Genomic DNA, 72,089 nt, shown 5'->3' with positions numbered 1-72,089 from the left:
GGCCAGCATTACAGTGTACAGCTCTCTTGATCTACAGGTGTCTTGGGGCATCCACAATTCAGCTGGACATTGGGCCTTTGTATTTGGGCACAACCATGTATACATGTTCTTCAGCTCTTCGTTCTGTCTAGGCTGCATAGCTGACCACCCAGTCCCAGGACTAATGGTTGATAGACAGATTTCCCGCAAACTTATTTTGCAGCTCTGGTATTTTGAGTACTCTGAACTTCATTCATCCTTTCAGAAAATCAGTGGAAGCAGTCAGTCCCGAAGGAATCAGCTCCTTCAGCCCTGGCCAGTAGAAGAAATGCACCGATGGAGATAAACTAATTAACATCTACTTTCATTTCTCTATGTAATTTTTTCCTTATAACTTGTCACCAGTCTTTTCCATAAGATTCTTTTTCAAACTCCTCTAGTTTAGGCTACTGCACAGAACTACAAATCACAGACAGTCTCTGATATTCATCCTGTTCCTTCCGTTTTTTTCTTTCAAACAGCCCGCAAGACTTTCTACTTGCCTCTTCAGGTCAGTCATACCTTTAAAATAACCCCATCAGGTGACTGAAATCCCTCAACATGGAAAACGTTGCTTAGCTACCTCCAAGCTGAAGGTCAGACTTAAAAACCACTTTGCCCTGGGTTGCAGCCATCTACCTCTTGGGTTCTGCGTGAACAGGTCATTAAGGTTTGATAACACCTGACCATCCCTTTGCCAGGAGCCCTTGGAAACACAGCCCAGCGGGAGGTTGTACGCCAAGATCAGAGTCACTCAAAGCAGAGTTTACGTCACACGCACATGGGTATGAAGACATGAACATTGAACGGGCTGGGATGGATTCCTCAAATCATTGCATGTGTTATCCCAGGGTATGAGGCCAGCTCTCTCACTGAACCTTCCCACAGCAGCAGCATCATGAAGCGCAAGTTGTTAAGTCTCCCAGGGCTAAGCTCCCTGCCCTGTGCTGCAGCTGGGAGACCAGTCCCTCTCAGAGGCTGGTTGCTGCCCGTATCTTCCTTGAGCAGCAACCTCTTCCCTCACAGGAGGGCCAGGGATCCCACTCCAGTGTGCACGTTCCCCAGAATGCCAGATGAATTATGGATGAGTCAGCCAGAATTTTTCCACGCACTTCCGCTGCTGCACAGCACTCGTCGCCAACTGAGCTGTGGTTTTCAACTGCTGTCTGGGTCTAATGCTTCTAACATTAAAAAAAAAAAAAAAGAAAAAAGAAAATTGCTCTCTGTTTTCGGACCGAGTGCTGCACGGCAGGGCACGGGGAATCCCGAGCTTGTGCAGCATCAGGCCCCTGCGTCTGTAACATTTTGCTGAATAGCCTAGCATGGGTTAGGAATCCTTTGGTTTTTCCAAAGCAGAATTCCTGCCTGCTTTGCTCCTCTGTCCCTCCCACTAGCCAAGTGTATCGACAGAGTCAATTAGAAGAGACAGCAGCGATGCTGCAACTGATTTGAATTTCAACCACTAGAGCTATGCACAGAGAGCTGAGGACAGGCAGTTACCCAAGGACCTAGTGACTGCTCGTGTATGCTAAAAAGTATTTTTTTTTCAGTCCTTAGCTAATTCAGATTAAACATTAGCAAATGTTGACTTCTTTTGCTCTTCTTTGAGTGCATGAAATGCGTGTGGTCTTAATTTGTGATGCCAGCATCATGGAAAAGAAACAGTCCAGTTCTGCAAATATTTGCTATGAGACAAAGCACAAAATCCTTCTACAACAGCACTTGATGAGTCCTCTCAAGAAGACTATAGCTTTTGTAAACGCTTGCAGTGATAAAGCAGCACTGATGTCAAACTATACAGCATGGGAGACTAAGTATTAATTCGAGCCTTATTATAAATTGCTATTATCTGCATTCAAGTTGCATCTAGAAGTCCCAATCAAGACAGGCTTCAGCTGTGCTAAACACTACATCCATAGAAATGACAGTCTGTGCTTTAAAGCACTTAGCATCTAAACAGATAACATGAAATAAACCGGTGTGAAGTCAAAGAAATGAAAGGAAGATCCCTATCGGCTCTTTACCTAGACACAATCAGTAGGCTGCATTCAGAGAAGCCTGAACTATACATTTATTTTCAGACAGCCTGAAAACCCACTGATTTCAATGGGAGAGACGCACAGGAGTATTTTTCCCTTAATACGCATATGACCCCTGAATCCAGCCCCGAGGAGGAATTTGAAGATGAATGACGTATTATTTTACAGGCTAACATGGCAGAGACAGCACAGGAAGGAATACAGGACAATCACGCTTCTGGGAAGGCTTAACATAGTCTCCTGGAATTGCCCATAGCAGCAAGAGTGTCCTTGATTTGCACAATCCTCCCTTAAGAACTATTCAAATGCAGATGTCCCAGTCTGCCCTTTTGAGTTCTCTGAGCTCAGCTAGTTGCGTTTGGCCCTATTTATGTAGCACATCATCTCAATTATTCATGCACACGTTTTATGACACCTTTGTCATAGTCATTAAAAGGGCTCCTGTGGCTCTTAAGTCAGAATATGGTCCAAGCACAATACTGCGATGAAGTTAATTGATCTTTACCCTGAACTACTCTATCCACCTCATTTCTAGCTCTCACTTCCTGCCATGGGATGTGGCTATGTCTTTGTCCGTAGGATGACAGAGCCACTTGCAGTCAAGAACCTGCACTGCCTACTGTTTGTCATCCGGTCCCCTCTTAGTCTTCTTTTCAATAAACTAAAGAGACTGATAGTAAGTCTCTTACCATAAATCAGCTCTGCTTAGATATCATGTAACTCTTATTGCTCCTTTGTGAAGCCTAAATTGTCAACATCATTTTTCTCAAGCATGGGCACCAGAACAAGACACACTATTCCCTCAATGTTACCGTAATATCCCTTCTTCACTCCTACAGAAGGTATTCTACATCTAGGGACCACATCAGCCTCCTTAGTCACCGCATTGTTCCGGCAGCTCCTCTGCTGCGCGTTGCCCACGTGACAAGGTTTGTCGCTAATTCTTGGAATCCTGTGATTCATTCAAAGCTGTCTGCTGCTGCAGTAAGCATGGGCCCTCCTGCAAGCGAGAGAGTAGAAGTTACTTTAAAAGTCACCCTTCATTTTTTACTCCTTGACCACACCTGCAAAGCATCTGCTGAGGTGGCCACAGGCAGTGAGGTGTGCCACAGTTCCTCTGCAGGCCGCTATTTAGTCATTCCCATCATCCTATGGAAAAAAAATCACAACATTTCATCATGTACAATTAGTTACTGAACAAATTTCTGTATTGGTCTGAAATACGTCCACTTTGCCATGCTGCAAAGGTGCCGTAGGCCAAGGTTTCCTGTGGGACACAGTGATGGCGTAACTTCCTTGAAGAGGAGGAGGCTCCATTCTTTAGAGATACAAGTATCTGAGTAAACAAACAGAGCTAAAAGGCGGGAATTAAATAATAGTTGTCTATTTTCCTTTCAAAATGAACATTCAGTGCTATGTTTAGAAACCTATGTAACAAATGAAAGGTTTCTATATGCACGTTTATTTACCCAGAAAATTTTATTTTACTATTTAAAGTTCAGACAAAAATAAATCAAAGGATTACAGAAGCAGTTGTGTTGTGTGTTACAGGCATTGTAGCACGATGGAGTAAGTCAACATAATATAATGCCTTTAGTTAGACAGATGAGTTTTTAATTACCAGGTTTGAAGACAAATATTCCATCAGATTTTCAAGCTTAGATGTATGTTGGATCTAAGAACAATTGATTGTGTTCATGCAGGATATAAATATATTGCAAAAGACTAGAGCGTGCAATGCTGCCCTGGTTTTAACTTTTCTTGTCTGAGATTACAGAGCCAGGGTCCACAAAATCAAGAAATAACAGTTAAAAGACAGTAGGTTTGCTCTCTAGCCCTGGGAACAGGTTACTGAAATTTGGATTTATCTCTGTGCCAACAGATAAAGCATGAAGGAAAAGAAAAAAGGAAGACACACATAGACAAAAAAATATATCCATGTAAGGTCAGTGCAAGCCAGAGTAGAGAGTGATAAAAGTTTTCTGAGGGAACTTTATTCAAAGGATAAAAAAAAAACCTCACTTAATTTATAGCAATAAATCAGAATACAAAATATGGCATCGCTTACATATTTGCATTTTAATAATAGTGCTGGAAACTGAAACGTGTCAGTCTCAATACAAAACAGGCATAAATTCATCTCAATTCAGTACCTGCTTATCCCTGTCCTGTGGTTCTGGTACCAGAGCCAATATAATCAGGAAAAAAGTGACACATGCTCTGGGTCAATTTGTAGGTGCCTAACTGTGACAATGTGGGGACTGTGCCTGTGTGTAACTTTTGTATTCTGATTTAAGGTAGGAAATTGCTGAGTTACCAAATGTCTCAGCGGATGTGGAGCTGACCTGTCAGGCCCGTGCCACACAATTTCCAAAGATGAGAAAGTAGAGAGTTACTAAAACTCAATTGCTCCCATTCAAACTGGGAGTGTCTTTGGAAAGTCAGATAGCTGGAGGCTGAATCAGTTCTCTCAAGTTTTCCTGATAGTCAGGAGTGAGGAACGGAAGAATTTTCTCTGATGTTGAGCATGGAGCAGCATGGAGCGTGGTGGAATCTTCAGTGTCGTGGAGTATGGCGTGATGATGCAGCCAAGCCCCTCTGACACCAAACAGGGCAGTCCTGCCTCCCTCAGCCCATGTGCATGCGATCCGGTGGCGGGACGGCTCACCTAGCTAATCCAGCAAAAATACAGCTCACTGCATTAGCGGAGTTAGTTTTCCCCTAGTTTAGGTCCCTTGAAATCCTTGTGGTGAGGCAAGATGAGCTCTGGTGCCACGGGAGGGGAGGCTGCAGGGGTGCACGGCTGGGAAGGAGGTGGAGTGGGATCGTCCCTTTCGGCAGCAAGAAATTATGGGGTGAGGGGAGCTGAGCTGTCTGATCCCACCATGGGCCTGACAGGCTGGGGTGCACTCGGAGGCACAGAAAGCTTGAGCAGGGGAACAGAAAAGATGCTTTAGCTGTGAGATCCAACTCACAACTAAAGAAGTTTCCTATGACTTGGAGGAGAGCAGAAGGCTTCAAAAGTCTCCGACCCCAGCCCAAAGAAAGCTCAGAAGACTAAGGCAAGAAAAAACACGTAGATACTGATTATTTTGCATAGATCTATGTACTCCTCAAGCTGTGTCAGTAGGGCATGATCCGTGCTGGCACTCCTCAAATGTGTGTGCCCAGTGCTTCCCAACTACACGTCCATGAAGAGATGCTTTGTACTTGTACTCAGTAACGCAGCGTTACTTTATAGGGAGGGAGGGACAAAAACCTGTGCTTGAGCTGATGGGGAGCGTGGGGTAAAGGGAGGAGCAATTATTTTTCAGAAGCTTGTAGGAGCCAAGCTGTAAAAGGTCTCATTTCCACAGAGGGTTTCTGCACAAGAAACCAGGGATAGAGCCAGCTCTCTGAGCTGCTCGGATGAAACACAGTGGGAGGACACGTGGACCCAATACAGCAGGAGCTAACCATCACTACCTGGGAGCAGGGCTGTGCCATACGTGCAGGGCCTACTTCCATCTCTTTTTCATGATATTTTTTCTTTGGTGAAATAGTCAGAGTCCTTTCAGTCCAGCCTACATAGGTATTTCCTGACTGAAATTAAATATGAGCCCCTCGTCCAACAGTGCCTCATTTACTTTAGGGGGAAAAAAACGATTTGCAGTCACTGACCCTATTTTTCCCCGTTATGAAATAATTTATCAGTATGCTAGTCTTCGCCTGCTGAGCTAACCGACATTAATAAAGCAAAATGCAAATGATGTGCTTGTCTCTGCTGACCCTGACTTTGAAAACTGGTTTTCCTTTCCCTGCTTCTCATCTTTGACAAAAGAGATGCAGACAAGCTTAGAAGTCAGCAGGTACATCTGCCTATCTGTCAAATGACCTGAATCCCACTTTTTATCACACAGACTTTCTGTACACTGATGCTGAGAATTGATGATGCTGGAGGAAATGATAGATGATGACAATTAGGCTAATTAGATAGTTCCATATTTCTCTACCAAAATCTCCCTCCTGTCCCTTAACTCTCTCTCCGTATGGCTAATTCTTCCCTTCCATCTTGCTGGTTTGTCTGAAAACCAGCTTTGAAGCTAATGGATGTGTGTCCATCCGTCAGGTTTCAGACAGTGGAAAGAAAAGTCTCTGAAAAACGTCTTCTCCACCCATTCTGGCAAGCTCTTTCTCCTACAACTTCTTTTTACAGTGCAAGACTGCATAGACCAATTCCTGAAGATCTTAAGACTCACATCACTTCTCTTTCCCACACTCTTAACACTTCTCTCTCTCTTGTTCCCTCCGTCCTTCAGAGCCTCCACTAACTTTCCTCTAGCATGCACACTGTTATTCTCAATATTCACGACATTTCCCCTTTTCCCTGGCTCATCTCTCACCAAGACTAATACCACAACTCACGTACAGCATGTGCTCTTTCAAGCCTTTTCTCTACTCTGTCTTGCATTTCTGACATTCTGCTAGCTGTTCTCATTGCATCACTGAAATTGCTCTCGTGACTTCTGCTTCCTTAAATGATGTGGTCTTTATTTATATCCTCACTGATTCCTGTCTCTTACTTTTGTCATCTCTCTGCCAACTTTATCATTCCTCTCAACACTTTCTCTCCTTGGCTTTCACAACTCCATCCTCACTTCTCCCTTTTGACAGCTGAGGCTTCCTTTTCCATTCCTATTTGCCATGGAAATCTCAGCAGGCTTTCTCTCTTCTGCCTCTGCCCGTGGATCAGTACCCAGTCACGTTGACAGCATTCTGCGTCAGTGAGATGTGTATTTACCTTGGTCTCTTCATCCATCCAGTCCTACATTTTAGCCACTACATCTTCTTGGGGAAGTGTCTTTGCCAATTCGACTCTCCCATAGCTGCTGCTGAACTTCTGAGGAGCCCTCTGAAGTGCTCCTCTAATCCCTCTACTCTGTTTATAAGCATTGTCCTTCCTTTTGTTCTACCCTGTCCCTGGGACTAACCAAAGCCAGTCCTACCTAAGGCAGCTGGACCACGTTCAAGCTTTGCAACCTTTTCTCTCAAAGTCACAGCACTCTTGTATGTTCCTCTTCATCTCCCCTATATCCATATGGGAGAGATTCATAATTGTACCTTATCCCCTATGACAAACCAAAAGTCAATACAATTATTCTTGCCCATTCTCTCACCTGTTTAAATCCTTCCCCCGACTCCCTCTTTTCCTGTTATTCAACTTTTCATTCTCTTCCTCCTTCACAGTCACACCTTCTTCTGATCGCTTTTACTTCTTATCATGCCATGCGTTTCTTCTTCTGCTTTATCAGTGATGCAAACATTAATCCTTGTGAAATTTGTTGACACTCTTTGTTTCTCCTTCTTTTCATTCTGCCTGAATAGCTGTAATACAAACCACACAACTTGGGCAAGTTATCTTCCCCCTCCACCCTGCCCCTTTCAGATAAACTTGAAGAAACTAGCTAGGAAAAGGAGTTAATTCCTAATTTGGCAGCCTAAAAGGGAGAAAAAATGCCCATCAGTGATTACAGAACAATTTGATAAAACTGAAAAAAAAATGGTTTGGTGGTTGTTTTTTTTTCCCCACTGAGGGATTAAAAAGTACGATGAACAAATAAACAGAAGTTGATGAAGGTCAAGCAATCACCAATATAGGAAAGAATCAATTAACTGAACTGAAACAAAATTGAAGTATTTTTAAGGACAATACGTGGGACAGAAATTGCAGTTGCACTGCACTGAGAAAGGAAGAAAATGGATGAGACAGACTTAGCAGGCTAACAGCTTTTTTGTCCAGTCCAGCAATTCCATAGTCTGTTTGAATTTCTGCCGAGTGCTTTCTAATTTAGGGTTTCATCCTCTGAACAGTGCTGTTGTATGTAGTGCTGTTAATGCCAATCTAAACAAAGTAATTTTGCAAGTTTGGAGTCCTAAAGCCTGATACTCTGCAGATGTAGCTCTGCCACCTCTACTATCAGCTACGTGAATGCTTGTATTCGTGGGGGCTAACCAGTGCTGTAAAAAGTCTAACGACACTTCTGCCTAATGCTCAAAGCAATGAGTAAAGCTGAATACAAGTTTGGATACACTTGAAGACGATTTTTCTCTCCTTCAATTTTTTAAAATCAATATCACCTCTGAATTCTGAGCAGAACAAATGGGCTGTAAAATATATCGATATAGAACATATCTGCGATCAAACACCGCCCTGGGCACTGCGCTTTGTGCTAGCGGAGCACATAGTCTGAATGATGGACACAACAGACAGGAGAGAATAAAACAAACCTCCACAAGACAAGGGACGCAGCAGAGGCGGCTTGAATTACAGAAATATAATTATGTAGTTACTCAGTTCAGTCACGCATGGAGCTAGACAGGTTGCTTTAGGAGTAAACATGCTTACTTGTCAAATGACTAATCAGCCCATTATAAACAAGAGCTTCTCTCATGTACAGAAAATAGCAGGACATCTGAAACAAAAGTGACGCATGTGAAGGTTTTTCTAAAATTTCTCTTACCTAAGGGATTTTTCTCATCCTATTTTTACATAGAGAACTATGTAGTGCTGCAACTACATCAATATAATTAAAACACCATGAATTCCCTATTAGGGAGGCTGCTAAGCTGTATAAAAGTACTTACACCAGCCTGTTCTCACTGTACGTTATGTCGGTGTAACAGGATGTATCACACACACATTTTTACAGATATGAAATGCTCTACTTGGTGCTCGAAGATAAAACAGGGAAATCAAACCCGGCCTCAGCAGGGGCCGGCAGCATTGCAATGCCTGCAAGAAGAAGCAAGCTGTGCTCCCTGGAGAAGGGGGCTCCTGGCAGCACAGAGAGGTTCCTCCGTACCAGGGGGCTCTGGGAGGTCCCAGCTGTGTGGAGGGAAGCCTCCGCCCAGAGGAAAAGGGGTGGGAGTCAGGGGAAGCCCCTGCTGTCAGCCACTTCCCAGGCTGGACCCCTGCGGAGGGGAGAGCGATCTCAGCAAATATCAGCGGAGAAGTTAAAAAGCCTGGAGGGTTCATGAGGCGATGCCCAGATGTAAGGAGGTCTGGAGAGGCTTGGCTGGGGAACAGTGGCTGGTGGCAATAGGGGAGGCTAAAAAGAAAAGTTCCCTGTAACTCTCTTAGATAGCTTGGTGATGGGGGTCAGGGAACCGAGGCACACCCCGGCAGTTATTTTGGTCATTAAAAATAAATCCTAGCCTCCCCCTCCCCATGCCATAGGCCAAGACAAAGTGACTCAGTCTCTCCCTACAGGAGTACATCTCAAAGCAAAACATAATCTCATTAGCACAATGACCTGGGTTACTCATCCACAGTTTCTGCAGGCTCTTTCCAGATCTCCTTCTCTCTCCGGTGTGCCATTTATTTAGTCCCAGGATGCTTTACTCTAAATGAGGACTGCTGTCACAGCTATTGCAGAGACTTAATCTCCCCAGAGTTTGCATTCCTGGATTAAAAATTGCTGCAAGCAAGGGAAAAGGGTTCAGCTCGTGCCATTCAAAAACCACTTTCTGACTTCTCACTAGGCACGTGCCATGATGGAAAAATGTAGTTACTTGAACTTGTGTAGGGAAGGGCTAGGAAGACTCTGAAGGACTGTGCTATACTCAGACATATGTATTAATTGCTTACACGAGCAGTTAAATCTGAACTCTGAACAGGGCCTCTGAAGCCCACTCTATTTTTTCCGCCTTGATAAATTCTAATAACAATGCTAGCACAACTGTGAGCATCAGCAAGTTAGGGGAAGGAAGAAGGAAGAAGAAAGAAGAAAGAAGGAAGAAGAAAGAAGGAAAGAAAGAAGAAAGAAGAAGAAAAGAAGAAGAAAGAAGAAAAGAAGAAAAAAAAGAAGAAAAAAAGAAGAAGAAAAGAAAACAAAAGAAAAAAAAAAGGATTACTTCCAAATGATGAGGCTGGAAACTGTAAACCAGTTTGACTAGGCGTGACTCAGCAAACGTTGACAGACTATAGCAAGTTACGGCAGAAACTGTGAGAGACAAATCCTATCCCCTTTGCTGCCGCACTGTTTTTAGCAGGATCCCCTTGCCGCAGCCCAGGACTCACGTGGCCATGTTATTGGGATGCAGGTCTTGCCAGTGGATGTATTTCAGCCTTTAATGACACATTTGAGGTATTTGTTTTGAAAGCAGATCTGAGCTGCTAGATTGTAAGCATACCGATGCGTTAGGTTTGACCCAGAGTAAATTTCTTGGCAGTTAAGCTGATGACTGGAGTTAATTCATTTGCCATCATACACATGCAACACAAGCTTTATTTTAGCCTCTGAACACATAAATGCAAGGTGAACAAAATCAGAGTCTTAATTTTAAGCTCCTCTGTTCCTCCACCAGACACACCCAACTAAATTAAACCAACGACATAACAGGAACAAAAGACTATTTTTAATTTCTTTTTTTTTTGTCCAAGATGCCTTGGAGTACTAATCCATATCGTATACAGAGAGCCTGTAAAAACTTCCTTCTAAAACTACAACAACAGAAGAAATTAGGTCAGTTACTAAAGAGTAGGTTGGATATAATCGAGTTATAGCACCCCTGGGACACAAAAGGTAGTGCTTTTTGCATTCGCGTTTCGTCAACTTCTGCAGCTTATTGCTGTGGGAGGAATTCGAGGCAAGTAACGCTAAGACGGGATTTGCAAAAGCGTTGGAAAAATTGTTTGATCATTAATCGCATTTGCTAAGACTGTGATTAGGGTAATTGCTCTGTATTTCTTTCACAAACCCATGGTCCATGGGGGATCAAGAAGGACTATCCCCTACCCCCACGAAGTGCAGCGCAGCTTATTTCGCTCTTTGTGCCTTTTTTTTTTTTTCCTTCCTCAAGCATCAAATACTTGCCCCTGAAAAGGCACAATACTAATGGCTGGACACTGAATAGCCCAGTGGTAGGACCTAATAAAGTAATATCTGTTTCATTGTAATTGCATCTCATTTTCTTTCCAGGTGACCAGTTGTTCTTTGGAGTGATTTTTCAAGTGGTTAGTGGTAGGAACATTCAACTGGGATTTGGATGGACTTCCAGAAAAGCTGAGCTTCTGAAAGGTTACCTAGTATTTGAAAACATTTCTTTTCTTCGGTGTGGCTAGGGGCAACAATAGCATGCAAGGTCTCATGTTGTGTCAGTGGCTGTCGTGTATTAACGCTGCCCCCTCGCTCGGCTCTAGCTTCTTTTTTTATTTTATTACACAACTCCATAAAAAGATTCCTGTCTGAATCTGAAGCAATATTTGAAAATTCTCTTTTAATTACTAGCACATGCATTTCTGTGACACACATCCCTGTGGAATCTGGGCATTGCTGCTTTAATTTAGAAACACTGATATCATTGTATCGAGCATAATACAGACCTTAGACTACATAAGACAGAAAGAAGAGCATGGCTCCTATTCTCTCTGCCTGTAGGTTAAAAACTCCCTGGGATACTACAGCATTCCTTTGAACAGTGGCTGTAAAAGTTTTCTTGTGGTTTGGGTTTATTTTCATGCTTACTATTTCAACAAGTACATATAAAATGTGCTCAGTTTACAAGAAAACAAAAAAATCCTGTTCTCACTGTCAGTGCTACAGGTTCATCCTATGCACCAGAAATCCACTGGATTCTTTCTCTTTCTGATCATCGGCTACAAGGGATCTGTAGGATAAATTTTATGCCCCGTTTACATTGCACAACAACACTGTCTTCAGGTTCGGCTCTCAGTGTGTGTGCACGACATGGAATTGCATCCAGCTCATTTGCTCTCCCTGTTATGTTGTTTCTGAAGAGCCAAGAGGATTAAAAAAAAAGCAGCAAACATTTGATGTTGTTATTAAACTGGGTTCATCTGACTTTAAGTAAACAAAGTAATAAATCTGTTAATAAATAAGAAGCAACTTTTACAGTTACTCTCCAGGAGAGACCTGTGCCTTCAAGAAGAAAGAGAAATTGAGGAGTTTTATGCCAGAGGCATAAAGGTAAGAGGTATGCAAATAGAAATCTAATCTGGTTCTGACGTACGTGCTTGGGCAGAAAGTTATTGTTAGACAAACACGTTGTTCCTGAGCAGGAGAACTAACGAAGCCTGATTTCCTACGGATTTGCGTCCTTTGTCCCACAGCTCTTTCTCCTTCACCGCAATAATCCCAGCTCTCTTCATGCCTCTGATGACACTGCCACTACCGAGAGACAACAAACTCCAGGACTAGTTTGGAGCTACAAAAATACTTGCTGTCAGCACGTGTGTGCTGGCCGGCCAGTGACACGTAATGGCTGAGATTCTCTTGCCTTTTCTTCGGTCAAGGCAGTAACCTGACTCTCTGTCCCTTATCCAGCTGCCAGGTTTTTACGAAACGTTTCAAAAAATAAAAGTCTCATCACTCTTTCAACTTTAGTCGAAATCTGATTTGCCACAGGGTTACAAAAATTATTAGGTACAGGACAAACACTGATTGCATAAGCTTTGTTTCCACAGGAAACCAGATTCAGAAGTTCAGCTACTTTTCTCCTCTTAAAACAAAACAAACAAAAAAACCCTGACTGGGCTAACTAGGAAGTTTTCCCACAGTCATTTTCAGCTGCAATAGTTTGTGTAAGGAACAGTGACTGACCTGCTATCTCACACTAAAAGTTAAGGTCTGGTTTATTTTTTTTAATAAAGAAACATGCGAAAGCCTCTACCGCTGCTGCTAATACTGAGACCTTTTACATGGCTAAATATTTCCAGTCTGCTGCACAATCATTATTGCCCCTTTCCAAGGAAAACACGCTGCCTCCTCTGCAGGCTGCTCCCTGCGCACCACTCCCTTCCCAGCTTTCGGAGAGCTCCGCTGGCCGGCGTCCACGCGCGGCCTGGACTTTAGACCACATTGAGCAATAAACACCGTCTGCTCCAAGTGCTCCCTCTGGCATATTTGCTGGAATCATGACCTTATGTTTTGGTTTTGTTGTTTATTCCGATTTCTTCGATACATGCTCCCGCTGCCGCTTTACTGAGCTGCCAATTAAGAACATTCTTCAAAGGGCCTTTGTCTATTGCTCCCCAGCGAACCTGAACAAAGCAGTAAATGACTGAGGACACGAGAAAACAGAGTCCTGCAGTGCGGCGTTGCGGCATCTGAGGACTGGGTGATGACCAGCAGCTGGAGTTGGGGAGCAGAACAGGAGCCGTTGTTGCTTGTGCTATCAAGATACCAGGCAAGGCTTCCACTCCGTCCCTCGGAATGGCTGCAACTTCCTTTCAATCTCAGCTGGGCTAAGGCCAGCTGTTGGAATACTGCTCCAGGCCTCCAGCAAGATGTCTTGTGGGACCAGGACAGTGAGGAGGAGCAGAGGTGCCCCGGGAGGTACCCCGACCCTGCTAAGGCTGCGGTGCAATGGGTCAGCTTTGCGGTTTGGGGCTGAGCAGGGAAGGGAAGGTGCAGACTGTAGAGGGAGGTCGAGAAGACTGTAGAACAACCAGATTGCTTATGGGCCCAGGTTTTGGCACTGAAAGAAACAGCTTTCATAACAGCGTGAGAAACTCCTTTGTTCACAGCGGGACGGTGCGTACAGACATACCCGTGTGCATAAGCACCAGGGCTGGGCACAGTCAACGTAAAACAGGGCAGATGTGTCCTTCCTTGCCCTCCCTGCACCTGTGCACATATATATATGTGTGTGTGTATATATATATATATATAGACACTTACCCTTTTTCAACCGTTGGACTTCTGGGAGGAGGAGAGAACATCCATTAAGGTGTAGCAAGGTAGAGAGCACCAGGGTAAAGATTTTTCCTGGGATTGTTCATCTGCTGAGGACCTAGTAGGAAGGGAGGATCATTGAAGTGCAAATTATCTTTAGCTATAATTAGATGTTCACATATATCAAAAACACCTTTAAAGAAATTTAAAAGATTATTTCGAGATGAAAATAAGGCTTAGTGCACTTCAAAATCTAGACGTTTCCCCTTTCAAACTCATGCTATATTTAGGGGAGTAGCCCATTAGTGCTGTCTTGAGTTTTACAGTAAATTATCTCAGATGCATTGGCAGAAGATTAGAAGACTGAAAAAAACCCACCCAATCCTTTAAAAATCGTGTTTTTCGTACTTATCGAACACTAGGGCATGACATGTGTTTTTTGATCTCCTGAAATTACTGTTAAAAATGCTGACATAGCCCTGATGCTTGAACCAATGGATATAATGTAGTTACAACTCTGGTAAAAGTTTCCAGCTAGCTGAAAAAGAAAAAGCATTTCCCTCCAGTGTTTATAGAAACCTACAACAAAGGTAAGTTCCCTATGGAGTCCTATCTTTGCTAACATAAGCACCACACAGTATAACGTGACCATGTTGGTTCATGCTAGATTTCTTTTTGCTGCTTCCACTGGACCACTATTCAAAATCCTAAATTCTCTGGTGGTCAGGAACATATTTATAATTTTCATCTTAAATGTACTTATGGCAAGTCTGTGTTCTTCATCTTAAATAATTCTTTCCTTTTTCTTGTGTATGCTACTAACATGGTACCCTTGAGAGCACACCCAGAGTCAGCTTAGCTTCAGCTTTCATTTGTTAGGCTAAATAAATCAAGTTTCTGAACATCTTAGCAACCCTTCTCCAAAACACTTAGAGTCTGAATTGGTCTTTCTTGAACACCAGCGAACAAAACTCTTTTTGTCTTTCCATCATGAAGTTACTTCTTAACAGCATTATCTCTGTATCTTCTTCAAGTTAGATTATGTGGAACCTGAAGTCAAGATCCATTAGATTGATTGTGTTTCTTTTGCCTATGAAGCCTGTTATCCAGTTATTAACAAAGAAAGCTGCCAAATTAGTCTGGCACAATCTACCCTTGGTAAGACTATAATTCTTTTCATGCAATTTTCCTTTTACGTCTCCAAGTATTCTTTCCTTTATGTTATTTGAAAAGCCCCATACTACTAGAGGTAGCAATCCACGGTAAATTAAATCAGATGTACTGGGGAAAAAGCTTAGAGAATCAAATTGTCATATAGATCGAATGTGGCTTCTAATGTCTGACTAGTTGACTAACAAGGATCACATACCAGAAAGAATGAAATCGAGATTCTGGCAACAGCCTATGTCAGTCCACTGCACCAGTGCAAGAACCAAAGTCTGCGTAACGCCTAGCTGTACTTAGCCATATTTATCAATCTTCGTCAGAAATGCTAGTTACATATTTGATGAGCAGTTTCATCGATCTGAGCTCTACGGTAGGAGAGACCACAAATAAATACATATATATAAAAAGCAACCCACATAGAGGTCTCTTGGGACAAGGTTTAAATAGAGCTAATCTCTGATTCTGGCTAGCTAGGGACTCATTACTGAATTCACCATTCTTTTTCTTTGGAAAGGCTAGAATCCATTCTGGGAGAAAAGCCCTTCAGCCCTCAGGATCCCCGCAAAAGATTACAGTCTCTTTTTATCATTCAACAGTCCTATTTCATCCTCACTGCAGAAAAGATTACGCCGAGGCCCATTGTTTCCCACCCTCAGGCAGGCTGGGATGTCTTCTGAGATGGCAGAATTTTTAAGTGCTTGCAGCCCTGGTCGGAAGTGCTGTGAAAAATAGGCAGGAACTACCTCTCTGCTTGTAAAAGCTGGATTTTCCTGTATGATATCCCAGTAGGAGCTGGAACTTGGAGGACTCATCTGAGTGTGGGACAGAGCGAGGCACAAGGCTGTGCTCCCCTCTCCCCGGCCCTACATGGCATAGGAAGCGAGGCCGCTCCTTTCTCCGGCAGCATGGATATCTTTCCCAGCAACAGAATCGCTGTGCTCTGCGTGCCATGATTTGATGCCGAAATAATGGTTCCATATCACCTCTGAACATGGGAGCTTCGGCACAGACTTGTTAAACCATCCTTGCCTACATCGCTGCTGTCCAAAATTGCCTCGTAACTTAGCAACTAACTCACTACCTGCTATCGTTCATAGGCCCTCTTTCACCTAACCATTTCTTGAGCTTTTCCCTTTCATTATGTGTACGTATTTCAAGTATTCCCCGCCTTGAAGCAGTGCTTCAAGCAGCAACTCCCTTTTCTTGCTTTTGGCTGTCTCTTTCTACAGTAATTCTGTCTCAGGAGCATCACTACAGCTCATTTTAACTCCCGACTTATCACCACCACATCACCTAGCCCACCTGTTTCTTCAGTAAGGGTAATTAGCAAGGAACAATCATCCTTTGGTAGTTTGCAATCAGGGCTCAAACACAGTACTTAGAGCAACACAGATAAAAGATCTGAAAAAAAACCCCAAAACCAAAAAAACAACCCCCACCACACACATTTAAGTTATGATTCTCACACTGAGCCTAACACAGCTCATATAAAACTTCACGTATTTGTAATAAAGTGTTTCGTTCCCCGACAACAGAAAAGCACATGAAGTAAATCTCCATTTTCTGGATTAACACGTCGCTCCCCCCCAGTTCCAGGAAGGGGCAGCTACCAGTGCTGCAGAGGCAGTTGTCAAGCTGCCGTCTGCCTCTGGTGCTGGATTTTGTCCAAGAGCGAAGAGGAACCGCACGCCTTAACCTTCATTTATGGACTGAAGTAACTGGCTTTGCTTATGTTTTCTTTCACTGTTGCTACAGTCTTATCTATTTGGTATCTTAGATATTTATACAGTACACAGACTTCTAGCACCTTGCAAATTTTTCCTCCCCCTATGTTTGTATCTGTTTATACATGACCCTGTGGCTCGTTTTATTCAGAGATATCTGAGTACCTCAGGGTCTTGTGGTTTTGCTGCATGGGGTGATGTACTAACAGTGTACAGAAATATTTAAGTTACTACTCGAAATACAATTTGTACAAAAATAAGCATCAAATCAGAAGATTGATCATGAAACCTTCATATAACTAAGCCTTTAACTTCAGTGAAGAAGTAAAGGCTTGCGAGAGAGCCTTTGGTCACATTTTAATGCATTAAACAGTTTTCAGTAAGAAATACATAAATCCCTCATTAAGAGCAAACTGAAAACCAATCCTTCCCTCCTCTAAATCTCTCTACAACCTTAGGGTTGGGGGAAAAAAACTAAAAAGCGAGCTTGAAAACCATGTTGAAACTACAAATGCTATATAAAAGAATCCAAAATGTATTTATCAAATGACATTTTGAAGTTAGGAACTGCAAAGGAAAATGAGCTAGGAGCACCCAAGTACAGAACCATGCTTTTTTTTTTTTTTTTATTTCCCCCCTGTTGGGTAACAGCAGAAAAAGAAAATACCTTTCAAAACACTGGCATTTATGTAAATGGAGATGAGGTTTCTATTAAACATTACCTTTCACAGTGAACATATTTTAGCTTTGTTAGCTGATGACTACCACTATTTTCTCTATCAAACAGGATTAGCTTCCTTAGACATTCCCAACCCCCCAGTTAACCACACTTTATGAATCATCAGATTTATAACCTGTCAGGTGTGGTCTGACACCTTAGGGCAAACCAGGACCCTGTTTCAAACAAGACAAATTAACTACTTAATAGCTTAGCAGACAATATGCTGTTAAACTTTTCTGAAGTCTCACATGCATTTTTACTGAATAGCAAAAAAAGAGTAATATCTTTGCATAGCTTTCTTTTTTTGAGAGCCGTGGTCACGGCTATCCCCAGATCAGATTATTAAAAATGAAACAAGTCACATAGGATTGTGCTGCAATGCATAGACTGGAAGGTGGCTAGGAGGATTAAAAAAAAAAATAACCAACTCAGAAGCTTCTAAAAAAAGCTTATTTTTTAAACAAAGCTTCTTTTTAGAGAAAACAAAAATACTAAGGTCTCTGCAATAATTTTCCTATGGACTTTTGGAAGTGTGAACTTTATTTTGCACTTTCCCTCTCCTCAACTTCCATAGAATTCCAGCTTCTTAAAAGCTTCCCAGAACCCAGTACTTCAGAAGTGTACCACAATATAACACATGAGACAAGGTAACTAACTACATCAAAGAAAAATACTGAACAAAAAGGAAAAACCCACATTCCTTGTCCATACTAGACATGCTCAGTCTCATCTGTGCATCATCAGTGGTTAATTTTTTTTAGTGTAGACTCATGCCTGTAGCTTTACTTGGTCTTAAAAGCCGAGCGAAGAGCTCAGCAGCTCAGACGAGGCGGTGGTTAGTGCCCCGACCTAGCTGGCGTCTAAGGAACACAAGGGTACTTTGCATGGAAATCACGAGGCATTAGAATCGACTTCTTTGAAAGCCATGATATCAAAGATTATCAAAATCTCCAGCCACTCTCTGGATCTGGTTGTGGTAAGTAGCCTTTAGAGGGAGCTTCTGAAGTGGCCTTTGTATTTCTTCATGTCTTGCATCACTGGAAGAACTTTGTAAATACGTAATGCTTAGTACACTTTTGCCACTAGAAAATGGATCCTGGGTAAAGACAGGAGAACGACTTGGAGTGACACAAATTATTCTGGACAAAATCACAGTCAAAAGTGACATATTTAATAGTTGCCTATTCAGGGAGCAACGTGAATTGCTGACAGTGCTATGTAAGAGGACTACGGGACTCCAAAGAGAAAGGGCCAAAGCATGCTGGAGATGAAGGGTAAAACTCAGAGTTTATACTGTTTATACTTTCGTGCTGAGAAACCTGCCCTGATTCCCTTCCCGCCCCCCGCCAACATAACTATTACTCATCCTATCGGTTCTGAAGCAAACCCTGGAGCCCTATATACAAGCTTGATTTGATCAAACTCAATTGCCTGCTATAAGTATGCCGTTATTATGTTCACGTACCATGCAGTTCTGTTTGAAGTTCTCATAGAACATGTGCCACTTATCTGCAGGGAAGAAAACAAACAACAAACCACACCACCCTTCTTTTTTTTCCCCCCTCACTACATTTTTACTCATGCAACAAGAGGAGACTGTTCACAAATAGTATTAGCCATGACTTGAATCAAGTTGATATAATTTCAGAATACAAGGCAGAACCTAATGAACTTCTAGGAGTCTGACAGGGTGCGTATCGGACCAGCAAAGGCAGGTAGGGTATTTGAAATATTACAACACATTAATTGCCTCGCTACAGCAGTGATAAACATTGGCCCAAGACGGATACTTGCCGCAATACTTTGTTGCTCATTTCCAGTATTTTGTTTTTGATACTAGCTGGGCATCCTCCCAAGAAAACTGGATCTTCTTTCTTGGAATGGATGGATTTCAAAGGAACACTGATATCTTCCATGATCTTCAGTAAGTAAACTGCATATTAAGAGCATGCAGTAAGCTGCATATTAGGAGTAGGAGGTAATTGCTCTGAATTGAAGTGTAAAAAAGAATCAACACTACTGCTTAAAATGTTTGGCAACAGGCTAAAAAATACATTTTAAGCCAAAGGAGGCTTTCTTAACGAAGACACAGCAGGCCCTCTATCTCCAAGAGTGTATGCACTTGTTTCCGATTAAAGCAAACCCCAATATTCCAGGCACATATTTGACTGCAAATGAACTTTCTATTTAGGGGCTGAAGAAAATTAATTGCTTATACAGAAAGCTTTACTCTGAAAAAAAAAAAACAATAAAAAACAACAACAAAAAAGCAACAACAAAATTTTAGAGTGTACTTATTCCTTGAAAAGAGAATTTACACAGGAATTTTGTTAAATATTGAATTGCCTTGCAGAGTTTTGATCATCTTAGAAATCATATTAAAGGCAGTTTACTTGATTCCTGAAAACTCAGGGGAGATGCAAAACTAAATCTTGCTCACATCTTGCAACCAGTGGTTCAAAGGAACTAGTTACAGGAATTTAGCTAACTTTGTTAATTAAAAAAACCCCAACAAACCAACCCCACACAAAAACCCCACCAGTCTTCCTGTGCGAGATCTACAGATGGTGGTAAGAGTAAGAGAAGTCCACTGAAGTGATATGACCCTTAGAAAGTAAAAGCATGCCTTCTTCAAAGTAAATAGGAACCATTAATAGCAGCACGGAGCTGTCACCATTTATGAAAAGGTCAGTTAAGTGAATATTGGCAACTAGGTGACTTATTCTAGTAAACCAAAACATTCACGATGAGAACAATTGGAGCAGATTTCATACCCACATTAAAAACATGTTTCCATTTGTCAATTCATGGTTTTAAGTACAACTCTACAACATTCTGGGAAATGAATGATGCAATCAACACTTCCAATAGAGAAAGGGCTAGACAGCATGTGATTTCACAGTAATAAAATACTTGAAGCAAACAATTTAGCTCATACATACCAGTGAAAAGGAGACTGAAAACAAGAGGGAAAGCAAGACAGACAGGCAGTTCCACTGAGTATACTCCCACTAACGTATTACAAGTAAATACAGTTTTGCAAGAACTCTGGATCTTGATTTATTCTGCAAAACACAAAGAAGCTTTAGGAGCAACTTTGGTTTTCCAGCAAATGGAACGATTCTCAACCTGCTTCCCCAAAAGGATATGAATCCTTAAAGAACCTCCCATCTTTACTGTGTGACTGTGGAAATTCACAGGGAAAACTCCACAACCAGTTTTAGCAGAGGCAGACTGCTACTCTGACATGCTCTAAATAGAGATGGGCTCTTCCTGAACGCAAATCAGCACCAGAGCTCAGCTTTAGCCGCATCCTCTATTCTGGCAAACTAACCTAGAGAGAGAACCAGAGAGATCTAACATTTCTAGATTTTTTTTTTCTTTGATACTTTTTTTCTCGCCAGGTAGGAAATGAACAGATACATTTCTGAACTAAGGGGGAGCTACTGCAGACTTTCACAGCTGAAGTGGTTTTATGGTAAAAGTCCCATTTGTTTTTCACTTGCATCTTTTGAAAGAGCTCTGCAAATTAAAAGTCAAAATACAAAATCAGAGAACTAAAAGGATTTCTGTGCATTTAGAATTGCTACCGATTCGAATGACAGACAATATACAGCACAATACAGAAAGTCTTATAAAGTTGGAGAACTGCCAACTTAGATCTCCTGCTTATGAACTTAGTGATCATTTGACACTCACGTGTTGCTTTTCAAGAGATATTTAGTATGTCCTGATGTATTTGCTTCTCACCCGTACCAAAAAGCTCATTCTTTGTTTAAATCTCCCTTTGAAAAAGTTTGTGTTTGGAAATATATGAAGGGATTTTTTGTGCCTTTTTAGAATGCCAGTAAATACATGTGGTACACATGATGAGACTCTTAGAAAGATTGCTAAACCAATCTTTAAAATCAGAGGAAATTGGAGATGATTTTGCATCCATGCACATAAGATAGGAGTAACCAGCTTTTACACCACACTTTAAGTCTTTATGGGCTAGGAGATAATTATTATGTTCTATTTATAGTGTCCTCCTGAATGACACATTAACTTTATTCCTCGTTTAGAACACTCACCAAGAAGCTCTACTTTGCCTGATACTTCGCTAATTCCAGGACAATGCTGCTCTATAATCTTTCACTTCCTCCTTCTACCTGCCTGAAAAGAAATTTATTTGCATAGTATCTATTTTTAGCAGGACAGACACTGTATTTAAAATTAGTTCTAAATAATTATTATAGTGATTATAATATATTATATTATTATTATATTATCTATTATTATATTATCTTTGTTGGTGACTTGGACAGTGGGATCGAGTGCACCCTCAGCAAGTTTGCAGATGACACCAAGTTGTGTGGTGTGGTGGACACGCTGGAGGGAAGGGATGCCATCCAGAGGAACTTGGACAGGCTGGAGAGGTGGGCCTGTGAGAACCTCATGAAGTTCAACAAGGCTGAGTGCAATGTCCTGCACGTGGGTCGGGGCAATCCCAAGCACAAGTACAGGCTGGGCAGAGAATGGATTGAGAGCAGCCCTGAGGAAAAGGACATGGGAATGCTGGTGGATGAGAAGCTCAACATGAGCCGGCAATGTGCGCTGGCAGCCCAGAAAGCCAACCGTATCCTGGGCTGCATCCAAAGCAGCATGGCCAGCAGGTCGAGGGAGGTGATTCTGCCCCTCTACTCTGCTCTCATGAGACCCCACCTGGAATATTGTGTTCAGCTCTGGAGTCCCCAGCACAAGGACATGGAGCTGCTGGAGTGGGTCCAGAGGAGGGCCACGAAGATGATCCGAGGGCTGGAGCACCTCTGCTATGAAGACAGGCTGAGAGAGTTGGGGCTGTTCAGCGTGGAGAAGAGAAGGCTACGGGGTGATCTTATTGCAGCTTTCCAGTACCTAAAGGGGGCCTACAGGAAAGCTGGAGAGGGACTTTTTCAAGGGCATGTGGTGACAGGACAAGGGGCAATGGCTTTAAACTGAAAGAGGGCAGATTTAGATTGGATGTAAGGAAGAAATTTTTTACTCAGAGGGTGGTGAGGCACTGGAACAGGTTGCCCAGAGAAGTTGTAGATGCCCCATCCCTGAAGTGTTCAAGGCCAGGTTGGATGAGGCTTTGGGCAAACTGGTGTGGTGGAGGTTTCCCTGTCCATGGCAGGGGGTTGGAACTAGATGATCTTTCAGGTCCCTTCCAACCCAAACTATTCTATGATTCTATGATTCTATGACCATTTATCAGATGCTCAGGCATCCAGGCAAAGCTGTACTGATTTCCATAGACAAATATAGCATCACCTGTCCTGGGAAGACAAGAAGCAACACTGAAGTCACTCCAAACATTAAATTATTGCCTGTCTAATTTGAGAAAGTGTCAAGTCCTTTAAGACAGTACAAAAGATATTTTTTAAACAAAAAAGTGAAGATCTTGATTACAGATTCATTCAACCTAGACGGGCTGTTAAGTTAGGCTGCAATAGTAGTTTTCCTTACATTGTTGACTGTTCTCTCTTCTTCAGTGTGTGAGGGGCTGCTGACTTTGCTAATTCTTAAGTTAAAATAATTCCTACTAGCAGCAACTTACCTTCAAACAAGGAGATTAAATTCAAATTAAAAACTTGCAGTTATAATGAAAACTCAGAATATGCTATGAAATATTAAAAATTCTTTATTTCAAGTCAGTATAGTATTGTTACAGGCATCTGCCTCTCCCTCCATGCTTGCTCATGATCTTAGCTGGCACTCCTAACCACCAAAAAAGTTAAATGGCTATTACAGTACAGGCACAAAGTAGCCAAACAGCTTCACTTTCATTAAGCAAAGCATGATTGTGCTCTAACAGCATTTATTACCAGTGCATATATTGTTCTCTCCTCCTACAAGCAAGCAAGAAAGGGAAATTTCCCTTAAATGAAGGAACACAAACAGTGGCTCTGCTACTAAAGCAGCCATTTCATCAGTGGAAGAACGACAGATACCTGGATACACTGGACACCTTCCTTCATTTCCGTTGCACTTAGTGGTTCACATGGGCTTGCTAAGAACTGGATTAAACATGCTTGCAGGTCTTTGTTACTGCTTTCATTATTATAATCACTATAAAAGTTCCACATCTGAAAAACCAACTAGATTTTTTTTTATAAATAAATAACAAAAAACCCAGAAGACTGTCAGTATTGCAGTTCCCTCGCCTAAGGCACTGCTTCATAACCACCATTTAAAAATTTCTGTCCTTTCTAGAAGCATCGATTCCCTTCCATCAAGATGGCAGCAGCAGAGACGCTTCCTATCACTTAACTGTAAATTAATACAACTAGTGTATTTTACTGTATTTCAAACTTTCTGTTACAGTGGAAAAGTTAACAATTAGCATATGGAATGAGTATCAGATACTTGTAGGTATCAAAGTTAGCCAGAAAAACTTCTACAAATACATTATAAATGAAACTAGCAGCAAACACTGCTATCATTACACAGTACTCATGAAACATGACAGCCATCTGGAAAACAAGCTGCTAACTATAATGCAGTATGAATAGCAAAACAAGGATTTGATCATAGCAACTGTATGAACAAGTGTTAGGAAGAGGGAAGTAAGCCTGATTCAGTTAACACAAATTCTACTTATGCAAGAGTGCCTCCAAGCCACAAAATGTGTAGTTTCAGTTTTACATTAATAATTCGGTCTGATACATGCAACTGACTCTGGCAAGCACATCTGAATAGGCAATGGAACATAATTCCATAGATTCTTCTCCGCAGTATGCAGCCCCATACGATTGGTACAAATGCCACTCTGCTTACATGACACTTTGGAGTAGCCAGGTGTACTGCAGTTCAGAATGGAGGGAAACGGCAGAATGCATATACCATGCTTTCATCAGAGCTAAGTTTCAAAATATCCATGATTTGTGTACAGTTTGTTTCTAGGCACATCTTTGGTTAAATTGGCAATACATTCTGCTTTACAAAAAAAAAAAAACAACCCAACAGTCAAGACTTGGTTAAAGTCCAAGCAAAGATAAGACATCTTTTTTTTTTCAGAAACCAAGAGAGTAGAAGTCCCTTTAGACTGATGTTTTATTATATCCATAAACGATAAAATCCCAGTGCTACAGTAAGGCATGTAAATACTGAACCTGAAAGAAAATAAAAACAGGGAGGAAAATGGAGAGAATAAATCATTAGCTCTCAGGACATTTCTTCAGAAAGCTATGTACACGTCTTACTACAACACTAAAAGTGTAACCACCACCCCTACCCCAGGTAAGAAAATAAGGTTTTTAATTTACAACACAAACAAAGTCAATAGTGAATAGACATAAGTGATTGTACTTGGGACAAAACCCATTGTGAAAGAATAATTTTCTACTGCAAACCTGCTCATTTAAGAGCACTGCACACTCAACAGAAAAATGTCAAAATATTAAAGTTACCTAGGGCAATAATGTAGGTATATGATATTTTTCTAATGCACATGCCTGAAAAATGAAAGTTTAAAGAATATGTGGTGCTGAACAGTCAGAAAAGCTGAAATGTCCCATTTTGTATACAGATCTCCATCAGGCGGATGAAGAAATCTTAGAAATGCATGCAGTAAGCTGCTTTTATAAATTAATTCAGGCACAGAAGAACTTTTTGGCTTTTGTTAACAGTCTTTCAGATTTCTCACACACCTTACTATTACAGTATAAAGCAGGGGAAGAAAGTCATACAGCCATAGCCCATGTAAAATAAAGTGGTGAATCATGAAGCTGTCTCAGTTAAGTACACAAATAAGGCTGCTAATCTTGACTGAGACTATTTCAAGTATTTTGTTTTTTTTAATCAGGGACTTTATGAATACAGTCAATCGAGAGTTTGCCAAACGTTTAACAATGTTTAACAGTTTCACCATCAGATTCCTTACCTGCTAAGTACTTAATATTATCAAGTTTGTGCGATTCGAGCATTGTTTTCAGATCTGCAACTTCTGTGTCTATTTTTCTGTCTGTTTGGGTCAGAGCTCGATCTTGTTGTGCATGCTAAAAACCAAAGCAACTAAATGATGCAATTTGAACAGTTTCCAGTTTATTTAGAAATCTAACCCATCCCTTTAAGTCACATTTTTGGTTCCTCCTTAAATATACATTAATTTGCATTCAAAGAGAACAAGTTCCTTCCTAGCTGATTATATCCAAGCAATTGAGTAATTTGGTAAACTTGGGAAACTTATATGAGCACATGTTCCTTAACACATAACCTAGAAAGTGGCAGAACTGGATGCCTTCTTATTGCAATCTAGCAGCATAAACATTAATTTCAATCTGTCATTTGGCCCACCAATGTTAAAGTCACTGCTCAATTTAAGAGCTATTGAGAAGTCTGAGAGCCTCTCGTGACAATAACATAGCAGACCATAAAGATTTACAGATTGTTAGAAAAAACGAGAATTGGTCTTCTGATGTAAAAAAACATGTCCTCATGTTGTAAAGAATTCTACCACAAAAAGAGCTACAGACAAATACAGAATCTGATTATGACAAAAAAAATGAGACAGATTTATTACTCAGAAAAGACTGAAAGATCAAACTTGTAAGCTGAGAACAACAGCTGCCAAGTTGCTGATATTTTCTAATCAGCACTACTGAAACATTGTGAATTGGTTAATGATTTACAGCTAGACATCTTTCTAGGGATAATTCTCTATACTTCAGAAAGGAAACAAAAGGAAGAGAAAGTGTTTGGTAATAATGTCTTCTGAAATGAAGCCAAATCAATCTAGCAATGCATTTCAGTCTCACTGAACACGAGGGGGGAAAAATTAATTTCACATACTAACATTAAGAGTAGAATTCCATCTAGAGAAAATACTACATGCACGAAGTTTCAAAACAAAGAGATCACTGAACAGTTTATATATACATGCAGAAGGTCTAATATTATATACTAAAGTCTTTTTATTCTGTAGACGCTTCAGTTATCTGTACCAATATGAAAATATACAGGGAAATAATAAAGCACAATGATATTTTGTACATTAAACTGTCTAAAGACATGAACAATTCCAAAAAGAATATCAGGTCTATAAAACATGTACAAAAATATTGTAATAATCAGCTACCAAGTTCTTACCAATTCCACTATTTCTGTCCTCATTTCAAGTAGCTTTCTTTCATTAAGTGAATACTAGAGGGAGAGGAGAGAAAAAAAAAAGATAAAGATGATATTGTCATTAAACTTTTTCCCCCACACTTAAAAGCATATTTCTTTGTTTCACAATTCTGAAGAACACTGAATCTGGACAAGATTGTCTGACAACACCTGGGAGACAGTACTGTAGGATAATTGTTGTCCTTCAGAAAAGCACAATTTAGACAGGTGTTCGTCCACACCTCTCAACTGTAAACCGCAACAAGTCCATCAGATGCTCATCTTCTTAAAATAAAAAGTATATATTCATGGGCAGCTGGAAAAAAGGTTGGCAGATTTGCATTTCTGAAAAACAAAGACCTAGGAGTCTGAACAGTAACTTGGGATAAGTTAACTTATCCATTGAGCACAGAAGCACAATTAAGACTGAACCATCTACTTTCTTGAGGAAGGGGAGTAGTTTTAAAACATCGAACTCAGCTATCAAAGAAACATTCAGCCAGCATTGCATGCGCTCACCATGTGTACTGTTGTGACCATCATTTGTTAAATGTAGAACATCTGTATCTCACGTTAAGCCATTCATTTGTGGAACATCAGAAGCTGTGGCTTATTTTTAAGTTATAGGTACTTCGGTTCACAGAAAGTTAAATTCAAATTAAAAGAAGCATACCTTTAAGGCAGGTTACATTTCTGACTCTTGAACAGGCATGATTTACCTTGACATCTATAACGGTTCCTGTCCCACTACTGGAGCAAGTCAATTATTCTTAGACAGCTGCCAAACCGCCAGTCTATAGTGCAGAGTATTAAGGTCATCGGGCACCCATCTCAGAATCCTCAGTTACGCAGCAATAACCTCATCTGTCGACATTCCCATGTGGAAAGTCGCTTTATTTTTCCTCCACTCTGGAAGCTTATTCCACTTTAATATGAAACACAGATTAAACTACATAAATGCCTCGGCATTGAAAAACCCTCCTTAAACATCTAGAGCTCTATTTGAACTTTTGACTGGTGAAGTTAAGAGATAGCAGGCTGCTCCAAATGTAGAAAATGACATAACAACAACAACAGCACGTCTACAATAATGAAACAGTCACTATATTCTGCAAAATGGAGAGAGGGATAAAAAAAGAAATTAAGACATTTTATATAAATTTACATTTTTGAAAGCAGTAGAAGCAGAATCTTTATAAAATAATATAATTAAAATTATGTTTGAGGTGAAATTTCACTGAAGAATTGGACCTCACATTAATAAATTAATCATTGCTATCAAAAGAACCATGATACTTAAACAATTTTATGGATTGAAATAGTTCATTTGTTTTACTTTAAGTAGATGCTGTTAGCCAAACACACATATTCTGAATAATTTATATTCTACAAGCTTCTTTCTTGATGTTTGTATTTGTTAAAAGTTTTACTTCGTGGCTAGAACTCTCTAGGTTAGACCCAAGGATTTTAAACTCTAGGTTTAAGACAGTGAAATATACCCTTTTACTGTGAGGCATCACCACACATCTATAACAACACCAGTGCAAGAAAAAAAGGAGGAAAGACAAGGTTAAAACTTCCCCTCTGAAATTCAACAGGGAGATTTCCTTTTAAGTCCACATTTTTCTCAGTGCAGAGAAAATTCAGTTCTGTCAGATGCATCTCGAGAATTTTACCAGCAAGCTTAGAGGCACTGTGATGCATGAACACAGGAATACATGTAGAATTTTGTACCGTACTTCGGGTTTTAAAATCACATCTGCATGACTGCAGATATAAGTCACAGCACAAACAGATGTGCATTAAGCAATGTAGGAACCTCCAAGAAACGTAAAGTGGAATGAACAAATCAAAAGATACAGTATTTAGAGTCTGAAACATTAAAGACTGTCCACATCAGCGCTGACAAATTAAGTTCTCCTTCAGTACTTATTCCAAGCAAAACTGAAGGATAAGAACTTCAAGTTAAATCAATTTAAATGTAGGACGTTTATCTTCTGAATAGTAACTTAGTAAGAATGCACAGTAACCTTCAATTATCCTGAGTTTTATTCTCATAAAGCTAGATATTCAGTCCTAAGCCACAAGACAACCTAAGTAAATATGATAATGATGCTCTGCCTCCTACAGAAAATACTGGATTATGTCTCACGCCGAACTCGGCACATATGCTACAACCTGCTCCCCATTCATCTGCATTTTTCCTTTTCTGTTCATGCATGGCAGAGACAGCAATTAAAGCGGAGGGAAGGAAAAAACAAAAAGAGTAGTTTCCATAGTTTTCACAAAAAATATGAAATTATAGTTGCACAACAGACTACAAAGTTGGTCAACTTTTTGAAGAGAAAGTTGACATGCACCGTTTGCTTTTCCTGTGAGGCAGACAAAATAACATAGTGTTCTGCACAATAGACAGAGTCCAGATTCCAGGATCCTACATAAATACACAGGAAAACACTAACACCTAATCACTGGTGAAGTGGTTTTAAATAGGTTTAGTAAGCTCTAAGCATTGCAAAGCTTATGATCTACACAGCTAATCATCATTTTATATGATGCTTTTTTTTAAACATTAACCTTTAAACAAGAATTTTACCTGCTTAAGTTGTACTTTATTCCAGCATCTGTCATAGGATAACAGACTGTTAGTCATTATACTAAATCACTGACACAGCTGCTGCTTAAATTAATCATTGTGCAAAACTTCAAGGGGCACATAGAGAAGACAAATGATATCTACTTGAACAGTTCTTATTGCCTAGATCGGAGATAAATATTATGTCTTCATTACACATCTGTGAAAAAGGACTGAATACGAAATAAAAATGTCATTAAAAGATCTTCCAATTTAGAAGATGCAATTTCTCTGAGATCCTAAAAGCTATTCAAAATAGATCTCTATTTAGAGCACTACATGTAATGTAAGAACTTGTTAATCTTCTAAATCCTCATCTACATTATCCTAATTTAAGATCACATCAATTCAGTTCTACCAGATGTTTCAAAGTTCAAAACAATCTGAACCAGTATCAGTTACAATTAAAAAATAAATTACAACTATTTTCACAATAGGTACTGCCTGAAAAAACTAGCTACACAATAAACTCTCCAGCTATAGGGAAATGAAACATCTCCAATGATAATAAATTTAATGATACATGTAAACTTAAGTGTGAAAACAGAAAAAGAGATATACTACTAACATCAAAAACCTCTGGGCAGCTAGTCAGCATATTTAGATTAAAAAATATAATATATTTAAGTGCAATGTTCTGATATTAAGACAATATCAAAATATACAGACATACAAAACCAAACATGACACCTTGTACTACAGCAGCATAAGGATGAATACCTTGGATTAATACCATCTTGAAGCTGAATAATACTATAGACTAATATGAAAATGCTCTTTAAGTAAGATTCTCTTACCGAAATTTGGAGATTATTCAGTATTTAGCTGTTTCTAGAGGAAAGAAACCAAAACTTACCAATTCTTTTACTCTGCTCTTCTCTAGGTTTAGGTTTAACTTGTTATCTGCACGAACTTTGGTAATTTCATCCTAATGGGGGAAAAAAAAATAAAGAAAATTATAAAGCAGCAAGATTTTCTATTTAATCATAAGCAGAAAAAAATAGACAAATATATTGTGCCATTGTTTACATATATCAGGAATCAAGCTTCTCTCCAATTAATGAACATAATTTTCAAAAGGATAAGCACTCTCATTCTTCCCCTGGGAAATACTCATGTTCTATAGGACGAACTGGATCTCAGAATAAAAAACAATTGCTTTTAAAACTATAACACTGAAAACAGCAGTTAATGGAGTGCACATCCTTCTATAAATGCTGGGAATGTTTCATATATCCTATAACTCCCCCTAATTTCTAGAAATCCATGCCTAGGTACACATGTAAGTTGGAATTCCTCCATGAAGCAATCTTGATGCTCAAACTAACTTTAAAAGCATTTCCTAGCTTTTGAAAGTAAGAGAAAATCTGTTTCTAAAGACTACATCTAAGGCTTTTAGAAAAAGCTACGGATATTTTAAAATGTCTATTATATTTTTAAACATCTAACTTTTTTAAACTACTGTAAGTTGTTAAATGTTACACTTGCATTTTACTTCATCAATAGCTGCAAGTGATTCCTGCTTTTCTCAGTGACAGCTGCCATTTTCACACAACCTCCTGGCAGGAATTCCAGCCAGCTGACAATTTGTCATGAGGCAAACTGCTGATCAGATGAATGTGTGGGAGAAGCAAAAGATTGCTGATGTTCTGGGAGATTCTGCTATTAAAAACAAGTAAGCATCTCTCAAGTAGGCCACTGTCAACTAGTCAAGAGCTCATTAAGTCAGCATGAATGATAATTAGACTCAATTTCTATGTCTGAATTTTTGAACTTTAACTGGTTTATAATTAGATGTCATTACAACACAATACATTACAGTTTAATGAGCTGAAAAATCGGAAATATTTTTTGTTAAAACTTTTACGACATTGTCTTTTTGTCTTTCAGAGGAACAAGTATGCGCAAACATACAATAACTTGCCTTTGTGAGAATTACATTTGCAGTTAAAAGTAAAATTTAGAGAAATCTAGCTTTTAAGAAAAGATGACTCAGATTCTTGATGCTCTACCAATGGATTACACTAATTCCTTTACATGCAACTAAAACCACAAAATTAGTTACAATTCAAAAATTAGATGCTGAATATATTTTAAAACGGTATTCTGAAAACTCGGATGCATTAAGCACTTCATAACACGATATAAAAAATGCAGGATTAGCCTTGAGAAATTTATGTTCTTATTTTGCAGATGACAGTGCAAAAAGAAATTGATCAGAATAGGAATGAAATGGCAAGGAGGCACTAGGCTGAGCTTGACCACATTGTCCATTAGCTCAACAAGTCCAGTAATCTGACCGTTTTCTTCTTCCTAGAGAAGGAAGAGTGCTCCATTTTTCCAACTAAGAAAGACATCATAGCAGGAACAAGCAGTTCTCAAGTCGGATGACCATACTCCCTAAAAACTGTTAATGTTTTCCAGTTTCCAATCTTAATCACTCTTGCAAGAATGTTTGTTTCTGCGTAAAGGCTGCTTATGACTCCATACCCATTGAAATAGCAGATTTTGAGACGATCCTGGTTTTATGGTAGAAGGGTGTTTGGCGTACAAGGAAACCATGAAGAACAGAAACACAGCACTGATGCTGAAACTTGGTAAGCGTAAGAATCTATACGATAATTAACAGAATGAGTTTTCTCCAGAGAGTCTGGTTCCTTGCAAAGGTCTTTTGCTCCCAAACAAATGGGACTGAACACAATGGTCCCAAACTTACTGGCCTAAAGAAGCCATTTAAAAGCTATTTGAAGTTCTGGACAGCTAACAGGTAAGTCTTCAGAGAAAAAAAAAAACCAAACAACCAACCTCAAAACACAAAAAAAAACCAAATCACAAAACAAAAAAAACCCAAACCAATTATTAAGTGCTGTAATTTTAAAAGTATGTTGCATCTTTATATCTAACAGGCAGCACTAAATGCAGAACTTCACTGAGCCTTAACATAGCAGTTAGTCACTTTCTGAATTTGAATTAAAGGCATGTAAGCAAAAAAGAAAAATCTTCATTAAATTTCTTCATCTCTTGTACCATTCATAATTCTCTGTCACCATAAATGAAATACACAAGAAACTGTCTTTGCTGCAGCCCACAATGTACCATCAGCTGCAATTCAGTATCCTATGCATCACAATAATTAAGGTCTACTTTTAAAATAAAATCTTGAAAGCAACAACTATTTTTTATTTAAAGCAAACTAGGCAGGTGTTAATTCTTAAATTATATTGGTATGGTTTCTTACCATGACTTGCTTCTTTATCTGCTGGAGTTCAAGTTTTATTTTCTGGGAGAGTAGAAGAAAAATCACACACTTTATTACTGTATATAAAAACACAACCTAGACATACTACCAAATTTGCTCGACCAGTAACAATGACTATAATGGGTAATGTGAAAAGCAAGGCAAGACGAGCACAGTTTAACTCAATGTCCTCAGTACGTGTGTATGCACATGCATGTTTACTCAGTGCTGTGTATTTCCAAAAACCAGCACAACACAGAAGCTAGTGACGTTCCACGGCGGTGAAGGTGGCCAAAGGTGTAGGATGGTACGAGCAAGAGTAAACCCAGCAGGCCAAGGGAATATTTCCCTGTATTTAGCACTTGTGAGCCTGCTGGAAGGGCTGCATCCAGCTTTATGCTCCCTGGTAAAAGACAGACCTTATACTGGAGCAAATCCAGTGAAGGGCCATGAAGATGATGGGGGGCTGGAGCACACTATGTTGAGGCAGGTAAGGGTGGGCAGAGAGAGCAGAGTTTGTTCAGCCTTAAGAAGAGACTGCTAACTGGCAATCGTACTGCAGCCTGCAACGTCCTCACGTTCTCTAGAGGTCCCTTCTACTCCAAGTTATTCTCCTACTTTATCTCTTTCAGAAGATACATGAAATAGGTATAGTTGTAGCATCTTCTATTAACTCTCACTAGACTCTGAAAATTGTCATAAAGAGGCCATAATAATTTATGCTGCACAATTCAGGAGCTCTTTCTCTCCTCATCCCTCCCATTCTTTTCTAACTCATCTGCAACCAGGAAGATGCAAGCCTTCCCTTACTACTAAGCAGGTTATCTATTTTGTTTCATTTAATTGTGCACGAACTAACTACCTGCCATCCTCCATAAAGACCTCTTTAACCTATCTTGTTTCATGCATTTCACTTAACTACAGCTACGAATTTATGAAATAAAGGTAATTGAAAAAGGTAACCTTTAACTAATTTTTTGAACTCATCTGCAAGACCAAGACCTCACAACAATTATCAGAAGATAAAAAATTCCTAGGGCAAAAACTAGATTTGCGCATTTGACACATAAGGCTTCTTTTAATATTGGTCCCAGAGAAAAGTGGAAGTGGCTGAGTGACACAAAAGAAATAGCAATAAAAGTGCTAATTTTTTAGAAGCAAGAATGGGTAAGTTTATGGTGCTTACTGTTTCAGTTCATCTGAGAGCTACAAACACTTCTGCACCCAATCAAGCTCTATTCTCCTTTCCTCTCCCTTTAACCTACAGAAGCTTTAACATTAAGACTGTTTAACAGGTGTCTTGACTCTCCTTTTGCCCTATATTCTCACTGTACCTTCTTTTGAGCTAAGTGTAGTCAAAACATGAAATCACAATACCAAACTGAAAGCTCACAGAATCACAGAAATGTTGAACTGGGAGGTACCTCTGGAGATCATCCAGAGCGATCCCCTGCTCAAAGCAGGGGCAGCTAGAGCAGGTTGTTAAGGGCCACGTCCAGTCGGTTTTGAGTATCTCCAAGATAGGGACTGTCCAGCGTCCCTGGGTTCTACCACCCTTACAGTAAAAAGGGTGTGGGAAAATAACTGAAATTGGGGAAATGGAGAAACATCTCCCAAACGGAGAACTGCTTTGCAAAGTTCAGCTCAAAAGCTGTAATATTAACAGTAGCTCTGAGGCAAGGCGTGGCTGCTGCTCCCAGGAACACAATATGGTTGGCATGGCCAAGGCCTGCCCCGGCCGAACAGAACATGCAATGTCCTTGAAACGGGGAGCAGAGTGGTTCGAAGGTATCACGGCTCGTCCCTGTTCTCAAGGATAAAAGAATGGCTGGCAAAGGGAACCGCACAACTGTCAAGGAAGATGGATCGCAGCCCTCGCCTCAACAATGGTGATGGATAGAGGCATTTACCTGGGCCATTGGGCACGTCAATATTCAACAAGTTGCCAAATGGCTGGCCGTTGGGGTGAACTTTTCTCATTATAATGTCATTATAATACCAAAATACACCTCCATCCCAAAAGCTACCCGCCTCCAGGCTGCGACCACCCCTCACTGAGCATGCATCCTGAATTTCTTCTTGTCTATACCTTTAGATCCAAGCGAGGAAAATTTGCACCGATCCTGACAAAGATATGCTTGACTAGAGTCACTCAAGCCTCATCTAAAAGTATAAAAATGGTTTAAGAGAAAGGGGGTGTTGGGTGAAGACCTCCATCGGAACGTCTGGGATCAGTCAACGGGCTGGACCTCTCTTCTCCCCACCATCAGGGACGCCTATTGGGTAAGAGCTCTGTGTTACGAGCACTTAGTTACTAACATCTTGCAGCTATTTAGAATTATTATTGATAAGTTGTGTTTTCACAGTCAGTCCCTATCACCGGCTGTCTTCAAATCTGTATCCTGTCACGAGCATATGCAGTAAAATTTGTCTCATATATATATATAAGATCCTGGAAACTTCTTAATTGATACAGAGAATATAAGGGATTTGGCCCATTGTGCTGCTCGCAGGGTCCCTGAGCAGGTCAGGCGAACACCCTCCGACTTAGCAGGCTGCCCATGGGGGCAGGTGGGTCAGGTACAAGGGTCTCGTCTTTCTTGGGAAGCTGGTAGACTGGTCAAATTGCTCCCTGACCTCTGTCGACCTGACCTTGTGTCATAACATGACACAGGGGCAGCTAGAACAGGTTGTTCAAGGCCATGCCCAGTCGGTTTTGAGTATCTCCAGGATAGGGACTCTACAGCCTCCCTGGGTTCTACCACCCTTAGAGTAAAAAGGGTTTTCTTATGTTTCAGTAGAATTTCCTGCATTTCGATCTGTGCCAATTATCTATTGTTCTGTCACTGAACAACACCAGAGTGAGTCTGTCTCTGTCTTCTTTATATCTTCCCTTCAAATATTTGTATACGTTGATAACATCCTCACTGAGCCTTCTCTTCTCCAGGCTAAACAGTCCCAGATCTCGCAGTCTTTCCTCATATGCCAGATGCTCCACTCCCTTACTCATACTTGTGGCCGTTTGTTGGACTCTCTTCAGCATGTTCACGTCTCCCGTGCACTGGGGAGCCCAGGACTGGACCCGGCACTTCAGATGACGCCTCACCAGTGCCAGGCAGAGGGGAAGATCACCTCCCTTGACCCACTGGCAGCTGTCCTAACACAGCCCAGGAGGCTTCTAGGCCTTCTTTGCCACAAGGGCTCGTCACTGGCTCGTGGTCAACTTGGTGTCCACCAAGACCCTCAGGGCCTCTTCTGCAAAGTTGCCTTCCAGCTGGTCAGCCCCAGCCTGTCCTGGTGCATGGGGCTATTCCTCTGCACAGGCAGGACATGGCATTTCCATTTGTTCAACTTGCTGAGATTCCTGGCATCCCATTTCCCCAGCTTGTTGGTGTCTCTCTGAATGGCAGCACAATCGCCTCACATATCAGCCACTGCTCCCAGCTTTGCAACACCTGCACACTTTTTGAGGGTGCACTCCGCCCCATCAACAAGGTCATTAATGAAGGCATTAAACCATACTGGCCCCAGAGCCAAGCCCTTGCATACAAGACACTTCTTTACATCACTAGGAAAAATAAGCAAGTGCTAGAATAGCACTTTCCAAGATGGTAATTTTTACCTCATTTTCTGAACGAAGTGCTGAAAATTCACTTTTTTCCAAAATAATCATGTCCTTTTTCACACCACCAATATGGGACATTACTTGCTGAAGTGCAATTTCCTGTAAAAGAGGGAAGAAAAACATTAGAACATATCAAAACTATAATGCTTTTTCTCATCTGTGCCTACAAATATGATAGCCTATTTTGGTACCCTGAGCTTTTTAATTCAGCAATTTCAGATTGATTATCCAAGTTTCAGAAAGCAAGACAAATTAAGTGACAGAGTAAGCAAGTTGGGCTCAAACATTGGTAATGTTTGAAAAATCAGCAGTGCTAACAGATCAGAATAATTCAATTAATAGCCTAGGAAACAGTTTCTTCCAAGTCTTCGAATTCTTAAGCTGGCAAAGGCATTAAGGACAGCTGTCTCTGAGCTCAATCGGGAAAGCTGGCTTTCAGACAACCCCTCAGTGCAACCATACTCTTTTGTAATTACCTCCTCCTGCAAGGGCTTCTCGGTCTGTTATACTGAGCTGACAGAAAACAAACACGGATCCTCACAACTTTCAAAGACGGAGAAGCCTTAGACATTGCTCTGGATCACACACTATCCATACATGGAAACAAGGACTCCCTTCTCTGAAGATCTGCCTCTAATAAGTAGCCCCTTGCTTTTGATTCTGGACTAAGAACCTACAAATCTGAGACAGCACTCTAACTTCACCTTCACCGTTGTCAGGAAACGCTTTTCTAACTTAGTGTTATATTTTTAAGTGGCATCCGGAAATGCCTCACCAGGCAACCTGACCAAAACACTGAAAAAAACAAAAAAGCTCAGTGTACTAGACATGTTAAAAAAAGCCTGCAAAAAGAGTACTGCCATGGACATCTCCTCTCTTACTCCCTGATGTCTCCAGCTTGCTTTTGTTCTCCTCTATTCATCGAGCTCAGTAAAACAGAGAACAGACTCTTCCATATTCTTTCTCTTCTTCATCTCTATACATACACACACTTTCCCCGCCTCTGCTGAGGCTTTATGTTAACCAGTGTAATATTTCATCTTTTACATACCCAACTAGGGCCTAATGGTAATAGCTACATCCACAACTTTCCAAATACTCTTCCAACTCATCATTCTCTTTTGCACAAGCTCTTATGCATTCAAAGACTATAAGGAACTACAGTTACTATCATGTTGCCCAGAGTTCACAACGTAAACACCTCCTGAGTTGTTTCTGTCTTAGCATGCTGTACGAACCTGCACATTTCAGTCCTAATGGCAGAAAGTCACCTGAGTTTGGAATCTACCAGTCTCAGAAAACATCTACCATCAGAAGCAACAAAGGAAAACCTGTCTACTTACATTCCAAAAAAGGCTGGGCATAGAAGGAGGCAGAGATGCAATGACTGTTTATTGAAAAATATAACCAACCATGGGAGAAAGGGTCCCCTTAACGCTGCATCCTCTGATTGACTGTGGAACAGCTTCAGCACAGGGAGAGGAAGCTCACTCATGTCTGCCTTGCCTGGAATCTAGGAGGTAGGAAAGATGAGCTGAAGCCTCCCTAGATGGAAGGCGGTGCAAAATCCAGGTATTCCGCTTCTTAATGGATGCCCTACTGCCAAGACCATTCTATTAGAGAGACAGCAGCTGCTGTTTTCTCATGTTTTAAGACATAATACAAATAATAGCCTTATTACTATGAAATAAGTCTCTGTTCACAAGGTGACTTGAGGCAGTGAGACCCAGCCTCACTAAGCGGCCCAAGAAGTTGTACTTCAGCTGTGCTCCTTGTCAGCACTGTCTATTTGTCTAGCTTACAAGTAAGGGAATTCCAGCATACCAGGTATTGTGAATCCCATTCAAAGATGCTTAATTTCCACATGCAGTGAATCATGTCTCTGAGTTTCAGTTTCATTTCCGGAGGCAGATACCTAAGAGCTCAACATGGCACCATTCAACACCATCACATCCAATTCCTTACATGGATCTACCTTTGTATGACCTGACTAAGGGCCTCCAAAAAAATCACAGCCAGTATTAGAACAAGCCTTGCCTCCAGACACAATTATTCATTAAAACAATCATTCCGTCACAAGTCAGAGCTAACAACTCAGTTCAGCTGAACACAATTTCTTGGTAGCAAGGAAGGATTTCTGTAGATACTCAGCATTATCAGTTTATTTCCAAGCAAGTTCTTTTCACTTCCACACACCAAGAGGTACATGCTGGGTAGGTTTAGAGGATAACATGAACAAGGTATGCATCAAAGGAAAAGGAGACAGATTTCAATATTAGCATCCAAACTACACATGTTCCTATATGTTACCAGTGTATACAACTACACCAATCATGCCCTAAAAACATTATACAAACCAAGAAATTCAGCTTGATTCTAATACAATATAAATATCATTGCGACACAAAGAGACAAATCAAAAAGGACCAAATAACAGTGATAAATCACTGAGGGAATCTGTACTTCCTTGTTACAAGTTTACAGAATAATATATGTAGGAGCTCTAACTATTCAAATCCATGCATTGAATACCTCCTATGTCTGTCTAAAAGCCTTCTCAGTAATTTTATTTCATGCTACAATAAGGTTGAAACCAAAAAACTACCTGTGGTTTGCGTACCAGCTCACAGTACCTAAATCTCAAGATCCACCACAGCACTTTGGTAAGTATTTGATGTTTGTTCTTCACCTTCAAATTTTTAAAATACAGTGTTTGACAGTAATAAATAGCAACATATACTTCATTAGCAGGCATACTAGGTTTTGATTTACTTCAACCCACCATTGTCTTTGAGCTAACCTGCTGTACTTTGGTGACCATGTCCATGTAAATCATTTCCAGGTTGGTGTTCATAATCTTCACCAATGCAGATACAATGACCTCTGACTGCTGAGTAGTGAACCCTGAGCAAAACAAAATGCAACAATGTTCAGAGACAGACCTAAATCTAGACAGTTTACAGAAATGTCATTTGCTAACACTCAGCACCAAGTTAAAATTAATGTCAGTTATGAAAGATAATAAAACATACTCCTCTTGATTCAGCACTAACAAAAGAACACAACCAGTCAGTACATCCAAGTTCCTCCACCCAAAAATTATGTCTGTGACATGGTATAGATGCTTCTGAAGTACAGCACTATTACAATATCAGCAGGATAAATCCTGGAAATTTTCTAGAAGTATTATGGAATGTCATCTCTCACATGTGGTTATTTCTGTGAGCAAGAATGCTGACCCTGAAAAGCAGATACCAACTTTCAGTATACTATAAATCTTCAGAACCACTGAAGAGGTGCAAAACTTAACAACTGAAAACAGAGCTAACCACTCTAATTTTAGGCCTACCAGCCTCTGAGTCCCCATTAAAAACCTTTTAAACTGTATATATTGCAAACTATTGTAAAATATCGTCCCTCAACTTTTCCACTCCAAAACGTAGGAGTAAAACTGTCATGAACAAGATTTAACCACTATGAAAAGAAACGCTTGCTAAAGCATGATTGTTCCAAACTAACTAGCAGCTAAGCATTAGAAAGCACATACGTGGTCTGACAGCAAGTCACTTTCAATAGGTCAGCTGATACAACAGCTTGCCACCACTAAAAGGGAGAGATATACCTCCTCTCTCTTTCCTTATCCTTCCTCCTGCCAGTTTGAATGTGTCCTGGTGCTCCTGCAACTGCTCTGTGAGCTCATTAAAACTAGCCATCTCACAATACCAATCAAGCAAAAGAGCTGCAGAGTTTTCTGAGAATTAGGCTGGCACATGGAATGAGATGAAGCCCCATGGCTGGGAAAAGGAACCGGGACATCTCCTTTTCAGGGATGGAGAGCTATCAGAAGTCAATTCAGCTGTACTGAACTTCACTTTAGGGTACCTTCCCCATGTCAGCAACATCAGCATGAATCCAAAATAATCTATTCCCTTATCAAAGTTTCATCATAAGAACCGCCATATATAGTATTCTACATTGTATCCCCAAATCTGCATTTTACATAGTAGTGCACATTCGATCCTATTACAGCACATTGTTGCCTATTCAAGGTGCTACATACTAAACACGCAGGAATTCCATTAATACATTTTAAACCACTCCTTGAAAACGTTTTTTTTACTTTCAATTCTTAAAATTTAATTTTTCTTTAGTATTTTTAATAACCAATAGGATAATAACTTATTCCAATCAGTTACATAAGCTTACTATTTCCTTTTGGAAGTAGAAAAAACTTGCATGTTCTTAACCAGTAGGTTAAAAAAAAAAAAAAATCGTAAAAATGAAGCTGTAACATCACATGTAAAGAAGTAACAAAATTTGTAAAACAAACAACACGTGAAATGACCTTAAAAGTGGCTACTTGTTTCTAGCAAATTACCGTTTTCTTCCAAGAGGCACACCAGCGCATGAGTGTCAAAAAAGAGCTTCCTATTTCCCAACAAGGAAATATTCCCTTTGCTGTGTAGAGACGATGATGCAGAGATGCTTATATCTGGGAAAAAAAGAGATAAAGAAAATATAAGTTATTTTAAAGAAAGAACATTTAATCGGAAGCTTGCTTTCCAGAAGGTTCCCTCACTACCCCACGTATTTTTCCTTTATGACAAAAATATCAGATCGTGTGCTGAGAAGATGGCAGCTTGCTTGAGACCGGAGCGGTACCTGACTAACACGCCCGATGCACACGAGCTTTACAGCAGAACACACAACGCCACTGCTGCGCTCCCCGGACGCTCTCCAAGAAGATCCTTTCCTGGAAAAATCCCGCCAAGCGACGGGGTTTTAAAGCTGCTCCTTTACTGTTATTAGCACAAAACGTGGAACTGTGCCTTTCTACTCAGCGACCGACAAAGGGCACGCGGTTTAAGCCCTCAGCGAGTTACACCCAGCCCCAACAACCGCCCCCCCGGCTCGCAAAGCCGCCGGCGCATCGCGGCGGCCCGGCCGGACCCCCCGCCACGGGACTGGCGGGGGCCCGTGAGGCACCGACACCCGCCCGCCCCCGCGCCGCGCTCCCCCTGCCGGCGCTCACCCCGCTGCCCGCGGCGGCTCTCCGCGCCGCTCCCGCCGCCGCGCCTTCCCCGCCCCGCGCCGCCACTACCGGCCGCCCCGGGGCCCGGCGGCGCGGCCGGGCGCCGCCAGTCGCCGAGGCAGCGGCGCGCGGGAGAGGGGGGCGCGCGGCGGGCGCGCGCGGCGGCGGGCGGGAGGGCGCCGTCCGCGCCGCGCGGCTGCCGCAGCAGCAGCAGCAGCGCCCGCCTCCCGCCGCTCACGGCCGCGGCCGCCTGGCCCCCGGCCATGGCCGCACCGCCCGGCCCCGACAACGGGAGAGAGGGGAAGGGGGGAAACCGCTGCCGCCGCTACTGGAACGCCATCGCTGAGCACCCGCCGCCCCGGCGTCTCGCTTCCGCCTCCGGCACGTGGCAAGACACGCGGGTGACGGCGTGAGCGGCGGCGGTTGATTTTATGGCTGACGCGGAGGCCGCGGCGAGAAGAGCGGCGCGGGCGGGCCGGCTGCCAGGCTGCGCCTGTGGGGTCGGGCCCGGCGGAGGCTCCCCCGCTCCCCGGTGCCCCCCTGGCGGCACCGACACCCGCCGGTTCCCGTGGGCAGCCGCCCTGACGCGGCGGGGCGCCAGGAGTCAGCCGTTAGTGGCACAGGGTCTGCCAGGCGTCGGGCAAGGGCGGCGCTGCTGTCCCCATCCTTTAAGTGGAAAAGAGAGTATTTTGGGAGGGAGGGTTGTCCTGGTGCTGCAGGATGGGCACGATCCGGCACCTCCTGTCTGACCTCAGACCTCTTCCTGAATAACGTTTTCCTTCGTTTTGGGCCATGATGATATTTGGTAGGAAACAATGCCTTCCGACAAGTCTGTCATTCTGTGATGAGACAGATTTCGGGTTCGGGTTTCAAAGTTATTAACCAAGTTATTTGGAGTATTGGGCAACTCGGATCTCAGAGTCGGGACCTTTAATCATTAAATGATTGCTGTAATCATTCGAGTGGGTAAAGTCTGCTATGCTTGCCGTTCTGCTGAAAATACCGGTGTGCTTTTTCCTTACCTGCTCTGTTTCTAAAACAAACATACTTCATATTTGTAGGGAATTAATATGAGGAGAAATTGGCTCGGCCCACTGTCATTTTCTCCAGGCAGCACTTATTTCAGAGCAAGTCTTTTTCTGTTGCATACGTGTTCACAAAAAGCATGCAGCACCTTTTCGCCTTCTTACCAGGATCAGTAATTCTGGTAAATCACTATGAAGGTGGAATCCTTCAGATGTGGCTATGTAAATGGAAAGGGAGGTGAACCACCATGGCACGTAGGTGCAGGTGTTCTAGGCCAGGTTGGATGAGGCTTTGAGCAACCTGGTGTAGTGGAGGGTGTCCCTGCCCATGGCAGGGGGGTTGGAACTAGATGATCTCGAAGGTCCCTTCCAACCCAAACCATTCTGTGGTTCTATGCAGCATTGCTGCAGCAGCACAGCTGTCACTGCGGCTGAGGCAACACATGTACACAAGGACAGCGCCTGTAGCAGCAATTCCCTCCAGCTGCTGTGGTGATGAAGCAGAACGGTAGAAGCCATTGCTGTTTTTACAAAATACACTATAAACAGTTTCAGTATATCAGAAAGATATGACTATACTCACAGACTAGTCCTACATGAATAGCCATTTCTTGAATCACTTGCACTGTGCGAGTGGACATCGGTGGGCTCACCTGTGCTGCCATGTTTGTTTTCATTGTAAGAAAAAGCAGAAACTTGCCTCATCTGCTCAGCTGCTGTGTGCATGCTGCCTGGCATTAGCCCGGTGGTAATTCCTGACATTGGTGAGTCTGCAGGCAGTTGTCTTTTCACCTACGGATGATTCAGAAATTGGTGCAGTGTATTTTCTTCAACGATCCCTTTCGAAGCTCTGTGCTTGCTATGGCAATTGAAAAGCAAAATTGTGACTACTGGAGTATCTCCTTTTACATCACCTGCTGGTTTGCATTTTGCAGTTGATTTCTGCGCTTGAGTATGATGACTAGAGTCAGCCCACTCAGGGCCACGTTCAACCGCACATGTTGACTATCAGTGCCCGTTTTCGTCTTCTCTAAGGGAAGTAAAGTCACTCCTGCTAGCTACAGAGATCGCTTGGTGCAACTGACTCTTTGTGTCAGAGCTCAGCTCGTTCATTTTTTTTCCTTTCCAGCATCGTCTTCCAGATCCCCTATTTCAAGCGTCTCTGTGTTGCAGGTTGTTGCACACTAACCAGCAGATAGATTCACTGAGCTCTGGAGGCAGCTTTCAGTAGGCTGCAGGAGCTTTGGAGCTGTCTGTTCTGCTAACTGGGCGTTGGGGACTAATTCCTGCACGAAGAGGCATAAGCAGTGTAGTCGCAAGCCAGGAGAGGAGAGGACGAACAACTTTCTGCTATCTCATGATTCTTGGTTGCTTAATGCTTGGCTTTAATCTATCCATTGCCCCTTGGAAGTTGTTAGATCCTACTTAGAGACTATAAATGAAAGAAGCGCGGAAGGTGACATGCTTAGTGTCCTGAAAACTTTGTCCCTGCAGGCATGCAGCGTTCACTGATATACAGAGTTGTATAACCCCCTTGGTTACTGGTTGTGACAGTGAAATCTGCAGAGAAGGATTAAGAAGTGGTGGGTGACCTTAAAAACTGGGGTAACAGAAATGGCGAAGTAATAAAAAATGCGAAATAAGGACTAAAACCAATATCTGCTGTACTTCTAGGTGAAAACTGAAGAGGAGGGCAAAATGAGCTCTGAAAGGTACCGTTGACCCACCAGTGCGCTATGGCTGCAAGGAAAGCAAATGTAACCTGAAGGTGGATCAAATAGGGTATTTTTAGTGGTTCACATGGAAAGTTTCATTGACCTTGAGTATAATGTCATTTCAAATACAAACTACAGTGCTGGTTGCTCCAATACAGGAAAGATGAATTCATATTCAAACTGGCAATCTAGGATAATTATCAGGAGTGGAGAGTCTTTTCTGTCACAGGTGATTAAAAAACAGATCGTCTTATTTAGCTTAGCAAAACAAAGCTTGAGAGGGGATCTTGTTTCCATCTTTAAACAAAACAAGGTGTAAAAATGGGCAGAGAAAAAAAAAAGAACCACCGTTTATGCAAAAAAAATTACTGAAAAAGGAGCATTTGGTGTAAAGTGGCCATGAATGAATGTAGATTGGAAATTAAAAGGTTTTTACTCAACAGAACAGTCCTTGTGAAAAGGTTCCCAACAGGAATCAGGAGGGATCAAAAACTGAAATCAGTTTTTAGATGGATGTGGTTGGCTTGTGAAAGGGCTTTTACGATGTTGCTGCTTATAATAGCAAGGGACAGGTTCCTGTGCCCTTGCATTAATTTTCCACTACGGAGGTTTTCCACTTTCCCCCTCAAGCATCTGGGACTAGCCACTGTCAGAGAAAGACTAATGAGCTAAAAGGACCACAGGTGCGATCCAAAATAGCATCGAATAGTCCTGTTACTTACTTCAAATGTTTCAACGCAGTGACTGTATAGAGTTGAGGGGGATTAACAGCTGTTAGGGGTGATGAATACCCCAAACTGCTCTTAATTCTAAATAGGAAAGGTTAAAAATCTCCCAGGCTGGAAAAGAATGAGAGTCACCAGTGCATGGATGCTCTCCCGCTTTGAAGGGATTTAAAAAAAAAAAAAAGGCTATAACAGCATTCAAATGAATATGCAAATGATACGGTACATTTGGAGTCATTTCAGTGCTGTTATATCAGAGTGTGTCTCGGTGGATTTAAAGCGAAGGCGGCACCCAACATACTGAAGAAGGAAAATAAAGCAATCTCATTGTTTTCCTCATCTACAGCAGATAATAATTTTAAGCGTTCAAAATCTTCTCCTGTTCTTTTCAGATGGATGCGTAGGTGAAGTCATTCCTCTGTTATTTTGTTTTCTTTTTAGTGGAGAAGTCAATGATGACTGTGCCGTTTCTTCCGTTATATTTGTTTGTGTAGGAGAACAGGTATATTGTTTTCGTAGCGAAGAAACAATCACTGAGGAATAAAGCTAAAATGATCCTACCCGTAGATGGCAGTAATTGCCAATAGTGCTGGCTGGCAGTGCCACTCAGATTCCGAGTCCTAGGGCCCAGACAAGGTTTAAATCTATTGACCTGATCCCCTAAGTTGCTAAACAGCCACTTCAGCGATCTTAAAACGGGGTCACACACCAAGCTCCCTGCAGAAACCACCAGCAGAACACGACTCGGTGGAAATTGTTGGAAACAACCCCGCTGTGATTTCTCGAAGGAAGGAGGTGTATTATTTATTCAAGTGCTATGGCTGATAGCAATAAGAAATGGCATTTATATTAGAGTATTAAGTCTTGGTGTGTACTCTTCAGACATGTTTTACCTGTAGAATGAACAGATAAATACAAGCCGTCAAAAACGAGTGCCTTACAATGGAAAACAATTTGGACCAGTATCCCTTCACGCCTACCCAAGAATTACCTTGTATACAAAATATTGATGTATTCACCACCTTCGACTAAATAAAGGCCAGAGGCACGAAAAGGCAGCAGCAGCTGCTCCTGATTGCCATATGCAGGAAGACAGAAGTAAGGGAGAAGATTTTCCATTGGAGTTACTTATTTTGTCTTTATGCATAGGGAATCACAGAAGTTGCAAACAAGAATTTAATTTCCTCACAGCCCTGGTCTTACTTCTTTCCTAAAGGAGTCCTGCAATGGGATTGTCAGACAGGACTTTCCTTGATGCTTTTTAATCGCTGCTTGGAGACCTGGCTCATAATGACAAAAGATTCGGAACAAAATATAATTTCCAAGCAACTGAAAAGGGGAGGAGTAGGTTGGAGCTGCAGGGTCATCTTTACAGGAAGGAAAGAAGCTAAAGGTGGTTGTGCGTTGGCTTTTTAACTTCCCAGAAAAGTATTTATTATTTACATTTTTCCCCAGATATATCTCAGGCAGGGCAAATACACAAGATAAATTCACCAGCCTAAGTGTGCTTTTCAAGCAGGACGTAATATGTTGTGAAGAAAAAAGTGTGATGGTATGTGTGAGGGCACATAAGCAATCTGGGTGCATTGCCAGCAGTTTCAAAGTTTTACCGCTATCGTATGAGGGGTAGTAATACTGTAGTGGTCTCTGGCATAGCAAGCTTTGTATGCAGTGCAGAAAGTGTGCGTTTGGGGGAAGATTTCAAGGAGGAGGCAGAGTAGAGGCTTTCTGGAGTAGTCTAGGGGTGTCTTCTAGGCATAAATATGCAAAAGAAAGAAAGATTACAAGAGTCAGTAGGCAAAAATGTCCATGGAGGGGACAAACGTGAATGTAAGTGGTGAAAGGAGGACAGAAGGGATGAGCATAAAGAAACTGCATTGTGGATATAGGAGAGATATGGAGCTGAACCTCGGCAGGCCCTGTGTGATGGTGGGAGAGGGATGGAGAAGGACACTAAAGGGGGGCTGGAGGCATTGGTATAAGGGTCAGGGACTGGTGGTAGCAGTGACGTTTTGAAATGGGCTGAGGGGGTAAAACGGGTGTCAGGAAAGCTTTGAGTTGTCATCTAAAGAAAGGGAGAGGCTGATGTCGGGAAGGGAAGTGGAGGCGAAAAGTGGATGGCCATTACTTGCTGTTCATTGTCCTGTGAGACAGTTAAGCAGTGAATCAATTATGATACCAAGCAATTGTGTAGATAACGAGTTAAGCAGTGAAGCAGTTACACAGCAAATAATTTCTGGTATTAAATAAAAATGGAGAGAATCAACAGCAATATGAATCAATTATGCAGAGAACTATTGCCAAAGTCAGTCAGTTAAGTAGAGAAACAGTTATACAGCAAGAGAATGAGTAAATTAATTATGAAGTGGGACCATGATGTTGAGAATTAATTATACAGTTTTCCTTTGTGATAAGGGGCATGTCTGAGGGAGCTTCATGCACAGAAAAAAAAAAAATCCAAAACAAACCCATAAAAATGGATGCAAAACTAATGAAGATGCATGCCCGGCACCAGTTTGTGGTCACTTTGACTGTGCCATTCTCTCTGGTGTCTCTTTGGGCTGGACTCACTCACGTTGCAATAGATGCTGAAGCCGTTGCAGAAGCAGAGGAGAGGAAACCTGTTTCTCCACTGTGCATTCCTTCACTGAGGACGTCGAGGTGAGACGAAAGAAGTTCAGAGATAACTTTGTGGCTCTAACAAGTGGGATGTAGAAGGGACCTATGGTCTTTGGAGCCATCTAACCTGCACAGAGAGGTGAGAGGCCCCAGGATTACTCAGGGTCAAACTTCATGGTGTGCTTTCTACCTAAGAGCTTGAAAGCTGGATTCTCCTCTGCCTTGCATCCGTTTCCACCTCTACAAAATAGGTGTCAAACATCAGGAAAGAAATGTTTCCATTTTGTCAGCTCTCTCTACTGTTACAGCTGGACGAAAAACAACCAGCCTTTTGGAGGATCTCTAGTGGTGTCAAATGTAAGCATTCTACTTCAGGAGAAGGCTGTCTTACTTTAAACAGATAAAAATGCAATACAGACCACAAGGTGGTGGAAAACAAATTTCCAAGTCTTCATTCCAGGAGTAACAATGAAGTATACTGATTTATAGTGAGTACACAGTATGCTGATAATTTTTTTTTTGTTTCAGTGATTTTTACACTGAGGAAAAAAAAAAACACAACAAAGCAAAAACCCTGCAAGAGAGAAATGAATCTGTAGGATCCTCGAGAGACATTTCACCAGCTAAGTGCTCAAACTCCTTGCCTAGACAACACTTCCATCTAATACTGTGATAGATTGGCTTGACTGCTGGATCCAACCCAGAATAAATGCTGAACTAGATTCTTCCAACTGTTACCTGTTCCAAGTCTGGCCACTAGTTGGATTTTTGAGATGGCTGGCGAAATATTGCTGCTGCTGCTGCTCCCATTCCCCTGCCCCACAAAGGTTAAGTGTGCTATTTCCCACAACAGCTCACAAGAGCAGTTGTGAAGAGGTCTATCTTACCTCAACAAAACCTATAGCCTCCCCTTTGGCTGACGCTGCAATGCAAACACAGAATGTTGAGGTCTAAAATATTTGTTTCACACCACCGAGTCGAGATGTATGTTTAAATGCAGAAGTTATTGTCTTATCCAACAAAGTTTTAATGTCATATTTGTTGGTTAGTGACGCAAACAGTGATACGATACGTTTTCAAGTTAGAGTGTTTGGGTTACTAGGATTGTTTTTGGTTAGCAGTGAAGCGGAAGGTTAAGATATAAAAATAATAATATAAACATGGTAATAACCATATGTTTTTCGCAAAAACAGTTGTGAAACTAGAAACAGCAATTTCTTAATACATTAGCCAGTATTGTTAAAAAGCCTAGAACAGAAATATGTGAAATAGAAAAATGTGACATAAAAGTAAGTTTAAAGGAAAATGGGATCTACTGGAGCAAAAGCAGGTTGATGTGGTTGGATACCATGCCACCCTATTTCTGTTCAGCCATGGTAAAAATGCTGTGAACTGCTATTCTCATCTGACATTAGAGAATGTTAACTTCAGCTCTCGGTATTTGCTGATATCTGTGGCTTTCTGTCATCGTTTCAGTGCAGCACATCAGAATCAAACCTACCACATGCCATCGGTATTAATTGCACCAGCTAATCACTAAGGCAATGTAACAAGATCCTTTTGTTGAGGTTCAGGGCTGCTGAAGTTAGCACTGCCTTTCTGAGGACCTGGCCATGCAACTGTGAATTACGCAGATTGCCAGATTCTGCCTGAATTTGCAGAGGCCAAATTAGTGTCAGACATCCCCCTTCTTTATTTCCTAATGACCACCAATACTAAGCCTCAACACTTGAAATTTCTGAATGAGATGGGGAAAAAGATTTTTCAGTGTGTGCTGACTTCATTATTCTGCACAAAATTCACATTTCCGTTTCAGCCAGAAACTCAGTTTTGGGGAGTAGGGCAAACCTGTGGCATGTGCAAAATAGCTCAAACTGGCTGTTTGCTCTGAAAACAGGCTTTTGACACCATTAGTTTGCTTCTTTCATTGCTGCTTGTCCTTTCAAGAATTATCTTCTGTTAGATTTTAACAGAATTAGGCTGAATTTAATCTCATGTTATTGGTTTAATGCAATATTAATGTTAAACCTCCTTTGTCGCTTATCCCCCACAATGATTTAAGATGCTTAAAGCTGAAAGTAATGTATATATTTCAAGACAAGGATGAAAAACCCCTAAACTTCTGCGGTTGGAGTCTGAGTTGTAGGGACATCTGACATTGTAGGTAACACAGAAAATTTGCCAACATGCATAGGCAGAAAAACTCATGTTACAATCTTGTTTACGAAAATGTACACAAGGAAGGATGAACAACCATGTTTCCTTTCCCGTAACTCCTGTGTGGTTCTGTTTTTTTTTCCCTCTTGGCACCAACCAATGTCTTTGGCTGTAGTTGCACTTTAGGAAATTGCCTGCTTTAGCTTAGCTCTAACCTGCCTCCTAGCAGCCTCCAGTAGTTGCAGATGCCTTTAGTACAGCTAGACTAGAGGCGGGCTCTGGACCCAAAGATCTGTGGTTAATAGTTATTAGTAACTTTCAAGATATTACTAAATGCAGCCTCTTGTTTGATCCAAATGATTCTGCTTGCCTCCATGGAATAATGCAAACACTATAGTCTGGAGGCGAAGGGTTTTTCTTTTGTGTAGTAGTCTATAGGAACTGTAGATGGACCAAGCTGTCTATAGGAACTGTAGATGGACCAATGTCAGTTGCCAAAGGAGCTGTGCCGGAGCAGGACCGACCCGCTGCGGAACGGCAGATCTTGGCGCACACACGGGCTTTTCTCGAAAAGTCGGGAGACGCCGAGGGAGTGAAGTGACCGCCCCCCAAGGGCGTGTAGTGATTGGACAAGGGGAAATAGCTTTAAACTGAAAGAGGGCAGATTTAGATTGGATATAAGGAAGAAACTTTTCACTCAGAGGGTGGTGAGGCACTGGAACAGGTTGCCCAGAGAAGTTTTAGATGCCCCATCCCTGGAAGTGTTCAAGGCCAGGTTGGATGAGGCTTTGGGCAACCTGGTGTAGTGGAGGGTTTCTCTGCCCATGGCAGGGGGGTTGGAACTAGATGATCTTTGAGGTCCCTTCCAACCCCAACCATTCTGTGATTCTAAGCTGATTACGGGGTTATTTTCTGTATAACTGCAATGTTTTGATTCAGAAAACTTTAGCTTATGGGCAGCTGCCTGTTAAGTGACACTGAAGAACCGTACAAACACGGCCAACCAATTGTCTTGAAGACATGCAGTCAAACTCCTTCTGAGCCTGAAGGCGTTATCTGTCTGGGAATAAACAAATGACTCTCCAAACTCTGAAAAACTTTGATGAGGTTTGTGGTGTACTTTCAGAAACATCGGTTACCTGCAAAGAAGTCACACAGACCTAATGAGGGCTCAGCGAAGGCAGTCCTTCCAAGGGGAGCTGCACAGGCACAAGCATAAACTACTTCAAAATATCCTAGATGTTACCTAGCGCTTTATTTCTCCTAATCATCACTTAAATTTGAGACCTCATCATAGGCTCTCCAGGGAGGAAACATAAATGCCTGAAAATGACTGAGCATCTGGGCTGTGGCTGGTTGCTCTATGCAGCACTGTAGACCTATCTAAAAATAGGGGACTTTCACCTCTACAGCTGACAAGAAGAGTGATCCCTGCTGGGGTGCGCTTGGAGTGACTCACAGGAGGACTGAGATACCATTAACTTTATAACCATAAAAATGACATGAAAGCAATGCCCATTTAATTGGAAAAGCATTGACACGTCAACCTCACCTACAGCTTTCAAAAAATAAATACTGTGAAGTCAAAAGACCTGGAAGGAAGCATCTTTAAATTGTGATCAATAACTACTTAACTATTCAGAAAGAGAAAGGAAATTACCAACTAACAGCTAACCTCCATTTCTTTAAGATATCACCATACCCCAATTCTTTTTGAAATAAAAAGCACATCTCCCACAGAATGCAACTTCTCCCCCCCCCCCCTCAAGTTATTATAAATGAATACCATGGCTGGAAGAAGAATGTAACAGGTTTCCTTTTGTTAATGAACAATGGTCTAGCTTATAGCATTCTGTAAGGTTTCCAGATGGAAGAAAGCAGTCCAATAAAAGATTTTACATCAGTAAGGTCATTTGGGGACATAATTATCTGTGAAAGACATTTCATTTTTGGCAGTATATAAAAGGAGAGTACAGTTCTGGGTGCCCCTTTTTTTGTGGTGATTTTTTTTTTTTTTTTGAGATAGGTCCTGCTTGTTGAGAAACCTTTCTCCCCCACACTGTCTTTAAGTGTCAAATTATGTTGCATTTAAGAAAAGTACACATCGTAACAGATGGCAAAAGTGCCATTGAATAATTTTAATAATAGCAGACAGCTAATTGCTTGTCAGCAGAAAGTTCCTTTTCTAGAACTGGCAAAAACCATACAGAACATCCATGTTGTTGCTGAAAGGCTTGAGCTGGTCGATTTTCTAAAAATCTGACAAAAGTAACCTGTACATTCATATAAATATATTTAGGTAAGGTGCACCTGTTGAAATGAGTACCTAATTGATGGGCGATGCTGGCAGTGTGGCCAAATGAAAGAACATACAGAATTTAAAAAGATTAAATTGCCTCAGTTGTGTCTTGGCCATCAGATGAGGAGAGGTTCTCTGGCTTTTCTAAGAGTTTTGTGTTACTTCATACACACTGAAGACTTTCATGTTGCATCTTTTCATTGAGAGTATTATGTAGAGGTGCACTCTGCCTGTTAAACATTAATGAATGTTCTTTTTGGCACCACTATGAGAAAGGGCAATATTATTGTAATTTCCGTATTGCAGATGTAAAGCCCCTAAATTACAGTCAGTGACTGGTTTTGGATATATTTTTGTCAATAAAGACAAGTGCCTACAATTCAGTATGGCAAGTGGGAACTTATTATATGTTTAAGTTATCTCACTTTTGTTAAGGTTACTGTGAATGGCTGAAGAAGTTTGACATTTTTTGCTTTATATGCTTTTCTCCTGAAGGAATGGCAAACCCAGCCATTAAATCTCATACACCTCAGTTCAGTTCCTTAAACTGCGGATTTGCTCTTCTTACTGTTGAAATGGGACCTAATGCCACTTCTGAGCACTAATTCTGGAGCAGGTTCCAGGTGTGGGAGCTGAGGTTCTGCAAAGTGCTCCCAGCTCCTGTTGCCCTACCTCCCATACTGTACCTGCTGCTGGTGCCCACAAGTGTCCAGCGTTGACCTTGAGAGGATGCAGTGGGGTCTCCGGCATCAGCAACAGCTCTGCCTGGGTTGTCCTTCAGAGTATCTCCTCCGAAAGCCAGTCTGAGTGATTCCTTACGTAGCTCATGACATCTGATGAATCACACCAGTAAGTGAGACAGATGTAGACGCATTTAAAAAAAAAAAAAGAAAAAAGTACTTGATACTTAAAACAAAAAAAAAAAACCCTAAATACCACTCCTAAGGAAGATCACTCAAATTGCAATGCCTGACAAAATTAATCAGCCTGAATGACTAAGCCGTTACGTATTTCCAGAGTACAACTCTGTGTTCATAAAGAATATCACCCAGAATGATGTTTTTAAAACTTTCAGCAGAACTAGTTCCATAAAGTATTCAGATTTTTTGAATAACTGTAATCCAAATAAGCACTTTGAAATGCAACAGAAGCAGATAGCCATCATTTCTATCTTAGGAGCAACCCTAACCTAGTACCAACCCAATGATTTTTACTGTATCTTTACTTTCATACAGAGCTGTTGATGGGAAAATGATCTGAATATTTCCTATCCAGTGTGAGCCTTGTCCTTTTATTTTGATATAACATTGGCGACACAAGTAGCTGGGGGAATAGATACAATTTATTGATTGATAAGAACACGGAAGAGCAATATGGGGAATCTCATGCACACTGATACCACCTCTCTTCACTGTGCCAAGTCCCTTGAAATCGCACATTCTTGCCCAGAGCTTACCCCTGGCCTTCAGGCTCTGGAACTCATCAAGTTCTCACAGTCGAAAAGAGCTCATATCTGTGGACTCCATGGGTTCGGTTTAAAGACCCTTATTTTTCCCTAACCAGGACTGTGATAGGGGCAGAATCTCACTGGTATAGAAATGTGATATTCCAGCTTTTCATTTGCCAAGTGTATTTTTAACTACTTATTTTGAGTGGCTGCTCTGCACTTTGGTTTAGTGTTATTTTTATAAAGATAATTTGTAGCTGTGTAAAAGGTGCTGAGGGTGCACTTCCAGAACCCTTTTCTACATATGCAAAAATAATGAATAAATAAATAAATGCTCCTTTCACATGACCTCATTAAGAGCAAAGCCAAATTCCTGCAAGAGAAAGCCAGCTGAGCAGAATTTTCCAAGTGCCTTTATTACGACATTATTTCTATTCCCATTGCATCTCAGGGTCCTAGTCACAGACCGGGACATTACAATGCTAAGTACCACACAAAAATAAAAAGGATATCTTTGCTCCAAGGGGCTTTTATAACAGCAGTGGTCAAATCAGAGCAATGTCTGCCAGTAGAACCCAGGAGAATTTTTCCGAGCGTGGAAGTGTGTTATCAGCACTTTCTTTTTACGCTGGCTCAAGGACAGATGGGATCAGTGCGATGACATCTGAAGTTCCATTTCAGCTGCTGTGTATGAACTCATAAATGCTTCAGAAGAACCAAGCTGTGCACTTGCTGTACTTTGAAGAGGTAAGTTGAAAACCAAGTGCTCATCAGCCGACTCTGCAGAGATGAAGTAAGGACAGTCAGCTCAGGTTTTCAAGTCAGCATTGCTGAGGGATTTTGCTTGTGTAAACACTTGCAATTGTGTTTTCTATGTCTGTGACCATCTGAAGTTTTGCATAGCGGCAGACCGAACATCTGCATAAATCCAAATGAAAGATTTAGAAAACAAATAAGAACATTAAGTAGCAAAACTGCGTCTTTGTTGCAGCATTTCGGAGCTCCGACAAAAAAAACAGACACATTATATTAAACTAACAATACAGAATTGTGTTTTCAATACGTATCATCCATCCGGACATTAACTTTTATCACCTATATCTTCAGGTTTGAGCTGAAGGTGAGACACTGCTGGGAGCAAGGAAATCATTAGGGATTGTTAGGCTCGTATTGAAGACTGCATAGTTCCAATAAAATGGACCGTACGGACACATATTTGTGGAGGTATAGGCAAATGGACTCATCTCTCAAATCTCGTGGTGGTGGTGGTGCAGATGAGCAGTATTGCTGGAGCCCCAAAGTTTCACTAGCTCAAAAGTGGCAGCCGTGCTTTCATTAAGAGAAACGGATTTAGCTTGTGGGTCCCTGTGGCAAGTGACACCTCTCAAATTTGCAGGAGTGCAGGAGACTTCAGAGTCCTACATGTTGAACCTTTACTCATGCATCCATGCCCTAGCCATGTCTGCACCTCAGGTCCTTCATATCCTCCCAGGCTGTAATCGTGCCCTGCCACATGCCCTTCCTCATGTTCACAACATGTAGTTAAAGAAACGCGTGTGACCAGAGGCTGGAGAGGAGGAAAGCAAGCTCACCTCTTCTATATCAAAAGGGAAAACAAAATCTCAATTTTTACCCTATTGGGTAAAATGGAAATATTTTTGCATTGACCAGAATCAAACCTTTTTTGTTCAACTGAGTCGAACCATTTCATTTCTAGATCAGAGCAAGACAAATCCGGGCTGTTAATACTGATGTTCCACATCAGCCAGTTTAGATCAAGATCAAACCCCACATTTTAAATACAATGAAAATACCAGGCAAACATATCTCTGTAGCTTTTTCCTGGCACTTTCTTTCATCAACCAGCTAGTAATACTACTGTTCATACTCTACGTGTAATGTTTTCCCAAGGATATTTCTTTAAAAAGAGGTTGTTTTTAAAAATATGGTTGAAATGAATGACTCATGAGCAAATATCAGCAGGCCCCTATTTCAGGGTGTCAATTAGATGGCTACTTTTGTATTGCTGGGGTGGTTGACAATATGCAGTTGAAATCACTGCTGGCCTCCTTCGCTTCTTCCTCCATTAGCTTCTATTGTCTTTAATGTAAGCCTCGGTAATTCTTCCACTGATTTGAATAAATAATAATTACAGTTCAGTAATCCTTGTTACAGCATAGCCTAATTAGTCTCTGTAGCTAACTGAAGCTTTTTAATCATGAAGATAGAAATGAAATAAATATAGGATAAACAAAAAAAACCCTACAAAGCAGCTTTCAATCCAATATCATAAAAATGTTTCTCAAGGAACTATGGAAAAAAAATTACTATTTTAAAAAGCATTTTAACTTATTTTCCTGGGCAACTGCCAATTCTTCGTTCGTTGACATTTTTATTCTGCCCTCTTGGGTCTCAACTGGAAGACGGACCATGTCTTGAAACGTAGATAACATTTTTATCCTTAAGTAGTCTTCTCCTAGGAATGATGCTGCATGCATAAAACATCTGACATACAATAGACCAAACCAAGCTCTTGTGTGAGTCTCTTAACGTCAATGAAGTTACACTAAGAATTAATTTCGCCCAATGAAGTGTTCTAGAGAATAATGCAAAGCCTATCAGATTACATCCAAGAAAATAGAATACCAGAGCTGCACAGTTGGACAATTTAATCCTGTTTCCATTTCAGCTCGGAAGCTTTTTCGTTGCTAGTTTCTATTCTGCATACGTTTTTATACTGCAGTCATCACCACGATATCCGAGTACCTTCCAATAACACATTAAATAGTGTTACTAACATCTGGTACATGTTTGTTTCCTCATCTTCTCGAATGCACTAGGAAGTTCTGTTTACAATGAGTAATTATCAGGAGGAAAAGGTATTTGTCCATTTAGACTATTAAAAAAAAGGAGCAGTGTTTTTTACACAGAGAATCAAATACTTACGGGGAAAATACGGTTCTTTCCTACACTTCAGAAATACAGCTTTAGACTTAAAATGTTTAAAAAGTACTTTCTGCAAATGTCTCAGAACGGGCAGGAGGGGAGAGTTTAAGGCTTGGCTCATGAGGGGCTCAAGTGCCAGCTGGAGTAGACAGCCCCTCTTCATCCAGAATGGGAAGGAGCTGAGTGAACCATTCACACAAAGAACTCGGAAATAAAGGAAAACTTGGGATTTGAGCAATCTCCCTTATGAATGAGTAATGTCCATTGCACAAGACTCAAAAAGAAATCTTAGAAAATGAAAAAAAAGATGAAAAAGTGATCAAAGAGAGCAGAAGTACCATGTTACATTAAGTGGCTTTAAGTCATGTGTGCATTCAAGCCCCAGGCTCGGGTTTTTTGATGCATCTAACAGATAAATCATGCTCTTATTTGATCATCTACATTTGAATCTTATACTTCAAATTCAGATGAATCCTAGCAAGCACAGGAGTTGTCACTCCCTAATTTGAATTCAATTGAGTAGCATCTGTGCAGAGAAACTAATTGCACAGATTTTTCTGCGGTCTTTATACGGAACATTCCCTCTTTTCCATTTGAGAAGCAAGGCTTTTGTTAGCTCTGCAGATAACCATGGTTCAAATTATTGCCTATCAGTAGCATCTTCTTTGTGTGGGTTTTCTTTTTTTTTTTTTTTATCAGGTGTTTGCGTGAGTTTGATTCCATCTTCTCACACAGGGCTGGAAGATAATGGCCCTGGTTTCTTCTATCAGTCATTTCTTTGGGTAAGAGTGTTTCTGTTCCAGCTCTTTCATCACCCACTGTCTCTCTCTGCAGAGTTCAAGTGCTCCTGTAAGTCCCATCTCTGTTACTGCAAAAGCTTCTGATGGCTTTGGGTTCTCTGCGATACAATTTATTTCAGTAAGATTTTTAAAAGACAGTAATTAAAACAAAAATAAAGGTAGAAGAACTGGGAATCTGAAATGCAAGATGAAGTTGCCTCAAAACTAATCCATCTTGGAAGAGTGTTTGGGAATGATTCAGACCACTCCGATGAGCTGTCTTCTTGGAGGGTGCATCGACACAAGTTTTTTCATCTGGCAGTTTACGCTGAATAATAACGGCCCTGAAAACCTGTGTGTGTGTGTTCTGCTAGCAGGCAGAGTCAGTCTTGCTCCTGTGAAGGTGGTCAGTGGGTGAGGAATGTTGGCATCACAAAGAAACTGAAGCTGATGAAATAGAATGAAGTCAGCGGCAGCAGCGGCTGTCTGATTAGTGCTGGAGAGAAACTGTAACCTCATCTCAGTTACCTCACTGCAACTTCAAAGGAGCCACAGGGCACAGAAACTTGCCTGATGACTGAAATCTTGCAGTCAGTACTTTCAAATGATGTATACGCGTCCTTCAGACTGTGATTTATTTCCATAGTACCGGTACCTTTGAATCCTGTGTTTTGTGAATGAACCAGTCCACATGACCAGTGTCCAGTATACTTGTGGTAACTGCTATAAACATTGCAGTAAAACGGGACCAGAACCCGCTGTTGGTAACATGAATCTCCTCCTCTTCACTCCTGAGGGAGCTGCAAACACAGCACACCCAGCTCAAACTGCCTTTCTTACTCACTTTTAGCTTGATGCATTTTTCCCATTCATTATTCTCTCATTTGTGCTAGAAAGGAAGATACATTCTTCTCCCTGCCCTAAGAATTATATTGATTATGTGTTCTAGATGGAAAGAGCCACTGTTGCATCTCACATTGTTTTTATCCCGGGAGTTTGCTGGTGGAAGAATCAGACCAAATTCCTAAAAATAAACTGAATTCAGAAGTAATAGGCTAAAGGCTGGAGTATTTCAAGAAACAATTAGAAGGCATTTTGAAAAAGCAAAGACATAAAAATAAAGTGGGCAGACTAAATTAGCTTTTATCCCCAGTGCTCTAGCCCCTGCTTTTTGATCTGACTCTTCAGTGAGGTAAAAGAAAGTTGTTATCGAAAATGTCCCTGTCATTTAGGCACTATAATAACCCGCAGCCTACGGACTTTCAGGACTCGCAGAGGTTAGGTAACTGCCTTTTGTTCAGCTCCTCATTCTCTATCATTTTCATTCTAAGCACCAAAGAATGTCACAGAAATCTATGGGTTGATTTCTATTGGAGCTGAACTAGACAATGCTAAACATGTCTATTACTGTCTTTAAAGCTCTCCGTAATGAGCTGCAGCATATCAATGATTTACCCTTCTTCTGTTTCCGCCATCCATGTCAATAAAGGACTCCAAGACCATTTCTATCTCTTGTCAAAAGCATTTTGTTTCCACACGTTCCATATAAAATTTGATGATGAATTGCAAAAGGCAAATAAACTGTGGCCAGGTGGATAGAATTATCTTATCATAATGACAGTTTACTTAATTGTTTTATCGCTTGAACTGTGAAGGTTGTATTGTGCTGCTGCAGAAACACAGCAGAAAGCTGTAAGAATGCATGATGGCAGTTAGCACCTGTGGAAGGTAAAGATGATTTGTATTGCTGCTGTAGTCTTAAGGGGGAAAAAGGGATGATCTAAAAAATCCCCCAAAGACTCATTAAGAAGCATTCTTTTTGCACATTAGTGTATTGTGCTAAATTTACTTTCTAATTTTGATGTCAACAGCGACTAGTACTAATGAAAAGCTTATACAACATCAGAGAGTTTAGTAAAAAAGAATAAAAATTTTAAAAATCAGTTTAAAGAGTTAGATTACACCAAACTGTAATTACTAGTTCAAGATAACACAAGACTGTAATTAATGGTTCAGTGTTACAAACGCTACCAAAAGGCAACAGAGGGCACATTTACAATATATGTAAACACCATTTCTAGCAAGGTTTTAATACCCTGTGTTCTTTCCCTTCTACTAGTGGTTCAAATGGCTTAGATAAACTCGATGCCAGTAGGGAAATCTGGCCAAATCAATGTTCTCTGCTGTGTCCCGGTTCAAGACGGGTCTTAAGCTGCCACATAAATTTGCCTCTCTCTATTTAAAAATAAATTTCCTAAACATATGCTTGACAGTAGCATGTGCTAAAACCACATTTCTTGCAGCAGCACACACAAGAATATTTTCCTGACTTAGAGCCAGAAGGATATAATCCTCATTTTAAACCATTCCAATCAAGGCAAATAAGAGTTTAGAGTCACCTCGCTAACAGGAATGTTATAATGTAAACCACACTTTTCTCCAAACCAAATCCAATAAAAGGATCCTGGAAGAAGAAATACTCATGAAAATCTCTTTCATATGTTAAAAAGACTATGTAAAGTTGAAAGAAAAAATGACATACCTGAAGTATTTTTCACTTACTGTTTGCTACATACATACATACAGTAGATAAATTGTTAACTCAAAAGGATTTTCAATCTACTAACAACACTGCTTTGATCTGCAGTTTTTCCTTTTCTCTATTCCTTCTGGTATTTGATGGTGGAAATAGAGGAGTTAATTGTGACTTGCCTGCAGATAAGTTATCTATCAATATTTTTGCACAAGCACATTACTGGTTTGGATAGCCGTACTGGGGGCAGGGGGAAACACTCATCATCCATTGTAAAGACTGAGTTGTATTCCCCGTGTGAAAAATAATAGATCCATGGATCCAGAAGTGTTTCACTCACATTGGGAACTTCAAAGAGGCAAATATATTGCCATCCTTATGAATATGTTTTTTTTTTCAAAACAACCACATCTGCCCTCACTGTGTCCTTTAATGTTTGAGACTCTGCATGGTGGCTTTAAACGACTTAAAATGTAATTTTCACGTTCTTGTTTGTTTTGACTTATTTCCTAATACAATATAAAGTACTTGCCAGAAAGAGTCCTTCTCTGTCAGGCAAAGGCACCAAAGTAAATATCCCTTGATTTGCGCTTGGCAGCAGTTAAAGAAAAATCCCCGTCAATAGGAAATTTCCTTTACTGCTGAAACAATTGGTTATTAAATAAACCTTTGGTGATATTTTCAGGAGCATACAACTCCTACAGTGTATTTTTTTCTAGTAGATTTTTCCGTTTACGCTTTGACCTTCACCTTGGCTTTTTCCTTTCCTGTAAGAATATGGAATTTTTTTGGTAATTCAGAGACAAAATCGTGGTGGGAGCACTGGATAGCCCTGCGTCCACCTTCAATATGTACATCCTGGATGCCAGGTTGATTAATGCGAATGTTGGATCCAGACCTGGACCAGGATAATTCTCTGGATAACCCTGCTCTGTACCCATTCTGATCGCCATTTGGTTAGTCATCCTTTGAGAATCTTGGGTGTAAATATCCAGCTTTGCTACCTTTCAGTAGTTTCCCACATTTGTCTTCCTTGTTGGTGGGATTATATATGCATTTTTTCATGTGAGGTAGTGCCAAAAAGCATACTGATATCCCAGATATAGGACAACTACTGTTTCTCCCTTAATAGCAAGACTCATTACCTTGCCAAAGAAGGAAATCAGCTTGCCAGGATGTGCTCTTGATAAAGCTGCTCCCTTACTCCTTGAGACCTTCAAGCACACATGTGGCATGATCAGGGGAACTGCAGAGAGCAGTCGGTAATTCTTTGCTCCTACCCACTCCACCTTTAAAAAAAATAAGCATATGTATCTGTTTTTTTCCTTCTTCCTGATGTTTCTCCCATCCTTCCTGAATTTTTGAAGAGGACCAAGGATAGGTCTGAGACAGCTTTAGCAGGATCTTTAGCCTAGGAAAAGCTCATCTGACATGCCTGACTGGAAAGCCTCCAACCCAAGCAACGACTGACTCACTTTTTCTTGCCCCATTTTACCTGTCATTGGTATTGATTTCACAAGCCAGTAGCTCACAGTCAACCTTTCCTTAAGAAAGACTGATGCAAAAAGAATCTTTCCAGAAGACTTTCCAGTTCAAGACAGGTCTTGCATTTACATTAGCCTCCACCTCCCAGTTTTACCTCCCCACCCCACACATTACACATTGCTGTCCATTCTGGGGACCCCCATTCCCACTCCCCTACTTGCCTTTGCTTCCCCCCAGACGCTGCCCTACTCTGCCCGAGTAGCAAAGCGCTGCAGCGATAACATCCACGTTATCCTCTTTGCTCTATCCTGGTTTAGAAATCACCACTGACCAGGATGCAAGGAGGTTTGAGACAGTTCATCATGTAGTCTGTAGGTGAGCTCACGAGGAAGAGTAGCGCTCGTGGTACAGGCTACTCTACATCTACAGCTGCAGAGATGGCATGGGATGCATACCTTACTCTTCTTACCTTACGATGTCCAGAAATCTGGGGACTACAAAGACATCAAAATTGCAATTACTTTTTTCTCTAAGAATAATCATTCACGTTTCAGATAAACTTGCCCCAATCCTACACATCCTCGAACAGATTTTAAATTGATGCACAGATGTTTAGGCATTGCAAGCATTTGCGCCACACGCTACTGAAGATACACCCCCCCCAATTTTTTAACCGATTGCAATCCATGAGACTGTTCAAAAAGCAAGCATCTATCATCACTCCACTGAGGAGAGTCTTCAAAGAGATACCAATTTAAAGAAATAAACAAGCAACAAATTATTTTCAGGAAACAGCGACCTCTGCGACAGTGCTGTGCAAGCAGGGAAAGGCAAAGTCTATATTCATTGTGTCCAGTATTCTGTTCGAGTTAGTCAAATTAGGTCTAAGTATAGTATTTGTTCTAGTGATCTGGGGGTTGTGCCTTGTGCAGAACAGAGGGAAATACATAAAAGCGATACAAGAATTTGAATAGAAGGAGCAGAACATGCCTGAAACGCTTCCTTAAGAAACCCATCAGTGGGGCAGGCAAGAGCAGCAGAAGGAGCAGAGGGAAGGTAAGGAAGGAGAGCTAAGGAGAAAGCGCTTATCGAGCCCAACCTCATGATGATGTGTTAGACAGCACTGTAGCAGGGGAGAATGCTTCGTGCAACACAGCCTCTTATACCGAGTAAAGGTATGCCATCCTATGCTGGGAATTCAATGCTCTGTTCCTCCTCACATTAATGGGAACACCAGGCTTCTTCCCTTGCCACTGTGCCAGAAGCACACCCTGTGATACCACAAGGCTCTTCTTCCCAGTTCCCTCTCTGAAGCCAGCTCACGTTGCTCGGTAGGATTTCCTGGAGGTGTCTGGCACCAAATGGCTCAGCTGTATCTCCTTGGTCAAGGAGACAGCCATGATTTATGTTTCTGACAAGCAGGCGCAGCTAGCAGGTAACATCTTTCAAGAACCATCCCTAAATGTCGTCATCGTCCAAGGCCTGGGAGATGCAGCCTTCCCGGTCCTCCCCACCCGGTTGCTATAGGTACGTACAACCAAGTGATGCTGAGGTAAGTTTCCCTGCTCCTATCAGGTCAAAACACCAAGGCCTCTAGCAAAATAATTTGCCTTTTGAGTAATGTGTCAACGGCAAGAGGAGAAGGTTCGCGTCCTTTTGTGATGTGTAAGCAGCTCCTGATATTTTCTCTTTTTGAGGAGGGGGAGAGCTGACTTTTAGCTCTAACGTATCAAGAATCTGGGTCTAAGCTTCATTTATTTTCCCCTTTGGAGGTTCTGGCGATGCTGCCTGAGTGCTAAAAGCTCAGCAATTTGGATAACCAGCAAAGCTGCCTCTTCTCCTAAAGTTTTGTTTTATGGTGCTTTTATCAGTGCAGTTCAACAAAGAACTTCGGTGCGAAGATCACACTCTCTTTCATTTGCTTATGTACTGCACTTGACTTCCTACACCTTTGCATCAGGCTGTGTCGGGAAAAAATGGGAAATATCTGAAATTCTGGTGTGGTAAAAAGCTTTAAAGAAACCTCATGTTTGAATTTCCTGCAGAAAAAAACAAATGCCTAAATTTTAATTTGAGCTTTTATTTTTACACTGGAAAGAGAGAAAGATAGCACATCTCCACCTTTTCCAAGGGTGGTTTACTCTTAGCTAAGAGCAGGGTTAGCCCACAACTCAGGGTTCAAATATCTACATAGATGGATATTAGAGGCTCGTGAGATCAGGAATTCACAAAGCTTACTATTTCCAGACCGTCCCTTAGCTTAACAGAGAAAAAGGTAGCAAAGCATGGCAGGTGAGGTTTTGCAATTTAAAAAATAAGCCGCTGCATGAGTTTTGTATCTAACCATCGCTGTACCCATTTAAAATGCAAATTACACCAGTGGCCACACACTGGCTAATGTGAATAAATCTTCCTATTTTACCCACTACTACAAGATTACATATTGCAGCCCTGTGAGTTGTGCTGCTATATGGTCCAGCTGTGCCTGAAGCCAGCAGAGTTACACAACACGCTCGCTGAAAGAAGGAATAATTCAAGCCGAGGGAGCGTGCATTTGCCAGGCAGCTGCATTTCCATTTCCCTGTGCACACGTGTGTGTAGATCACACTCACATCCCCTGTGACCAGGCTCTGCTGCTGCCTCTCTAAGAATATGAAGGACAACCTGCAGCTTGCAGCCTTCAGAAGAGGCAAACATTGGTGGGCTCAGGTTCTAGAGATGCCTGTACCAAGGGTTTCCAGGCAAGAACGTCCTTCTCTAAACCAGGAATTAGCCCTGTGTTTTTAATAACCATCAGTAGGCAAGGTCAAAAAACGTAGGGCTCCAATGCAAAATACATGCTCCCAAGTACCTTCTGGCTGCTTCCTTGGAATGCTCCCTCATACACGTTGCTGTCATTTTTTCTCAAAAATATATGGTTGAGTCATCATCTAGAAATCTGCTTAGCTTTTAATTTTTTTCAATCTTCCTTTACACAAAATACTTTACGCTCTCATGCAGCAAATAGAAATATTTTGTCTTATTTGGTTAAAATACTGTGAAATACTATCATGTACTCACCTTTTTTTAAACTGTTGCGATGCATAACAGGAATGAAATTTGAAAGACCTCCAAATCCAGGCATTAAGAAATATACTTATCATGACAAATCTTTACTGAAAAATTAAATTTTTATTGAATGAAACAATTGCATTTACATCAGTACTTCATTATTTCAGATAGGAATAGTTATACTTTTGCCATTTGCTACCATGTTATAGTTTCCGTGTCTGCAAGATTATGTTGTATTTCATCATTCCACTCCTGAAATAAGAACAAACAAGAAGTCCCCACACTATGACTTTTCTTCATAAAACTAAAAAAGACAACTATAGAAGGCAAAGTTACAGCAGTCAAACTCCTCTCATAAAATTCACGTTACATTTGGTAAGTCTCAAGCTGATCTCCAGTGGATTTTAGGAGACAAAGTATGAAGTAAAACAATATATGCTCAATTTGCTTTTTTCAGTTTGTTGGATCAAGAAATACACACCACAATGTGTCGAGAATTCACTGGAGCTTGCACATATATTTTTCACCTTCTACCTGTCTTTGTGCATTATTTCTACAATCTCTTGCCTTGTCAAGCTACATCCAGCTGTTTGCCCTCTCCATCCAAGCCCTATTCTGTGATTAAGCCCCTTTTTCTTTTTAAAACATTTTTTTCACACTTTCAGAGCCTACTTGTGAAGCTTCATTAACTACCTGCATGATTTATACAGCCTCACTGACCTGTTTTTATTTAATGTGTTTCATTACCAAAACAAACAAAAAAGTCATCAGAGATTTGCAGCTGACCCTGGAAGCGCCACAGAATTCCTGAGTATCGGCCTCAGAATTTTATTCGTTGCTGAGAGAAAATAAGCCCTATCTAGTTTTAATACAATAATAATGTTTTTTTACAGTCATTCAGTTTTTCTAAGTAAAAGCAGGTACAAAAATGGAACAGAGATGTAAAGAGCATCAACGTGAAGAAGTCCTCCAGAGGTTGCAAGGAGCCTTCCCTGGAGCCCAGGACAGCAACCTGATGAGACCCCTGCTTACATCCCTGGGAGCTGAAGGCAGAGACCTCCAACTTTTGCCCTAACCGTCAATATGAAGGACCAAATGTAAAGAGCTCACCCTCTAAACAGCGTTCTTAGATTTATCTGCCAGCATCTCCTCTTGGAATGAAGAAATAAGAACATGAAAAAGGCCACAATCCTTGAGGAAATAAAAGATATTAAAAAAAGTAAAAGATATTTTTAAAAAAAAAAAAAAAAGTATTCTCCCAATGAAAAGCTCCAGGCTGTATTTTGGGATGGCTGCAGCAAGTGGGTGAGGTAGGTGCACCACTATGGCAGAGAGAAAAGGCATCTTACAGTGCTTGCTAATGAGTAGCTGCTCAGTCCAGCAATGTCCAGCAATGTCAGGCCACGTGCTTAATAGAGCTAAAATCTCTACAGTCTATGCCAAGATTAAATTAAATGTTCTCCTGGAATCTACCATCTCCTGCACCCATGTGAACTGGACAATTTAAGCAGACAGATTAGAACGCATGGGATAAACACGTGTTAGCAAGTTTATCAACGCATATGGTTTTGCCCTCCCTATAATGCATGAGATATAAATTAACAACAGTCCAGTCGAGTCAGATGCAGGAATGATATCAATGATAAAGTGATTTCAGCAGCCATGGGAGTACAGATGCCTTACATGGTCCCACAACTTGTTAACAAGTGACACTAATTAGAACATATTTCCAAGAGCTTCGCCCCACCTCAAGGCAAAAAAGACATAGCAGTAGGCTCAGGAAAGTGGAATGGATGGTATCAAACATGGAAAAGCTGCTATCTAGGGAGAGATCAAATTGACTAGGATCTTCAGCTTGGAAAAGAGGCAGCCGAGGAGAAGCATGAGGGATAAAACGGTGATGTGAATATTTCTAGAGACAGATGAAGCTCTTAAGGGTGCAGAGGAAACAATATGCAATCACACCTCACTTTTCCTACCAGAAAAAGTAGGAGACGTAACTAGTATCTTAGGAGTTTTTAAGACAAAGCAGACCTTTTCCACAAAGTATATAATTAAATGATGGAACTCACTGCTGCAGGATTTCATAGACGCCAAGACTATAAATGGGTTAAAAAAAAAAAAAACATTTAAAGGAATTTGCAGAAATCCATAGGCAAGAATCAAACCCACAGATACAGACATAGCTGCCATCTCAAGAGGTCTCCAAACTGCAGCTTGCCGTAAATGAGGAGGTATAGTGGAAGCTCACCATCCACATGGGCTGCTCATATATTTTTTTTACATGCATCCACCACCACTCACTGTTAGAGAGATCATTCTTGAACCAGTAGACCATCCACCTGACCCAGGCTCAGTGTTCTCTTATACAGCATGGTAGTGCTTTTAAAAATATGTCTCTTTTGAATGTAAAACCATATGAAGCCCATCTGTCCACCCAGGGCTTCCTTAGTCACACTGCTCCTTCTTGTCATTTGAGATGAGGATGAGGATTATCTAATATGTTGTAATTAAATTGGCAGTGCGCTGTTTCTGTTGTCAAGATGTGAGTCACTTTTTCATGCACAGATCTGATTCCAGCGACGCAATTGCAAAGGCATCTTTTTAAACTCTTCTCCTTAATGCTGGATTGAATTTTTCTTCTGAGCTAAGCTGTCAGCAAAAACTGCTCTGCAGTGAGTGGCAATCAATCCTGCCTTGTCTCTCAACAAGTTGAGAGTTTTGACATAGTGTGGCTCTCACATAGAGGGTTGCTTATGAAGAGAACGTTTGAACGCTCTTTAAAAGCGTACTTTTATTAAAATAATCCACTTTTAGAAAGAAAAGCTCTATCTAAAGCAGTAGGCTGTTTGCCTCAGCACCTCTTGAAATTTCAGTAATATTGCCATGCACGTGCCTGGGAAGACGTATTTCTTCAGTTTCACTTGGCATTTTTCACTCCCTAATGTAGAAAGAAGCATCAGCCAGGACTTGCCAGGAAAGACGTCTACTGGTACATGGCACACCATCTCAGTGAGGTATTAGCTGTTCAGCAACTGGTTGCTTATCTCTTGCATTACTTGAACAAGGATTATAAATTATTCAGCTATGTTATGAAATTGATAAATATGATACATTTCCCAGATTTCATAAAAGTTAAAACAGTGGATGCAAAATAAAGGGATTACATTATGCAGAAGAAAAAATTTGGATTGGTACAAAGGAAACGTTTCCAAACAAAGATGCCTATTAAATGGCTGAAAAGTCCCTTGCGGGAAGAGGTGGAGACTTCATCACTTGAGATATTTAAAACCAGACTAGACAAAGCATTCATCTCTACAGGGGCAGAGGAAATGGATAAAATTACTTATTAGGCTTTTTTCCTACCCATCTCTGGTTTCTATGATTTAATACATTTTAAAAAATGCAAACGACATTTGTATAGTACCAGAAAGAAGCAGAAATACAATAAAAGGACTTGTAGTTGTAGTGTTGCCCAACACAATGAAACTTGATTTGAAACGAAATTTATGCTAGTAATTCAGACTGCAAGATGACTTCTCTTTGTTTAAGGTCTAGCATGGAAAGCTTTGCTACTGCCACACATGTCTCTAAAAAGATGATTTACCATCCCCAGATTGGAGATTTATTCTCTGTGCCAGAACTCTTTATGAACTGTGACGGTTCAACTTTTGACAAGGGGAGCTGATACAAAAGGCAGAATGGAGTTTTACAGACAAGTAGTGGAGAACAGAGTTTGTGCCCAAGCTCTGGCAGACTTATAAACTCTCTCAGGAATCTCCAGCACTAAATATTGACTGATGTCACTCCAAGGATAACATCTAATCTGTTAGTATGAAAGGAAAAGTAGACTTTCAGAACAGTCTCTTTCCATCTCTTTGAATATCTTAAAAATTATTTCAAAATTCTCAGTTCTTCTTCTTCCCCCTTTTTTTTTAATTTTTAATCCTTAAAGGTTACTGCTCTATTTAAAATAAAGTGCATTGTCTTGCTTTTGTTGAAACATGAAGAAATCCAGAAAAAAAAACCCTGAGAAACCTTAGGATAGTTAAAATGAGCGCGTTTAAGAGTGGAACACCATGGACCTTTCACTACACCCATCATCCATTTAGGAAGATGAAACAACGATGTACAACTGCTGTACAAGAAATTAAAATGCAAAACTGAAGTGAACTGTCACACAGGTAATGGAGGGGAGGGTGTCAAGTCATGGTGGTCCTCAGGCTCTCACTAGTTTTGAACCAGCCAAGACAAGGCAGGATGTAGCCACATGTTTTCCTTGCTTTGACATCTAAACTCTTTTAACAACCTGCTGCCATTTCCTCTCTGCACCCTGTTCACTCTCGCATCCTGGCTGCAATTCACCATCTTTTCAGTATTGATCTTGTTGAGCTGGACTGAGCTGCAAACTCAGTGTAGTAGAAAAGGTTGTTTCATTTCAAAATACTTTTTACACACAGTTCCATGTAGCCTTGTCCCAGCAGAGGGGACAGAAAAGTAATGGGGAAAAGTGAGTTGAATCTACCTCTGGAACTGGTTAGAATTAGGAAAAACAATGGTTCTGCTCCCTGATAAGAAGGAACTCCCTCAAACACAATGTCCTCCACCTTCCTGTGAACCTCCTCAGTTCCCCTTCCTCTGGTTCAAGTGACATGCAGTTCGAAAGCTGTGTTTTCCTGTACTGTACTTGTCTATTTGGATGTGTGCTGCTGGGCTTATCTGCATCTTCAGGTAATAAAGTTCATTGGGAAGAGTGTCTGTTCTTGGGTACATCGTAAAATGCTGGCAACTCTGAAGTTTGCCAATAGTGTTATCAGGACAAGAGTTCACCTATTTTAAGTGTTGTGTACTAGCATATGCAGTTTTGCAGGCATATAATCAATACAGTAGGACAAAGCTGACAATGCAGCTAAATTGAGGACATCAGCCCTATTTGTAGCTTTAACTAGTTAACATAATAGAGGGGATATGCCTAAATCTAAGGATCTCTTTAAATTATGAAGTTGAATATTTTGCCATTTGGGAAGTAAAAATACTCAACTGTAGTAGCAGTAGCAAATGACTTTCATTACCAAACGGATTTTAAAACCTAGAAGGGTCAGCATGAAAAACATTAAACTCTGTTTGCAGCAGCTCTGCCCCAAACTCCTTGTTTAAAGCACAGCCCCTCTGTCCCAGGCATAGACCCCTTTCCGCTTGGCACAGCACCTCACCCCCAGCCCCAAGTCCTGTGTGTGAGCCCGCAGGCGCTGCTTTCCAAGTAACCCACGCTCTGTTGATCGCCCTTGAGGCTCTGGGCTCAGGCCACCCTTGCAGGAGAGCTTCATCCCTCACTGGGTCCCATTCAGAGAACGGTCCAGCTCAGCACATACTATGTTGTGCCCGGCAACTACCACTGCATCATCCTTCCCCAGCCCTCAGGGATACTGCTGTATCTTACTGAAAACGAGCAGCCAGTGAGGATACAGTACGCATCCGTAGTGTAATCAGGAATTAAAAAAAAAAAGATCTCATTTGGACTAAATTAATCCTGTAGTAATGAATTAGTAACACTTTGTACCTGGTTGAGTCACATGTCTGGGCAAAGCAGGAATAAAATCCTACTGAAAGGGAATTGCCTTGGTGTGCAGGTGGTATTTTACGACCGCAGGAGCCATTACTCTCCAAGGAGAAAAAAAAGTCACGGAAAGGGAAGGAAGTGCAGGCAGGCAGGTAGGTAGGACTTGATTCTAGTCCCATTTACACTGCCTTCAGCAGAGTTATTCCACTGCAGAGGACACGAGAGTTTTCAGTTCTAAGTCTTAAGCATGGTGGAGAATAAGAATAATGAGAGAGTAGTATCTGAAGTTCTTCTAGTCTCAGTCACCCAGCAAATATCTTCTCCACAACTAATTGAGATTTACACCTCCTAGCAATTCTCAGTGGCCATATTGTAAGTCATACAGGAATTTTATAAGACCAAAGCTGTAATAATGTGCTCTGTCTGAGCAGCAGAATAGCTATACAATCAATATGTTTTTGCATGCTTACATTTTTGAGTGGATTAGTATTGCAGCACAGTCTAAAATAACAGCTTAAATTTAATGGGCTGGCGGTCTTTAAAGTAGTGAATTATAATAACAGGTGTATTTATTTGTGCTGTGATGTGGAACTGATACCACTGTAATCCTGCTGAGATTAGGCTCTATTTTAAAACCAAGTACATAATACCTGGTGCCAGAGCTAAGATCTTTATCAACTGAAAATCAAAAGGAAAAGACAACAGGTAGCACTGTAGACATGTTGTGCAGAGGTAATGCAGACATGTTACACATTTGCAAAAGCTACTTCCTCTATTAGCCAGCCCTTTATTAGAGACACTATATTCAGACAATATGTTCTAAAACATATAAATCCCTAGCACTACAAATACATCTTTTCCCAAAGTTATGAAGTACTATAAAACTGCAGAGGTTTCTATTTTTCTTGGGTTTTGACATGATTGTTGTTGGACACTCAGAACTTATGACTTCATAGATGAGTCAAACCTTGCAGTATACCAGAACTGGAGATGATACCTCTTCTAACTATATGTGCTTTACCACAAACATTAAAAACAATTACTTAGGAATAATCATTTCTAGAAATTCTGAAAATATTTTGGTTATAGTTGTTACCAAGTCATTACAGAAAAGTCTGAAACATTTCCTTTAATCATTCAGTACACAGCTCCATAACTCCATACACTTGAAAACTGTAATTTCGCTATAAGTTTTCTTCTTACGTATGTGTCCATATGAACATAAACACACATATATATGCACTATTATAAAATGAGTGTCAAGAAAAGCAGAACCTTTACATTTCCACATTTTTCCCTATGTTTGCAGTAGGAATGAAACTACAGATACCACCTGCACCATCTACAACAATTGGACCAGCTTGACTTCAAATCTTCTTGACAGACACAACCACTGACACTCTGCTTTTACCATCAACATTTTTCGTTCTTACCAAAGTCAGTTTGCTTTAAGAATATATTGTTAGGCCATACATTCAGTCTTCACATAACAAACACCTCTCTCTCTTACACTGCCTTGAAATTACGAAATCTTATGCCTGACCCAAAAACCATGCTTGCACTGCTCAACTCCTCCTCCTCAGTTTTTACCCTGCTGTGCACAGGAAAATGAGTTTGCAGCTGTGGTGTTGACTAGACCTAGTTATACCCATAAACATTAAACATTTATTTTTGTGCTCTTGCAGTAGTTCAAAAAGTAGCCTAAACGATGCAACATACAAGCAAGTCTTACAGAGTCTGATTCTATTTGTGGAATGGTAAATCATCAGTAATTTCTCTGAACTCAACTAATCAAGACATGCTGATTGCCACGTCTAGAGTGCCATCAACTCACAATGGTGACAGAGGGAGTTCAGGGTATCAAACATTTTGAAGGACTATATGTTAAACAGAAACATTGCCAAAGTCATAGTACCCCCTTACAATGCTCATTCTGTGAACTTAGAAAGCAAAAAACCCCCACCCACTTAACCTTTCCAGATTTTTTTCTGAAATTTGTATTAGTGATTGAAGATCCATTTCCCAATGGTTGGGAATAAAAGTCTATCTTGATAGCTAAAGTCACGTAAGCCAAATTCTCCAGTGTAGCTACCACAGAGTAGATGCACATGAAGTTGGTCAGGCAATTTGTTAGGAGGACTAATGGGCTGGAAACGTGGCATGGTGGTGGTGGAAACACTGGGAGGGAGGATGAGCATAACAAAACATAGCTAGAGAAGTCTGCAGAACTCTGAACCCTCAAAAGGAAGCCTAAGGTGTAAGCCCACTGAAATAAGTACACCTAGAGAGCAGCAAACATGTGGCTGGGTCCCTGGAAGTACTCATTAGCAGGAGTATCTCAGAGGGAGCTGCAACTATATGACAAGTGAAGTGGGCTTCTATTTGAGACAAGTGTTTTGGAGACATGTTTTTAGCATGCTGAAAAAAAGATGCAAAATGCAAAAAATCTGTAACCATTGGCCTCCCACAAATATTTTTGCTATAACAAGAACTGAAAAAAAAAGCAACAGTAGCTTGTCTTATTCTTCTTATAATATTAACTAACAAAATTATTTCATTTACTGTAACTGATAATGAATGATAAATAACAGATATTCCAAAGCATGAAATGCTTTGGATGAAGAGATGCTGAACTTTGATCTGGAAGGTGCCTGTTACACTGATATCTTCTAGGGTGGATCCTGCAGCCTTGACTGACATGATCAAGTCAATAGAAAGCAAAGGGCTACTCATTTGAATAGCGGCAGC

The 72,089-nt window shown here is 41.0% G+C and overlaps 1 protein-coding gene across 1 annotated transcript; it reads right to left on the bottom strand.

The window, feature by feature from the left end:
- Nucleotides 1-23,494: 23,494 nt before the first annotated feature.
- Nucleotides 23,495-41,265, bottom strand: MCUR1 (mitochondrial calcium uniporter regulator 1). Its single transcript, XM_086609002.1, has 9 exons — nt 41,001-41,265; nt 40,347-40,460; nt 38,769-38,872; nt 35,966-36,067; nt 32,344-32,385; nt 29,962-30,033; nt 26,453-26,506; nt 25,248-25,362; nt 23,495-24,477 (listed from the first exon to the last, which is right to left on the bottom strand). Exons 1-9 carry the CDS (start codon nt 41,263-41,265, stop codon nt 24,422-24,424), a joined length of 924 nt encoding a protein of 307 aa, XP_086465128.1. The 3' UTR covers nt 23,495-24,421.
- Nucleotides 41,266-72,089: the final 30,824 nt, after the last annotated feature.

Source organism: Tauraco erythrolophus, chromosome 3 (genome assembly GCF_009769465.1).
Source record: "Tauraco erythrolophus isolate bTauEry1 chromosome 3, bTauEry1.pri, whole genome shotgun sequence".
Lineage (NCBI taxonomy): Eukaryota > Metazoa > Chordata > Aves > Musophagiformes > Musophagidae > Tauraco > Tauraco erythrolophus.
Note: the sequence above shows the minus strand (reverse complement) of the source record. Positions and strands in the feature narration are given on the sequence as shown.

Coding starts and splice junctions, on each gene's coding strand:
- MCUR1 (XM_086609002.1), bottom strand. CDS start 41,265: ATGGCCGGGGGCCAGGCGGCCGCGGCCGTGAGCGGCGGGAGGCGGGCG. Junction 38,873..40,346: donor GTGCCTCTTGGAAGAAAACG/GTAATTTGCTAG, acceptor TGTTTTGCTCAG/GGTTCACTACTCAGCAGTCA. Junction 26,507..29,961: donor AGAGCAGAGTAAAAGAATTG/GTAAGTTTTGGT, acceptor CTCTCCCTCTAG/TATTCACTTAATGAAAGAAA.